Source organism: Narcine bancroftii, chromosome 7 (assembly GCF_036971445.1).
Source record: "Narcine bancroftii isolate sNarBan1 chromosome 7, sNarBan1.hap1, whole genome shotgun sequence".
Classification (NCBI taxonomy): domain Eukaryota; kingdom Metazoa; phylum Chordata; class Chondrichthyes; order Torpediniformes; family Narcinidae; genus Narcine; species Narcine bancroftii.
In genome coordinates this window covers 214,526,620-214,593,269 of record NC_091475.1, presented here as the reverse complement: position 1 = coordinate 214,593,269, position 66,650 = coordinate 214,526,620, and the positions used below count along the sequence as shown (strand labels likewise).

The 66,650-nt window shown below is 44.9% G+C and overlaps 1 protein-coding gene across 1 annotated transcript; it reads left to right on the top strand.

Moving 5' to 3' along the window:
- The first annotated feature begins 7,817 nt into the window (after positions 1–7,817).
- Positions 7,818–42,102, top strand: LOC138739704 (FH2 domain-containing protein 1-like). Its single transcript, XM_069892292.1, has 11 exons — positions 7,818–8,063; positions 21,885–21,946; positions 26,830–26,932; positions 27,262–27,347; positions 27,647–27,747; positions 34,282–34,352; positions 34,636–34,743; positions 35,117–35,187; positions 35,753–35,870; positions 39,224–39,388; positions 40,318–42,102. The coding sequence occupies exons 1-11, from the start codon at positions 7,908–7,910 to the stop codon at positions 41,881–41,883; spliced, it is 2,607 nt and encodes an 868-aa protein (XP_069748393.1). The 5' UTR covers positions 7,818–7,907; the 3' UTR covers positions 41,884–42,102.
- The last annotated feature ends 24,548 nt before the right edge of the window (positions 42,103–66,650 follow it).

Below are 66,650 nucleotides of genomic sequence, written 5' to 3'. Positions count from 1 at the left end.
CTATTAAAAGGAATTTTAAATAATTACTAATAAACCTCAAGAAATAAATGATTCCTTTAAAAATTTTAATTTATATACATCTCAGTCCAATGATAAAGTTAAGATTCATAACTTTTTTTGACTACTTTATTTAAAAAATTTAAACCATGAAACATTGAAATACATTGAATATAATGATTCATATAGGAGTACATGTGGAATATATAATAACCTCCATCCCCCCCTCCCACCCTACTACCCCTCCCTCCAACCCTTATCTTCCCTGTAAACCCAAACCACAAAGATAGAAAAAAAGAAAAGAAGGAGATCCAACTGATCAATCACAGAACTAAATGCCCCGGACTAGAGTAACACCTCCACAACGCGCCACAGAAAGTTCCAAATTTTACACCCAGATAATCCAAATAAGGGCTTCAAACTTTCTGACAGAAAAAGTAATTATCATGGAAATCATACAATATCTTTTCCAATGGAATATACGATCTCAACTCCATCTGCCATCGATGGAAACTTAAATCAATCTCATTTTTCCAAACATTGCTGTTCATTTTCTCACTATAGCTAAAACATTTCAAAAACGCAATTTGATACTGAGTTAATCTCAATTTCAAACTCAACATTTTAGCATTACTTAATAAAAATAATATTGGTTCCATTGCAATTTATTCTTAAGAACTTTCTCTAAAAATTCTTTTAAGTCATGTCCAAAAAAGTTTAACTGTATCACAAAATCAAGTAGAATGTTGGAAAGAACCATCTGACACTTGAAACATAAATCTGAAGAAATTAAATTATATCTCTTTAATTTTTCAGGGGTTAAATATAACGGATGCATGAAGTTATAATGAATTAATCTATATCTCACGTTAACAAACTTAGTCATACAATCTTTACATAAATTTCTCCAATCTTCTCTTTACATAAATTTCTCCAATCTTCCTGATCAATTATTATCCCTAAATATTTTTCCCACGTTAATCTAGACATGTAAATTTCAAATACAAATTTTTTTCTTCCTGCCTTCCATAAGCAAAATTTCAAGGCAGTCAAAATTTAATTTAAAAAAATATTCATAACTTTTTATCTGAAATTAATCTTTCTTCTTTAATTGCTAAAATTTTCAAATACAAATTTTTTCTTCCCACCTTCCATAAGCCAAATTTCAAGGCAGTCAAATATTCATAACTTTTTATCTGAAATTAATCTTTCTTCTTTAATTGCCAAAATGAGAAAGACATAAATACCCTATTTACAGTTAAATCAATTATTAGTGCCCTTAATTCCTTACAAAGTGATAAGTCCCCAGCTAAGGATGGTTTTCCACCAGAGTTTTACAAGAAATTTAAAGATTTGATAAGAACTCCATTTATGAAGGTGTTAAAACAGGCAATGGAAACCTATCCTATACCAGAATCTTTTTCAAATGCAATTCTAACTGTTATACCTAAGAAAGATAGAGACTATTAAAAATGGAATCTTATAAACCAATATTTGTTATTAAATGTTGATTATAAAATTATAGATAAAGTTTTAGCAAACAGATTGGCTAAATACTTACTGGATTTAATTCATATGGATCAATCTGGTTTTGTCAAAAAGTGACATTCTGCAGATAATATTTCTAAATTAATTAGTTTAATACATGCATCTCAAAAGAAGTTGGAAATAGTGTTGGTGTTAGCTTTAAATGCCGAGAAGTCTTTTGATAGATTAGAATGGAATAATTTATTTAAGGTGTTAGAAAAATTTGGGTTTGGATCAACATTTGTCAATTGGGTCAAAATTTTATCTAAAACACCTTCTGCTAAGCTTGTAACTAATGGATAAATTTCTTCAGCTTTTCAGTAACTAGATGGACTAGATAAGGATGTCCTTAGTCCCCAGCTTTATTTGTTTTAGCAATCAAAGCTTTAGCACAATTAATAAGGCAAGATATTAATATTAAGGGAACAAAAGTTAGTAGTGAAGAATATAAGATTAATTTATTTGGTGCTGATGCTCTGGTTTGTATAGCAGATCCTATAAATTCATTGCATTTTTTTATGTATGAAATTGAGAGAATATGGTGAAATATCAGGTTATAAAATTAATTGGGACAAAAGTGAAATTATGGCCTTGGTTAATGGGGATTATACTCTCTAGGCACTTTCAGGTGGCCAATTGCCCCGCTTGTAAAGCCGCATATTTTGGCAATATGCGGCTGTTGAGAGGCCACATGAATGTGCAGGAGGCGCCTGCAAGGCGAACTTTGTAACCCTCCTCCAAGAGGAATAATCGCCGCAGCACAGTGGGCTCCCCAGCCATCAGAATGCAGCCGCCTAAAACCGCCTAAAGCTGGCTGAAACAATGCCGGTACCCAACTTGAGCACTGTACTCACTCGCCGGCCGCCCCAGCCCCCATTCTCCCCCGCCGGCTGCCCCAGCCCCCATTCTCCCCCACTGGCCGCTCCAGCTCCCATTCTCCCCCACTGGCCGCTTCAGCCGCCCTTCTCTCCTGCCGGAGGGCAGAGTGATCAGTGTGGGAACCTTCCACGAGGATGTCCCAGCTGGCTGACCCAGCTGACAGCCAGCCATCCTAACTTGACAACCCAAGGGACAGGAGCCGTAGTGCGCTCAGATGCGCATCCCGGTGCAGCTGTCCCTTCAGGTGGCCAGCGCTGTCCCTTCAGGTGGCCAGCACTGCGCTTTTAGTGCTGCCACCTGAACGGCAAATCAAAGGGCTGCTTTCTCTTCTTCAGGTGCATTCTTAGCGGAGAATACACCTGAAGAAACCTAAAGTAAACAATTTGCTCAATTTAGATGGTCACATAATGGAATTAAATATTTAGAGATCAGAATTGATAAAGATTTGAATAATTTATATTAATTGAATTAAGGATGATTTAAATAGATGGAATAACTTACCTATAAACTTAACGGGTAAAGTAAATTGAATTAAAAGGAACATCTTTCCAAGGATTCAATACCTTTTTCAGTCAATTCCTTGTGATATACCTCAAAAATTCTTTAAGGATTTGAATTCTATTATTAGGAAGATTCTATGGAAAGGAAAGATGGCTGGGGTTTGTTTATAATATTTAACCTGGAAGTTTGAATTAGGAGGTTTACAACTTCTACATTTCAAGAATTTTTATAAAGCAGCCAACTCGAAGTTTATTAATGGAATGTTTGATTTAGAGAAAACTTTAACACATTAAAAGAGAATTAAGTAAAATAGATGAAAATTATATGAAGGATTTTATTTATAAATGGAATTCAAAACAATTAATAGGAACTAAAGATACACCTAATGAGAAACATTTAATTGAATTATGGAATAAAATGGACTGAGATAGGTGGAGAAGGTTTAATTTCTCAGAAAATGCCTTTATTTCATAATAGATTTCTTCCTTTTAGTATGAATAATCCATTTTTGAAGATTTGGAGTCAAATAGGGATCAAAAGAATAGAAGACTGTTTTGAAGCTGGTAGATTTATTACTTTTCAAAGAATGAAGGAAAAATGTAATGTTCCAAATGACGCTTTTATTTTGTTGTTATCAGGTTAAAGCCTTCTTGACTGATAAATTAGATCAAAATTTGAGATGACCTAGACAGAATGAATTAGAATTAATAATTATTAAGGATGATATGAATAAATTTATTTCAGAAATGTTTAAATTACTTTAAAGAAAAGCTCCTAAGTTCGGAATTCATAAATCAAGGTTGATTTAGAGAGAGAAATAGATGAGAATGATTGGATGCAGTTACATAAAGATAATATGTCAAAACATTATTAATGTAAGATATAGATTGGTTCAATATAATTTTTACATCATCTATATTTAACTCCCCAAAAGTTTTTTAAAAGTTTAATCCAACATTATCAGATAAATCCTCAGGCCTGACATGATATTCCCTTGAACCTCAAGGGACGCTAGTGTAGAAATTGCAGGGGCTCTGTCAGAAATATTTTAGCCACGGGTAAGACACCGAAGGATTGGAGAATAACTCATGTTCTGTTGTTTAAAAAAGACTCCAGATGTAACCCTGAAAATTATAGGCTGGTGAGCCTGACATCAGTAGTAGGTAATTTATTGGAAGGTGTTCTAAGAGATGAGATGTACAATTATTTGGATAGTCAGGAACTGATTAGGGATGGTCAGCATGGCTTTGTGCATGGTAGATCGCCTTTAACCAATCTTACAGAGTTTTTTCGAGGAAGTTACCAGGAAAGTTAATGAAGGAAAGGCTGTGGGTGCTTTCTACATGGACTTTGGTAAGGCCTTTGGTATGGTCCCACATGGGAGGTTAGTCAGGAAGGTTCTGATACTGAGTATTCATTGTGAAGTAGTGAAATGGATTTGACAATGGCTGGATGGGACAAACCAGACAGTAGTGGTGGATGATTGCTTCTTAGACTGGAGGCCTGTGATTAGTGATGTGCCTCAGGAAGTGGTGCTGGGACCATTGTCGTTTGTTGTCTATATCAATGATCTGGATGATAATGTGGTAACTTGGATCAGCAAGTTTGCAAATGATACAAAGATTGCAAGTGTTGTGAAAAGTGAAGGAGGTTTTCAAAGCTTGCAGAGGGATCTACTCCAGGTGGGAGAATGGGCCCTTCACATGGCCAGTGCTGTGTTTTTAGAGAATGGGAGATGGAATTTAATGTAGACAAGTGTGAGGTGATGCATTTTGGAAGGACAAACCAAGAAAAGACATACACAGTAAATGGTCGGGCACTGAGATGTGCGGTAGAACAGAGGGATCTGGGAATACAGATACATAATTCCTTGAAAGTGACATCACAGGTGGACAGGGTTATAAAGAAAGCTTTTGGCATATTGGCCTTCATAAATCAAAGTATTGAGTACAGGAGTTGGGATGTTATGGTAAAGTTGTATAAGACATTGGTGAGGTCAAATTTGGAGCATGGTGTGCAGTTTTGGTCATCTAACTACAGGAAAGATATCAATAAGATAGAAAGAGTACAGAGAAGATTTACTAGGATATTGCCCAGACTTCAGGAACTGAGTTACAGGGAAAGGTTAAACAGGTGAGGACTTTATTCCCTGGAGCGTAGAAGGATGAGGGGAGATTTGATAGAGGTATTTAAAATTATGGATCCTGTATGGAAGAATAATGAGATTGAAATGTAAAAATTTTTTGAATCCTCCTGATCAGTGAAGTTTTCCCTGAATGAATAATCATTTTTAGAATGATATTTTTGGGATCCTTGAGTGTAATCTGGTGTAATTCAAATTAATATGTAGTTATGTTATGTATTTTATAATAGATTTAGACTAGCTATGAGATTAGATTATGTTGGGGGATTGAAGGTTTTTTTAGTTATTTTTTCTTCCATCTTTTTATATATTTTCAACATATATTTGTTTACATTGTAATATTGTGATTTGTTATTGTTTGTTATTATTATTTTATATATGTTGATTTAAATAAAATATTTTTAAAAAGTATTTAAAATTATGAGGGGGGTAGACAGAGTAAATGTAGGTCGGCTTTTTCCACTGAGGGGAGGTGAGATACAAACCAGAGGACATGGGTTAAGGGTGAAAGGGGAAAAGTTTAGGGGGAACTTCTTCACACAGAGAGCGGTGGTTGGGGGTGTGGAACGAGGTTCCAGCTGAAGTGGTGAATGTGGGCTCAATGTTAACATTTAAGAAGAATTTGGACAGGTCCATGGATGGGATGGGTATGGAGGGATATCGACTGGGTGTAGGTCAGTGGGACTAGGTAAATAAAATGGTTTGGCACAAACTAGAAGGGCCTAAAGGGTCTTTTTGTGCCCTGTCATGTTCAATGGCTCTAATTAAACACTTTCCCATTTTGTCCTTAGCTATGCTAAAGCTCAGGGAGTTGTGGTCGCTCTGCCCCACCGAGAGGTCCACCCCTTGACCAGGTTCATTCCCCAAAACCAGATCCAGTGTGGCCTCTCCTCTCATCGGCCAGTCCACAGATTGTGTCAGGAATCCTTCTTGGACACACGTGACAAATTAAGCACCATCCATCCCTCTTGCAGTCAGGAGAGGCCCATGTCAATATTAGGGAAGTTGAAATCACCCATAACTACAACCCTGTATTTCCCACCATTCCAAAATCTGCCTGCTGATCTGCTCCTCGGAGTCCCGAGGGCTATTTGGGGGCCTATAAATGATTCCCAGCACAGTGAGAGCTCTCTTCCCGTTTCTGACTTCCACCCACACTGACTCAGTGGACCGTCCCTCTGCAGCCTCCTTCCTTTCTATAGCCAAGGTATTATCCATGACCAGTAATGCTTCACCCCCACCCCTCCCTTACCTCCCATCTTATTTCTTTTAAAACCCCTAAACCCTGGTACCTGCATCAGCCGATCCTGTCCTTCCTGCAGCCAAGTCTCTGTAACGGCCACAACATCATGGTTCCACGTACTGATCTATGTTTAGGTTGGGGTTTCATGGTGGTAGGTCGGGGCAGAGAGGTCGGGGGAGAGGTTGGGGTGGAGGGGTTGGTGGCATGGTCAAGGCGAGGGTGGAGAAGTTGGGGAGAGAGGTCAGAGGGGAGAGGTTGGGGTGGAGTTTGAAGAGATCAAGGCAAGGGGGAGAGGTGGGGGAAAGGTCAGGGAGAGAGGTAAGTAGGGAGTGGTTGGAGAGGAGAGATCAGAGGGGAGGGTCGGGGAGAGATTGGGTGGTGAGGAGGGGAGAGGTCAGGGCAAGGGCAGAGAGGTTAGAGGGGAGAAGTTGGGGCAGAGGATAAAGTGTTCAGAAGGGAGAGGTTGGGCTGGAGAGGTCAGAGGGGATAGGTCAGGGTTCTGCAGTGAGGGGAATATCTAGGAGATTCTATGGCCAGAGACAGGATGTTTCTGACAGTGGATGTGATCCTGTCCCCAGGTTTGATCCAGGCAGAGATACGGCTGACCCTGGCTCGGGATGAGGATCTCTTGGCCCATCAGTGGTTGGATTCTGACTAATTACGGCATAGCAGTTGATGGAACCGAACGGTGTAACCACAATGGAGCCAAATGGTGTAACCGTGGTGGAGCCAAACCCTGTAACCGCAGCGATGGATCCGGCCCCTGTAACCATGGCAATGGAATCGAACCCTGTAGCCGTGGCGATGGATCCGGCCCCTGTAATTGTGGTAACACCAGCTGATTTGGATCTCTCTCGTTCACTTGCACAAAATTCTCCTGGAAAATGTGGAAACAGTCCATTCATTGTTCCTGATCCTGATAACTATGGGCAACAGTCCTCTGACCCTGGTAACCATGGGCAACAGTCCTCTGACCCCAGTAATCATGGAGAACAGGACCCTAACTCCAGTAACCACGGGCAATGGGCTGTTGACACCAGTAACTATGGGCAACAGGCCCCTGGCTCCAGTAACCATAGGCAACAGATCACTGACCCCAGTAACCACAGGGAACCTGACCCTAGTAACCAAAGGGAACTAGCCCCTGACCCCAGTGACCATGGGCAACAATCCTCTGACTCCAGTAACCACAGGGAACCAGCCCCTGACCCCAGTAACCACGAGGAGCAGGCCTCTGATTCCTGTAACTGTGGGCAAGAGGTCACTGATTCAAATAACCATGGGCAACAGGACCCTTCATCAGGACCCAGTTGTCAGGAACATGCTGCTCCTCCCCCTCCCCCTCCCCCTCCCCCACCTCCCCCTCCCCCACCTCCCCCTCCCCCTCCTCCCCCTCCACCTCCTCCTCCCCCTCCCCCTCCCCCTCCCCCACCTCCCCCTCCCCCACCTCCCCCTCCCCCTCCTCCCCCTCCACCTCCTCCTCCCCCTCCACCTCCTCCTCCCCCTCCACCTCCCCCTCCCCCTCTTCTTTCCTCAGGAAACCTCCTGCGCTCTGCACCAGGCCGACGCTCCAGACTGCGGAACTTTAACTGGGATGCCCTGCCCCAGCACCGTGTGATGGGGACGCAGAACATCTGGACAGTGGAGAAAGATGCGGAGCAGATCACTATTGACACTCGGAGAATGGAAGAGCTGTTTGCGCGGAGTGAGACCCTCACAGTCTCTCGCATGAGCAGCCGAGCAACCTCTCCCCAGAGGGCCAGAGACACGGAGGTGAGAGGAGGAGGCCAAACTGGGGGGGTGGGGTGGTGGGAGGAGCGAGTGGATGGAGCAGGAATGTGGAGGTCCCGAATCTGTATGGCCATCCCTCATTCTGATCCATGAAGAATGGTGCTCACAAGGCCCTCATTGGGCATGACGGGGCAGATGTCCATATATGCCTGTGCTGGGGGAAATATCCAGATGTGTCTGTGCCATGGAAATATCCAGATGAGTCCATGCCAGGAGAGATGTCCAGATGTGTTTATGCTTGGTAGATGACCAGATTTGTTCATGCCTTGAAGATACCCAGATGTGTCAGTGCCGGAGAAACGTCCAGATGTGTACCTGCCATGGAAACATCCAGGTGTGTCTGTGCTAGGGGTGATGTCCAGATGTGTACATGTCAGAGGAGATACAGGTAACAGGACAAGCTCAGGGTGAGACCAGAATAAGCATGGGCAGCATGTAATACAATGTCGGCAAGTGGACAGTCACGGCTTTCTTCGGCTTTTTCATTGTCTAGGTCAAGTAGGCAATGATCTCCATTTTCTCCATTTTTTGTAGAAAAAATAAATGGAAAGACTATTTGAAAATGGTGCGAAAATTGAAAATCCCCAGTTGCAAAGGGCTCAGGAGCTTGAAGGGAAACTGGCAGGTTGAGCCGGTGGTGAAGAAGGCGAATGCGATGCTGGCGTTCATTTCAAGAGGAATAGAATATAAGAGCAGGGATGTGATGTTGAGGCTTTATAAAACACTGGTGAGACCTCGCGTGGAGGATGTTGAGCAGTTTTGGGCTCCTCATTCAAGATAGGATTGCTGATATTGGAGAGGGTTCAGAGGAGGTTCACAGGGATAATTCCGGGAATGAAAGGGTTATCATATGAGGAGTGTTTGACAGCTCTTGGCCACTACTGGTTGGAATTTGAATATTGAAAGGTGTGCAGAGTAGATGTAGAAAGGGTGTTTCCCATGGTGGGAGAGTCTAGGACAAGAGAGCATTATTTCAGGATTGAAGGGTGCGATTATATTAAGGATTTAGATAAATTGGAAAATATAGAGGATTTGGAAAAAGATTTACAGAAAAATACATCTGAAGTGGAAAAAAATGAATTAATAAAGAAGAAATTATATTATAATTCAATGCAGAGTTGAAAAATTAATTGAAAGAAATAAGCAAAAAATTATGAATTGGGAGAAAGGACATGTAAAGTTTTAGCTTGGCAATTAAAAGCCAAACAAATTTCAAAAGCTAGTAATGCTATTAAAAAAATTTTTTAAAGTTAGTTATAAACCTCAAGAAATAAATGATTCTTTTAAAGATTTTTATTTTAAGTTGTATACATCTCAGTCTGATAATGATGAAAGTAAGATTCAGAAATTCAGAAAGATTAATTTACCTAGTTTAAATTGCCAAGATCAAAAAGATTTAGATGCACCATTCATAGTGAAGGAAATCATTAATGCTCTTAATTCTTTACAAACTGGTAAATCTCCCAGAGAGGATGGTTTTCTGCCAGAATTCTATATAAAAAAATTAAAGACTTATTAATACTTCCCTTTAGGGGATCCATTAAAACCAGAATCTGATAGAACAATATCATTATTAAATGTTGTTTATAAGGTCACAGCCAAAGTCTTAGCAAATGGATTGGCTAATTATTTATCTGGTTTAATTCCTATAGATTATTCGGGGTTTGTTAAAGGAAGACATTTTGCAGATAATATTGTTAGATTGATCCATTTAATACATTAATCTCAAAAGAAAGGGGACTTGGCAGTGGTGTTAGCTTTTGATGCTGAGAAGGCTTTTGAAAGGTTAGAATGGAATTTTTTATTTAAGGTTTGGTTTTAGATCCTTATTTATTAATTGGATTAAAACATTATGTAAAAATCCTTCTGCCAAGGTTGTAATGAATGGACAAATTTCTTCAGCTTTTTCATTGTCTAGGTCAAGTAGGCAATGATCTCCATTTTTTCTGGCTTTATTTTTTTAACAATTGAACCATTAGCAGAATTAAAAGACAGGATATTGGTATTAAAGGCATTAAAGTTAGTGCAGTGGAAGAAATATTAATTTATTTGCTGATAATGTTTTGATTTCTATGACAGATCCAATAAACTCGTTGTGTTCTTTGTATGCAAGATTGAGAGAATATGGTGAAATATCAGGCTTTAAAATTAATTGAGATAAAAGTAAAATTATGCCCTTGGTTAATGGAGATTATACTCAGTGTAAACAATTTGCTCAATTTAGATGGTCAGATAAGGGAATTAAATATTTAGGGATAAGAATTGATAGTGATTTAAATAATTTATATAAATTAAATTATTTACCTTTATTTAGTAAAATTAAGGATAATTTAAATAAATTGAATGATTTGCCTATAACTTTTATGGGTAGAGTAAACAGTATTAAAATGAATATTTTTTCCAAGGGTTCAACATATTATTTTCAATGCTTTACCTCAAAAATGTTTTAAAATTTTATATTCAATATAAGCACATATCATTGGAAAGGAAGGATGCCTAGAGTTTGTTTAGAGAAATTAACTTGGAAGTTTCAATTAGGAGGTTTACAACTTCCTCACTTTAAGAATGATCATAAAACAGCCCAATTGAAATGTATTAATGGAATGTTTGATTTTGAGAAATCTTTAACTTGAGCTAAAATAGAATTGAGTAAAATAAGTGAAGATCATATGCAGGAATTTATTTATAAATGGAATTCTAATTACGAGGAATGAGAGAAACACCTTTAAAAGAACTATTGTTTGTAGTGTCACTATAGTGATTATGATGTCATATGTCCCAATATCCACCCAGATTAATGACTTGCTCATTATTCGACAAGATGTGAAAGAAATGTGAGCATAGACATTTTTCTTTGAATTTTTCTGTGCATCTCTTTAAAGTTTGTGTATTTCTTTAAGCAGGTATCTCTAAGCTTTTGTATAATTATGCAGTAATGGCTTTGTTATTTGTTGTTATGAAAGTCCTAACGTTAAGTTATGCAAAATGTTCATCTGTTTTATCAATGAATTAATGCTACATAAAGTAACAGCCACAGAGTTTGTTTTTTTGGATTAAAGAGATCGAAATTCAGAATATCGCAGCTCACGTTTTTGGAAGATGATTAGAATAAGGAAAATGTCATCTATATTTTGATTCAAAGAAAATTTTAATTGTGAACTTCGTTTGGAAGAAAGGGTCAAAAAAATTTGTCTAATAGAGTATCCCAGAAACCATGAGAACCTTTTTGAATTGTGCAGTTTAAAATTGAGCTAAGGTCTGGCCATACACCTGTGACCTTGTAAAAAAATAAGCCACTGCTATCACCCAGAATTGGCAGGAAGCCCAATAAATTTTATTGTAAACATAAGATAAGAAAGCTTGTGTGCATAAACCACACAGAGACAATTTCAGCCAAACAGCAATTCTCTTAAAGGGACCACATAAGATACAAATTTGTTTACAGTTCCCAGGAACCAGGAGAACCAGGTTGAAGTGTGGAAAAACCCAAGATGGATAAGAAGAAATCTCATTGGGCTAAAGACCTTGAGCAAACAGCTCCTCTCAAAGAACTCTTTGGTTGTGAGTTGAGGCAACAAAGTGGACCGACAATTGCAGGAGGTTGGAGCAAGCCACCATGAAAGAAACGGCTTCAACTACCAAGCAAGAAAAGGACACGATAAGGCACTGCAGGCCTCATTCGCTGGCTTAAAGGTTAGTGGAACTGGAACAGATGAATGTACATTCCAAAGTCCCACTGGTGCTGAACCGAGCGAAATGCAGAAGGTAGAGACTCAATCAGTGGTATCTGAAATTTCAGATGTGAATCCGACTGATAGTATTTCCAAGGTTATATGCACAGGAAGATCTTCAAAGTCTTCAAAGGTTTCTAGAGCAAGTACAGCTTTGCTTACTTCAAGCATATCAGCTAAGCCTGCAGACTTGGCTACTGTCTGTGCACAATGTAAGCAGTTGGAGAATCAACAACTGAAGTTACAAATGGTGAGTGGAGAACAAAATAGATTATTGAATAGAGAAAAGAAAAGACAAGAGCTTGAGGAACAATGTGCTATGAATATGGACAAAGTCAGAGCATTAGCTCAGGCTGCTGCCAGATTTATCTCTCAAAGTGACAAACCCAAAGGGCCAGCACCGAACCTTCCAGCAGAGCCATGGATATCGCAGCAACACAAAATGAATATACCCGAGCAAGGAGCCACAGGTGTCGCTGCTAGTATTCAAATGTCAATGACCCACCCTGTGGAAAGGGCTGGCAACGTTCAATCTCTTCAGAGCACACAATATATGGATCTTCCTGAAAGGAGAGTATTTCAAAAGGTTCAACCATGCGAGTTGATCATTCTCAACCATTGATGTCTCTTCATGTTGCCGAAGAACCAGCGACAAGTCAAGGAATCTCCACCAATACCATTACTTACACACCAAGGATCCCCACCAATAGCATCACTTACAATCAAGATCCTACACCTCAGGCACCACTTCAAGATCCATTTGCTCCATTATATAATATAATATAATATTATATTTATATTGATATTATATTGTCTTGTCCACCAGTCGCAAGCCATGGTGGACAAGACAATATAATATCACTCATAGTGAAACAAAATGAAATCTCTGCCATGTTAGCGCAGCAACAAGGTTCATATGGTTTACCCAAGAAGGAAATTCCAGTTTTTAATGCAGATCCATTGCAAACAATATCTGATGTTCATGAAATCCTTTGAACATCACATTGAAAGTAATACTAAAAATGCTAAAGATCATCTGTATTACCTAGAACAGTAAACTGGAGGACAGGCAAAGGGGTTAGTCAAAGTTTGTCAATATATGAATCCAGAACAAGGTTTTAAAAGGGCAAATGAATGATTGCGTCATCTTTATGGCAATGAACATAAAATCGCAAGGGCCCACGTAGACAAGATTCTTTCTTGGTCAGCAATAAGACCAGAGGATACACAGGCTTTACAAGCATATGCTCTCTTTCTGAGAGGATATAGTAACACAAAGCAAAGTAGAGTACATTTGTAAGAGTTAAATTTGCTTTCTAATTTGTTGATTATTGTAAATAAATTACTTTATAAGCTGAGTGAATTATGGAGAACCAAAGTTGCAAAGATTAAAATGATTCCCAGAAGGGACGTCACTTTTGAGGATGTTGTACAATTTTTGGAATGACGTGCATGTTTACGCTGTACCAGCATTTGGAAATATTAAGGATATTTCAATAGTTCCTAAATATATAAAAGGGACTGAATCATCCTCTCAACAGAAACCAAAACAGTAACCTTTGTTACTGTTGGGTCAGATACAAGCAGAAGAAAGAACAAGGAAACAAAGGAGAAGGAAGATCAGACTGTTCAGGAAAGCTGTTTGTATTACAAAGATAAGCACGTTTTAGAAAAATGTTCACAATTGGAGAAGAAGTCGTATGACGAGAAATTAACCCATATAAAGAAGAATGGAATATGTTTCGGCTGCTTGTGTAAAGGACACATCAGCAAAACTTGTAATAAACAACTCAGTTGTGATGTATGCAGTTTAAAACATCCCAAGTTACTGCTCACTCAATGATGTTAAGTTAAGAAGGAAGTCAAACAATCTGAATCCAAGACTAAAGGCACAGCCAGAGAGGATGATTCAGCTTCGGTTCAGACAAACAGTCTTACTGGGGCCGGTGACAAAGCCCCCTCAATAGTTCCTGTACAGGTTAAAGCTACAAAAGGAAGTTTCATACTGAAGACCTACATATTTCTTGATCCAGGAAGTACCACCTCATTTTGTACTGTTGAATTAATGAATAAACTTAACCTTCATGGCAAAAGATCACAGATCTTGTTGAAGACAGTGAACAATGAAAGGAACATTGAACCTAATATAGTTTCAGATTTACAGATTGCTGGATTGAATAGCAATGAATTTTGCCATCTTCCAAGTGTATATACTCAGAAGACTATGCCTGTGAATAAGGAGAATATTCCCTATCAGGAAGATATCAGCCAGTGGGATCATCTAAAAGATGTTTGTTTACCAAAGGTTGATGTCAAGATTGAGATGTTAATTGGATTAGATGCACCAAAAGCTCTCGAACCTCCAGAAGTAATAAGGAGTCAAAATGACGGACCTTATTCTGTGAGAATGTTGCTCAGATGGACAATTAATGGACCATTAGGAGGAAAAATGGATAATGATCAGGAATCATCGAACATAAATATCAACAGGATTTCAGTTGTGAAACTTAATGAGCTTAACTTAATGAGTTAAAAATTGATTTTCCTGAATGTTTCACAGATATTCAAGAACTTTCAAATGAGAACAAGCAGTTTCTGGATTTAGTTTCAAGTTCTGTTCAACATGTTGATAGTCATCACTGTATATCATTACCTTTGAAAAAAAGAGAAATTTGTAGGCCAGACAATAAAATAATTGCAGAACATTTACACTGATGTCTTGGAGGAGGGGACAAAATGTGGTGTCGCCAAGTTTGCGGATGACACCAAATTGAGTGGAAGAGCAAATTGTAATGAGGATGTGGAGAGTCTGCAGAGGGATAGAGTTAAGCTGGATGAGTGGGCAAAGGTCTGGCAGATGGAGTACAATGTTAGTAAGTGTGAGGTGATCCACTTTGGCAAGAAAAATAAAAGAGCTGAATATTATTTAAAGGGTGAAAAACTACAGCATGCTGTTGTGCAGAGGGACTTGGGAGGGCTTGTGCATGAATCGCAAAACGTTAGGTTGCAGGTGCAGCAGGTTATTAAGAAGGCAAAGGGAATGTTGGCCTTCATCGCTAGAGGAATTGAATTCAGGAGTAGGGAGGTCATGTTGCAACTGTATAAGGTACTGGTGAGACCGCACCTGGAGTACTGTGTCCAGTTCTGGTCTCCATATTTGAGGAAGGATATACTGGGTTTGGAGACGGTCCAGAGGAGGTTTACTAGGTTGATCCCTGGGATGAAGGGGTTGACTTATGATGAAAGATTAAATCGTCTAGGATTGTATTCGCTCGAGTTCAGAAGAATGAGAGGAGATCTTATAGAAACATATAGGATTATGAAGGATATAGATAGGATAGATGTAGGAATGTTTTTTGAGCTGGCTGGGGAAACTAAAATGAGAGGACTACACAAGGAGAAACTACACATAGTATTTGATTGTGAAGCATCATTTCAAGAAGTTTCCTTGAATCCTCAACTTCTATAAAGTCCAGACTTAACCAGTAGTTTAACAGGTGTTCTGATAAGATTTTGTAATGACCCTATTGTAATTACTGCATATATTGAAGCGATGTTTCATCAAGTGAAAGTACCATCAGAAGATCGTGATTTTCTACGATTATTATAGTGGCCTCATGGTGATTGAACATAGAACGACAGTTCATTTATTTGGAGCCCCTTTGACACCGATTTGTGCAAATTTTGTTCTCAGGAAATATGCTGAAGATAATGAAGAGCAGTTTCGTTCTCAAGCTATTAGTATAATTAGAAATCATTTCAATGTTGATGATTGTCAAACTTCAGTAGTTTCAGAAAAAGAAGCAATAAATCTTTATCAGAGTTAAAAGAGATCTGTAATAAAGGAGATTTCTTCCCTACGAAATGGATGATCCACAGTCAAGATGTGTCGGCTGTTATTCCTGAGGCAGAAAGAGCAAAGGAGGTAAAACATCCTGACTTGGATTGTGACCTTCTACCTGTTTAGACAATTCTGGGAGTGCAATGGCGTGTTCAATCTGATGTTTTGAAAGAATGGCCTTTAACAAGAAGAGGTATTCTTTTGATCGTAAGCTCAATATACGATCCTTTGGAAATATTGGCACCAGCATCAATAGCCAAGAATATTCTGCAAGAATTGTGCAGAAGAACATTTGGATTGGATGAAACTGTACCAGATTCCATCGCTCAAGATTGGAGCAATTGGATTGAGAGTCTTAAAATGTTAGAAAATTTTGAAGTCCACAGATGTTTTAAACCAACAGACTTTGGAATGGCCACATTTGCCCAGTTACACCACTTTCCTGATGCAAGCAAAGGTGGTTTTGGTCCCGTCAGTTATTTACTACTGCAAAATAACCAAGATTGAGTACATTGTGGATTTGTAATGGGAAAAGCCAGAGTTGCTCCATTAAAACCAGTCACCGTACCTTGAATGGAATTGACTGCTGCTACTATAGAGAACAAAATGGACACTGTTAAGAAGAGAATTACAGACAGAGTTACCAGACTCTATGTTTTGGATTGATAGGACATCCATGCTTAAATACATTAAGAACAAAACCACAAGGTTTTGACTAACAGAGTTAATGAGATCAAGAAGGTTTTGCATGTTAATGGAGATATGTTAAAACAGTGGCTAACCCAGCTGATATGGCTTCGTGAAGATCAAATGTTCTGAAAAGAACCAACACTTGGGTGTCTGATCCTCAGTTTCTTTCGTGATCTCAAGAAGATTGGCCTCAAAATCCAGAGGATTGAAAGAAATTTCAATGGAGGATCTAAATCCAAAACATTTATGTAAATACTATTCAAATGTCTAATGAAAAGGATCCGATCACTCAATTTGCAATCACTCTTCGTGGTTTCATTTGAAAAAGGCAGTAGCATGGATTCTTACACTAAAAAATATTTTTTTATATCATATTAAGAAAGAGAATCTGAAAATCATATTAAGAAAGAGAATCTGAAGTCTCAAAAGAGCTTTTGCCTAACAGTTGATGAGTTGGCGAATAATGAATTGGAGATCATTTGTTTTTGTTAGAAAAAGGTGTTTGGTTATGAGATATCAAAATTGAAGAAGAATCTGAATGTTACAAAAACAAGTTGTGTTTACAGGCTGAATCCTATTCTGGTAAATGATGTATTGAGAGTAGGAGGAAGATTGGAAAAAGCAATAATGCCAGAAGAAGTGAAACATCCAATGACATTAGCGAAGGAATTTCCTGTTTCTGATTTGATGGTTTGACATGGACATGAGAAAACAGGTCATGGTGGCTGTAATAACGTGTTATCAGAATTACACCAGAAATATTGGATACTTGGTGCTTCAACACTGATTGAAAGAATTATATTAAAATGTGTTCATTGTCAACGTGCAAATGCTAAACCTGGACAACAACAAATGGCTGATTTGTCACAAAACAGAGTTTCACCGGATGAACCTCCATTTGCAGCTTTATTTTGGAAAAGGTGGATTAAAAAATACCTTTCGTATTACAAGAAAGACAAAAATGGTCTAAAGGTAAACGTAATTTTATATGTGGAGACATTGCGATTATCATGGACGATTCTGCACCAAGAAATTCTTGGTTTTTGGGGAACATTGGGGATACATTTCTGGACAAGAAAGGTTTTGTTCAGCAAGTGTGGGTTAAAACCAAGACTGGTTACTTAAATCGACCTGTTGCTAAAATCTGTCTTTTACAGGAAGCTGAAAGTTTTGATTTCTAATCTTAGACTTACCATATTTACATGTGTATCTGTTATAATAATCATTATATATTAGTCATTAATATCTATTATAATAATTAAGGCTGGAATGTAAAGGTTAAAACCTCGTGCCTTTGATTCTTAGTTAGTTTTGTGCCTGTCTCTTTAAGAGAACTATTGTTTGTAGTGTTTCCATAGTGAATATGATGTAATACGTTGTAATATCCATCCAGACTAACGACCTGCTCATTATTTGTTGAGGATGTGTGACCACGAGACATTTTTCTTTGAAATTCCTTTGCACCTCTTTAAAGTTTGTGTATTTCTTTAAGCAGGTATCTCTCAGTGTTTGTATCGTTATACATTAAATCCTCGTTATGAAAGTCTTAATGCGAAGTTGTGCAAAATGTTCATCAGTTTTATCAATGAATTAAAACTACATAAAGCAGCAGCCACAGAGTTGGATTTATTGGATTAAAGAGATTGAAATTCAGAATATCGCAGCTCATGCCTTTGGAAGATGATACTTTGAAATGAGGATATATTAGAATAAGGAAGGTGTCGTCTATTGGTAGTGTCAGATTTATGTTTTAGATGTGATCAAGAAATTGGTTCATTTTTTTCATTCTACTTGGGAGTGATCTAGAGTAAAACCTTTTTGGTTAGAGGAAAAGCCATTTTTGGAGAAAATGTGAAAGGTAAAACTCTCACTAGATCCGATGTTATTTTTGTTGGGTGGTGTTAAAATGACTCATCTTAGATTAAAATTAACTATGTATCCAATTGAATTTTTACAATGAGCTTCAGCAGTTTCTAGAAGGTGCATTCACCATGACTTGGAAATCAGATCCAGATTTAGGGATGGAGAGAGATGGCCTGCTGAATTACATTCTTGTATCTCAGTGTAGGTTTACTACAATCACAGCGTCTGCAGGCTTCTGTGTTTCATTCACACGTTTCTGCTCCTTACCTGCCTTCGTAAAGGGAACAGAATGTAAAATTTGGGACAGAACCAAACCCCTGGAGGAGCCCAGTGCATGGACCGCAATTGTGGATGGGAGGGGGATGATCGGTGTCCAGTTGCCTTCTCTCCCCCACGGATGTGGCCTGACCCCCAGTTTGATTTTTCAACTGCAGCCTCCTGTGTCTCCCCAGGGGTCGGGATGATATTTTGCAACTTTACAAAAGGCTGCAATGGATGGGGGAGGGGTGCATGGGGAGGGGTGTGCAGTTCTGGTCACCCTGCCGTTGTTAGGATATGGTTGTGCTGGGGTGGGTGCAGGGCAAATTCCCCAGGATGTCCCCTGGAATGGGGCATTCCAGTCCCAGGGAGGCCATATACTATAAGATATATGATCTGTAAATGATTCGGCAGTAGTCATGGGGGACTTTAACTTCCACATAGATTGGGAAAATCAAGTTGCTCGTGGGAGTCTGGAAGAGGACTTCATAGAATGCATCCGCGATAGCTTTCTTGAGCAGCATGTTAAGGAACCCACAAGAGAAAATGCTCTCCTGGATCTCGTGTTGTGCAATGAGATAGGTAGAGTAAATGATGTAATAGAGACCATCTAGGAAATAGCGTTTCTCATTCAGATGGAAGGGGAAATAGTTCGATCTAAAACTAATATATTATGCTTAAACAGGGTGACTACCATAGGATGAGGGAGGAATTGGGCAGAGTGGACTGGGAGCACAGGCTCATTGAGGAAACAGTTGAGGAACAGTGGAAGATTTTCAAAGAAATATTTTGTAATGCTCAACAAAAATATATTCCGGTCAGGAAAAAGGGCAGCAAGGGAGGGAAAAATCAACCGTGGTTAACAAAGGAAATAAAGGAGAGTATAAAACTGAAGGCGCAGGTGTACAAAGCTGCAAAGAGCAGTGGGAAACTGGAAGATTGGGAAAACTTTAAGAGACAACAAGGGGTTACAAAGCGGGTAATAAGAAATGGGAAAAAGGATTATGAAAGTAAATTGGCACAAAATATAAAAACAGAAAGCAAAAAATTTAATAAATATATAAAATGGAAGAGGATGGCCAGAGTTAACATAGGACCCTTGCAGGATGAGAAAGGAAAACTGGTAGCAAAACATGAGGAAATGGCCGAGGGATTAAACAAATATTTTGTGTCAGTCTTCACGGTGGAAGACACGTCCAGCGTGCCCAAGTGCGGAGTTAAGGATGCGAATGTTGGGGAGGGCCTTGATAAAATAGTTGTTACAAAGGAAGTAGTGATGGAGAAACTAATGGGACTAAAGCCAGACAAATCACCTGGTCCTGATGATATGCATCCAAGGGTTCTGAAGGAAATGGCAGAAGTTAGAGTTGATGCATTGGTGGTCATAGACCAAAATTCCTTGGATCCTGGGCAGGTCCCGGCAGACTGGAAGACAGCAAATGTCACGCCACTTTTTAAGAAGGGATGTAGGCAAAAGACTGGAAATTATCGGCCAATTAGCTTGACGTCTGTAGTTGGAAAAATGCTTGAAGCCGTCATTAAAGATGAAATAGTGAAACTTTTGGAATGTAAGGGTTCAATCAGGCAGACACAGCATGGTTTTAGAAAGGGAAGATCTTGTTTGACAAACTTGTTAGGATTCTTTGAGGATATAATGGGTGCAGTGGATAGAGGGGAACAGGTTGATGTAGTATATTTGGATTTCCAGAAAGCGTTTGATAAGGTGCCGCACAAGAGACTTCTCAGTAAGTTACAGGAAAGTGGAGTCCGGGGAAGTCTATTGGCCTGGATTGAAAATTGGTTGTCTGACAGGAGGCAGAGAGTTGGGAGAAGTGGGAGTTTTTCAGGTTGGCAGAGAGTGGTAAGTGGGGTGCCGCAGGGGTCAGTGTTAGGCCCACAACTGTTCATCATTTACATTGATGACTTGGAGGAGGGGACAAAATGTGGTGGAGCCAAGTTTGCGGATGAGACCAAATTGAGTGGAAGAGCAAATTGTAATGAGGATGTGGAGAGTCTGCAGAGGGATAGAGTTAAGCTGGATGAGTGAGCAAAGGTCTGGCAGATGGAGTACAATGTTAGTAAGTGTGAGGTTATCCACTTTGGCAAGAAAAATAAGAGCTGAATATTATTTATAGGGTGAAAAACTGTTGTGCAGAGGGACTTGGGAGGGCTTGTGCATGAATCGCAAAATGTTAGGTTGCAGGTACAGCAGGTTATTAAGAAGGCAAATGGAATGTGGGCCTTCATCGCTAGAGGAATTGAATTCAGGAGTAGGGAGGTAATGTTGCAGCTGTATAAGGTACTGGTGAGACCGCACCTGGAGTACTGTGTCCAGTTCTGGTCTCCATATTTGAGGAAGAATATACTGGCTTTGGAGACGGTCCAGAGGAGGTTTACTAGGTTGATCCCTGGGATGAAGGGGTTGACTTAGGATGAAAGATTAAATCGTCTAGGATTGTAGTCGCTCGAGTTCAGAAGAATGAGAGGAGATCTTATAGAAACATATAGAATTATGAAGGGTATGGATAGGATAGATGTAGGAAGGTTTTTTGAGCTGGCCGGGGAAACTAAAATGAGAGGACACAGTCTCAAGATTCGGGGGAGTAGATTTAGGACAGAGATGAGGAAAAATAGTTTTTCCCAGAGAGTAGTGAATGTTTGGAATTCTCTAACCAGGGAAGTGGTTGAGGCTGCCTCATTAAACATATTTAAAATTCAGTTCGATAAATTTTTACATGATAGAGGAATTAGGGGATATGGGGAGAAGGCAGGTAGGTGGAGTTAGGTCCTAAATTAGATCAGCCATGATCATATTGAATGGCGGAGCAGGTTCGATGGGCCTTTTTGCCCTACTCCTGTTCCTACTTCCTATGTCCCTGTGTTCCTATATAGGAACAGAAATAGGCCATTTGGCCCATTGAGTCCACCCCACCATTCCATCATGAGCTGATCCATTCACCCACTCATCTCCACTCCCCTGCCTTCTCCCCATAATCTTTGATACCCTGACTATTCAGATACCTATCAATCTTTGCCTTAAATACACCCAATGACCTGGCCTCCACAGCCACACATGGCACCAAATTCCAGAGGTTCACCACTCTCTGGCTAAAGAAATTCCTCCCCATCTCAGTTTTAAATGGGTGCCCTTCAATCCTGAAGTTGTGCCCTCTTGTCCTTGACTCCTCCCAAAATGGGAAACAGCTTTGCCTCATCTACTCTGTCCAGGCCTTTCAACATTCAAAATACTTCCATGAGGTCCCGTCTCATTCTTCTGAACTCCAAGGAGTCCAGTTCAAGAGCCGTCAAATGTTCCTCATGTGCTAATCTTTTCATTTTATCTGGATAATCTGGGTTTCGATGGGTGTCCAAAGTGTTTCTAAACAGTGATTAAAGTCTGACCATCCAATTCCATTCCAGGTTTCAATTTTGGATGCCAAGAAGAGTATAAACATTGGGATCTTCCTCAAACAGTTCAAAAGGTGATGTGGCTGTTCTGCCAGATATTGCCAATGTTGTTCTGCCAGATATTGCGGCTGTTGTCCAGCCAGATGTGGCCGATGTTGTTCTGCCAGATATTGCCGATGTTATCTGGCCAGATGTTGCCAATACTGTTGTTCATCTGCTCGTCCACTGTTTCTTCGCAAGTTTAGAATCCACAGTCTGTTTCAGGGAAAACTGTAAACCAGCCAAGGATTTGGATCATTCTGTCTACCAATAGATGTCTGAGGTTTCCAGGGGAGGGGTCTCTGCCTGAGAGCTCTGACTTCAAGGGGCTTCTGTCTGAGGGCTCTTACCTCAAAGGGCCTCTTGTCAAAGGCTGAGGATCTCCTCTCATCCTTCTATGCTCCAAAGAGAAAAGTGGCAGGTCTTCTAATCTTGCCTCGTAAGACTTGTTTCCCATTCCAGGCAACATCCTGGTAAATCTCTTCTGCCCCCCTCTCCACAGCTTCCACATCCTTCCCATAATGAGACGACCAGAACTGAACACAATACACTAAGTGGGGTCTCACCACAGATTTGTAGAGTTGCAACATGTCCTCTCTACTCCCGAACTCAATCCCCCTGTTAATGAAGCCCAGCATCCCATAGTCCTTCTTAACCATCCTATCAACTTGTGCAGCGACCTTGAAGGATGTATAGATTTGGACCCCAAGGTCCCTCTGCTCCTCTAACACAGTGGTGCTCAACCTTTTTCTTTCCACTCACACTCTACTTTAAGTATTCCCTCTGCCATCGGTGCTCTGATTAGTAAGGGATTGCTTAAGGTGGGATGTGGGTGGGAAGTAAAAGTTTGAAAACCCCTGTTTTAATCGTCCCTAATTGACTCGTTATGTGAACGGTTTCAGAACTCCAAAGGAAATGGGCCAATGACAAATTTTCTCAAGCAAAATATTTCAGTAACAATTGGGTCAAGAGCAGTGATTCTCAACCTTCTCTTCCCACTCACATCCCACCATAAGCAATCCCTTACTAATCACAGAGCACGGATGGCAGAGAGATTACTTACAGTGGGATGTGAGTGGAATGGGATGGTTGAGAACCACTGGCCCTACCTGTTAGCAGTCCGATCATTAACCACATCAAATTCGACCTTCCAAGGTGCATCACTTCACACTGACCCAGGTTGAACGCCATCTGCCACTGACTACCCAAAATGGAGGTTGATTCAGTTCCTACACAATTAGAAAGAGATTTAAAATTGGAGTTTTCAAGGCAATAAGATCTAGGAACAGGAAGAGACCATTCAGCCTTTCGAGACTGCACTGCATTCAACAGGATGGTGGCTTATCTGATCTTCCTGAGCCCCGCCCCATTAGCCACCATTCCCTGACTATCCCATTGTGTAGACAAATACCCAGACAATCTGCTAAACCCCCCTTCAATATTTACCCCCATACCCAGACAGTCTGTCAAACCCCCCTTCAATATTTACCCCCATACCCAGACAGTCTGTCAAACCCCTTTTCCTTCAATATTTACCCCCCCCACCCCCACAGAGGATATCCCACCTCAGCCTTAAATGGCCTTCTCAGACCCTGTCCCCTGGTTCTCAGCTCTCCTCCGAGAGGACACATCCTCACAGCAGTGTAAAAATGCCTTGCCTTCTAAATCTCGTGTTTCAGTAAGATTATTCTATTATTATTGCACGGAGTAGAGCCCTGACCTTTCCCTGTTGGACAATCCCTCTGTCACTGAACTCTGCTGTCTCTGAGTCAGTAGGGACGTCTGTTCGCTGCTGACTGTAGAGGAGGTAATTGTGCTGAACCCTGCTGTGTCTCTACCTCAGTATAGACGCCTCTTCACTGCCGACTGTAGTGGGGGTCATCATGCTGAACCTGCTGTGTCTCTACATCAGCAGGGACGCATGTTCAATGCCGACTGTAGTGGGGGGTCATTGTGCTGAACCCTGCTGTGTCGCTACATCAGTAGGGATGCCTGTTCACTGCCAACTGTAGTGGGGGTCATCGTGCTGAACGTCCTGTGTCTCTACATCAGCAGGGACGCCTGTTCAATGCCGACTGTAGTGGGGGTCATCATGCTGAACCCTGCTGTGTCTCTACATCAGTAGGGATGCCTGTTCACTGCTGACTGTAGTGGGGGTCATCGTGCTGAACCCTGCTGTGTCGCTACATCAGTAGGGATGCCTGTTCACTGCCGACTGTAGTGGGGGTCATCGTGCTGAACCTCCTGTGTCTCTACATCAGCAGGGATGCCTGTTCACTGCCAACTGTAGTGGGGGTCATCATGCTGAACCCTGCTGTGTCTCTACATCAGCAGGGACGCCTGTTCACTGCCGACTGTAGTGGGGGTCATCGTGCTGAACCCTGCTGTGTCGCTACATCAGCAGGGACGCCTGTTCAATGCCGACTGTAGTGGGGGGTTATCATGCTGAACCCTGCTGTGTCTCTACATCAGTAGGGATGCCTGTTCACTGCCGACTGTAGTGGGGGTCATCGTGCTGAACCCTGCTGTGTCGCTACATCAGTAGGGACGCCTGTTCAATGCCGACTGTAGTGGGGGGTCATCGTGCTGAACCCTGCTGTGTCGCTACATCAGTAGGGACGCCTGTTCACTGCTGACTGTAGTGGGGGTCATCGTGCTAAACCCTGCTGTGTAGCTACATCAGTAGGGATGCCAATTCACTGCCGACTGTAGTGGGGGTCATCGTGCTGAACCTCCTGTGTCTCTACATCAGCAGGGATGCCTGTTCACTGCCAACTGTAGTGGGGGTCATCATGCTGAACCCTGCTGTGTCTCTACATCAGTAGGGACGCCTGTTCACTGCCGACTGTAGTGGGGGTCATCGTGCTGAACCTCCTGTGTCTCTACATCAGCAGGGATGCCTGTTCACTGCCAACTGTAGTGGGGGCCATCATGCTGAACCCTGCTGTGTCTCTACATCAGCAGGGACGCCTGTTCACTGCTGACTGTAGTGGGGGTCATCGTGCTGAACCCTGCTGTGTCGCTACATCAGCAGGGACGCCTGTTCAATGCCGACTGTAGTGGGGGGTCATCATGCTGAACCCTGCTGTGTCTCTACATCAGTAGGGATGCCTGTTCACTGCCGACTGTAGTGGGGGTCATCGTGCTGAACCCTGCTGTGTTGCTACATCAGTAGGGACGCCTGTTCAATGCCGACTGTAGTGGGGGGTCATCGTGCTGAACCCTGCTGTGTCGCTACATCAGTAGGGATGCCTGTTCACTGCCAACTGTAGTGGGGGTCATCGTGCTGAACCCTGCTGTGTAGCTACATCAATAGGGACGCCTGTTCAATGCCGACTGTAGTGGGGGTCATCGTGCTGAACCCTGCTGTGTCGCTACATCAGTAGAGACGCCTGTTCACTGCCGACTGTAGTGGGGGTCATCGTGCTGAACCCTGCTGTGTCGCTACATCAGTAGGGACGCCTGTTCACTGCCGACTGTAGTGGGGGTCATCGTGCTGAACCTGCTGTGTCTCTACATCAGTAGGGATGCCTGTTCACTGCCGACTGTAGTGGGGGTCATCGTGCTGAACCTCCTGTGTCTCTACATCAGCAGGGATGCCTGTTCACTGCCAACTGTAGTGGGGGTCATCATGCTGAACCCTGCTGTGTCTCTACATCAGCAGGGACGCCTGTTCAATGCCGACTGTAGTGGGGGGTCATCGTGCTGAACCCTGTTGTGTCGCTACATCAGTAGGGATGCCTGTTCACTGCCGACTGTAGTGGTGGTCATCGTGCTGAACCCTGCTGTGTCGCTACATTAGTAGGGAAGCCTGTTCAATGCCGACTGTAGTGGGGGTCATCGTGCTGAACCCTGCTGTGTCGCTACATCAGTAGGGACGCCTGTTCACTGCCGACTGTAGTGGGGGTCATCGTGCTGAACCCTGCTGTGTCGCTACATCAGTAGGGATGCCTGTTCAATGCCGACTGTAGTGGGAGGTCATCGTGCTGAACCCTGCTGTGTCTCTACATCAGTAGGGACGCCTGTTCACTGCCGACTGTAGTGGGGGTCATTGTGCTGAACCCTGCTGTGTCGCTACATCAATAGGGACGCCTGTTCAATGCCGACTGTAGTGGGGGTCATCGTGCTGAACCCTGCTGTGTCGCTACATCAGTAGAGACGCCTGTTCACTGTCGACTGTAGTGGGGGTCATCGTGCTGAACCCTGCTGTGTCGCTACATCAGTAGGGACGCCTGTTCACTGCCGACTGTAGTGGGGGTCATCGTGCTGAACCCTGCTGTGTCGCTACATCAGTAGGGACGCCTGTTCAATGCCGACTGTAGTGGGAGGTCATCGTGCTGAACCCTGCTGTGTCTCTACATCAGTAGGGACGCCTGTTCACTGCCGACTGTAGTGGGGGTCATCGTGCTGAACCCTGCTGTGTCTCTACATCAGTAGGGATGCCTGTTCACTGCCGACTGTAGTGGGAGGTCATCGTGCTGAACCCTGCTGTGTCTCTACATCAGTAGGGATGCCTGTTCATTGCTGACTGTAGTGGGGTGACCATGCTGAACCCTGCTGTAGTGACAGAGAGGGTTCATGACCTGTGCAGTGTGAGGTGAGGGGTTCATGGTGTTGGGGGGTTGAGGGAGGTTTTTGTGTGGGTGGTTGGGTGAGGGGTTCATGAGGTGCAGGTGAAGGAGAAGGTTTGACGGTGTGGGTGTGTCGGGTGGGTTGTGCAGGACAGTGGTTCACAGGGCAGGGGATGGGATAGAGTGGTGAGGGAGAGGGGTTCACGTGGGTTCAGGTGGGGTTGGTGAGAAGGAGAGGTTCACTGGGTGGGGGTGAGCAATACACGGGATAGTGAGGGACATAGGCTCTAAGGATGGGTGTGTGTGGGACAGGGGTATGGGGGTTCATGGTCTGCCAACTCCTACAGGCCTGTCCACAGCATTGTTGCGGATATTGAACATGGAGATGGAGCATCGTACGGAGCAGAGAAGCTGGTGGCTCTCCGCACACTGCTACCAGGGAAGGAAGAGGTGGGTGAGGTGGATGGGGTAGGGGCTGGTGGTTGGGGGTAGAATTGGGTGGGTGGGGGTGGGAGTGGGAAGTGTGCGGGTTTGTGTGTGGTAGCTGAATGGTAGACCAGGGCAGGGTGGTAGATGTCATCTACCAGGATGTAGGGGGCCCTGCCAGGGTCCTACAGGGTCCAGGAGGGCCAGGCACAAGGGAACCTCTGGGTGGGGGCAGATAGAGGGGGTGGAGCAGTCAGGGGGGGTGTGGGTGGGTGGTGAGAGGACAGGGTGGGGGGTTTGTGGGATTGGCCAACGTGTGAGGTAGTTGATCATCCCATCCGTCCTGTCCCCAGGTGAAGATGCTGCGGGAGTTCAAGGGCGACCGGGGTCGAGTGGGTGAGGCCGAACTCTTCCTGCTGCTACTAGTCCAGCTGCCCAGGTGAGAGGGTTCAGGGTGGTGATTCTGTGCATAAGGGTTGTCATTGTAGGGGGGGGTCACACCCTTCCCTACCTTCTCTCCCTCTGCAATCTCCCCCATTCCCTCCCCTCCTCCTCCCCTCTACCCTCTCCCTTACCCCTTTCCTCCACCCTCTCCCTTACCCCTTCCCTCCATTTTCCCTCACCCCTCCCAGTTGACCTCTCTCTGTGATCCCTCACTGAGACCCCTCGCTGGGACCTCCAACTCTTTGGTGACCTTCGGCACTTTGCTGTGACCTTTCTCCTTTGATCTGCCGGTAGTTACGAGGAACGGCTGGAGAGTCTCATTCTGAAGGAGGAGTTTGCTCCGTTGTTGAAGGCTGTCAGTGTTTCCACCCAGACAATGATCCTGGCTGCTCGAGGTACGTCCCCCTCCGTCTGTCCCCACCTCCCACTCCATCTGTCCCCATCCCCTCCGTCTGTCCCCACCTCCCCCTCCATCTGTCCCTACCACTCCACCTCCATCTATCCCCACCCCCCTCCATCTGTCCCCACCCCCCTCCATCTGTCCCCATCTCCCCCTCTGTCTGTCCTCACCTCCCCTCCGTCTGTCCCCATCTCCCCCTCTGTCTGTCTTCACCTCCCCTCCGTCTGTCCCCATCTCCCCCTCTGTCTGTCTCTACTTCCCCTCCGTCTGTCCTCACCTCCCCTCCGTCTGTCCCCATCTCCCCCTCTGTCTGTCTCTACCTCCCCTCCGTCTGTCCTCACCTCCCCTCCGGCTGTCCCCATCTCCCCCTCTGTCTGTCCCCACCCCCCTCCGTCTGTCCTCACCTCCCCTCCGTCTGTCCCCACCCCCCTCTGTCTGTCCCCACCCCCCTCCGTCTGTCCCCACCCCCTCTGTCTGTCCCCACCCCCCTCCGTCTGTCTCAACCCCCCTCCGTCTGTCCCCACCCCCCTCCGTCTGTCCTCACTTCCCCTCCGTCTGTCCTCACCTCCCCTCCATCTGTCCTCACCTCCCCTCCGTCTGTCCCCACCCCCCTCCGTCTGTCCCCATCCCCCTCCGTCTGTCCTCACCTCCCCTCCGTCTGTCCCCACCCCCCTCCGTCTGTCCCCACCCCCCTCCGTCTGTCCTCACCTCCCCTCCGTCTGTCCCCACCCCCCTCCGTCTATCCCCACCCCCCTCCGTCTGTCCCCATCTCCCCCTCCGTCTGTTCCCACCCCCCTCCGTCTGTCCCCACCCCCATACACCCACTCCTTGTCTGCTTATCCAACTTTTCCTTCAACTCTCTGCAAGTGAGGCAGGTGAAGAGATCACTGGGGTCTGCTTATAGATCCTTCCATCCTCATGATGAGTGATCCCAGGCAAAGGCAGGCAGGTGAATGTTGATCAAGGTGGGAAATGGGATAATGCAGGAAATTACTGGGCAGCGAGGGTCACTCTCGGAGGGGAACTTGTGGAGGGGAGAGTGAGGAAGTTCACAGTCTGTGTGCCAGGTTGCAGGCTGCCCAGGGGGACTGCAATGTGTCGAGAAGAATCGTTGATTGTTGTTGATCTAGGAGAGGATGAAGAGAATCCTGGACAAACCTAATCCTGATGGCCCAGACAATGAGGGACTCACTCCCACTCCCGCACTCACATGTCTGTCCACAGTCTTGTCACTGTCCCACCCTGACCTCCCGCAGATTGGAGCAACATCTGAGTTCTGTCTGGGCACCTCCAGCCAGTTGATATTTGATGTGCTATCAGTAACTGGAAACACTAGAAGTTCCCTGATGGAGAGGCTTTTATGAACATAAACAGATGTCATGTCTCATGTTGCTGACCCAAGCCCCGAGCCCCGAGCTTGTTCTGGTGGAGGGGTTATGGCGTTGCCACAGGTAAAATCTGCCGACCGTACATGTACAGACAGTAATACAGTGGTTCCACCATGTTCATCCCCTCGTTTAAAAGGAGTCCGGCTTGGTGACCGTCGTAGCTGAGGCTGTGGCTCAGTTGTTGACTCCTGGACGATCTGGTTGTTGTCGATGGGTGGGGTGTCTGGTGACTGAACTGAGATAGTTGGGGCGGGGGTTGGGGTACGGTGACATGGTATGTGTTGGGTTATCGGTGGGGGGGGTGCAGATGTACTGGTCGGTCGGCCGGAGTCCCGGGGTCTCCCATGAGTGCCAGGACCCAGACGGACACAGTGTCCTCGTGCCCATCTGGGTATGCCACATAAGCGTATTGGGAGTTGGCGTGGAGGAGTGGACCCTCTTGACCAATGGGTCGGACTTGTGGCTTCCCACATGCTTCCAGAACAGACTGGCCCTGGGGACATCAACCAGGATGGCAGTATGGTCCCTGACATAGATTTCCTGGGGAAGGGAAACTACCTTTTGTGTGGGGTGGCATCGGTGGAGTTACACAGGAGGGATCTGATCTCATCGAGCCCTTCGAGGAGGACCTCGGCAGTGGGAGACAGGCAGGCCTTTTGACCTCAGGGTGAGGAGAATGACCTTCCAGACGGTGGCCTTCTCCCTTTCCACCTGTCCATTCCCTCAGAGGGTGTAGCTGGTGGTCCTGTTCATGGCGATACCTCTGGCCAGTCGATATTGGCGCAGCTCATCACTCAAGAAGGAGGACCCCGGTCGCTATGGATATAGCGAGGTTATCCAAACAGGGTGAAGAGGTTGTGTAAGGCTTTAATTAGTGTAGCAGTGGTCATGTCCGGGCAGGAACTGGCAAACGGGAACCATGATGTTGAGGAAGTTTGAAGAGGTCAGGGGTCTCTTGAAATCCACACTCAGACACTCAAAGGGGCCAGTATTAATCCGGCTGGCTGACGTGTGGTTTGGACTCTGCACAGACCTGGCAGTTCCTGGTCATCATCCTAATGTCCTCAGTGGAAGAGGGGAGGCTGTGGGCTTTGACAAAATGGAAGAACCTGCTGACCCCAGGGTGACACAGGTCATTGTGGAGGGCTTGTAAATAGTCTACGTGCGCGCTGACGCATCCCTCGGAACAGAGCATCCGAGGCTGGTACAAGATACCATAGTTGTAGGTGGAGAGTTCGATTCTCCACCTCAGAATCTCGTTCTTGATTTTACCCCACTGTTTGTTGTTGAACATGAAGACGACTGCACGTTGGTCAGTCAACAGGGTAAATAGTTGGCTGGCAAGATAAAGCCTCTGGTGCCGAACCTCCTCATTCTTGGCCTGGGCCCTCTTCTCGATGGAGGAGTCATGGATCTTGGGCCTCGGAAGGTGCACAGAAAAATGCTATGGGCCTGCCCGCCCAGTTAAGTGTGACAGCCAGGGCAAAGTCGGACGCATTGCTCTCCACCTGGAACGGGATGGATTCATCCACAGCGAGCATCGCGGCCTTGACAATATCGCTTTTGATGTGGTTGAAGACCTCCCGGCCCTCTACCGACAGGGGAAGGGAGGTGGCTTTTACGAGGGGGTGGGCCTTATCTGTATAGTTGGGGACCCATGTGGCATAATAGAAGAAAAGGCTCAGGCACCTGTTCAGGGCCTTGAGACTGTGAGGGACTGGGATCTCCCACAGGGGCCACATGCAGTCAGGATCAGGGCCAATGACTCCATTCTCCATGACGCAGCCGAATATATCCAGGTGTGAATTGTGGAATACACATTTATCTTTGTTGTAGGAGAGGTTAAGGGTTTTGGCTGCCTGGAGTAATTTCCGGAGGTTGGTGTCATGGTCCTGCAGATCTTGGCCACAGATAGTGACATTGTCGAGGTAGGGGAATGTGACCAGCAGCCCCTACTCATCCACTATTCGGTCCATCTCCACAGATTACTCCGTTGATGACCCTGAAGAGGACCCTCAAAAAGTGGTAGAGGTGGTCGCCTGTCTCGAGTGAGGTGTACTGGCGGCCCTCCGGGCAGATAGGGAGCCGGTGGTCTGCGGATTTCAATAGAGAAAAAGACCCGATATTGTGCGATTTTGTTCACCCTGTTGGCTGAGTGTGGGAGAGGGTACGCGTCCAGTTGTGTAAACTGTTAATGATCTGACTGCAGTTGATAACCATTCGGTGTTTATCCCCACCCTTAACCACCACTACCTGATCTCTCCAGGGGCTGGTACTGGGTTTGATGATCCCCTCGGTCTGGAGCCATGATTTGATAAAGGCCCTGTGTCCTGCGTTGTTCCGTCTGCTCTTGGTGGCAACAGGCTTACAGTCGGGGGTGAGGTTGGCGAACAGAGGTGGGTGGGGGGGGGAGTCTGGAGGGTGGAGAGCCCACAGGTCGTGTGCGGTGGGTGGATCTCAGTTGTTGGTTGGACGTGTTCGGAGGGGGAGGGTGGGCAGTTTACAAACTGTTGGTTGCAGACAGTGAGGGGGGGATGGGGCCCATCATATGCCATGGTGACAGTCTTAAGGTGACCCTAAAAGTCCAACCCCAGTGTTACGGGCGCAGAACTGTTTAAAATTCTTGTACTCTCTACCACGCACAGCCAACGTCACCACGCAGCTGCCGCGGATCTCTGCCAAGTGGGACTTAGAGGCCGTGGAGACTCGGTAACTCACTGGTCTCACCGTGAGGGTGTAATGCTGCTCTGTGTCAGGGTAGATGAAGCTCTCTGTGCTCCTGCCATCAAACAGGCAGCCTGTCTCGCACCCGTTTACCTCTATGTCCATCGTTGACCTGGTGAGCTGATGATGGCTGCTTTGCTCAAGTGTGATTGAAGCAAAAGTAGCATCGCTGTCCGATCCATGTACTGGCTTGTGGTCTGTTAAGATGATGGCATCCAAAATGGCAGCCCCCATGACACACACGGAGTATTGTTGTTCATCAGAAGTGATGTCATCCAAGATGGCAGTGGCCTCCACTGCCCGCATGCAGCGCTCCTTGGGTTAGAAGGTTGCGGCCGCATTATCAAATGAGAAAGAGTCCACATGGCAGCTGCATTATCGGACGAGAAAGAGTACACGTGGTGGCTGAATTATCGGACGAGAAGGACTCCATGTGGTGGCCGCATTATTGGACGAGAATGAGTCCACGTGGCGGCTGCATTATCGGATGAGAAGGAGTCCACGTGGCAGCCGTCACATCTGTGCACCACGATGAATTGATGATGACACAAACGCTGCCTCCCCTGCTTCTCCTAGATGCCGGCATTCAATCAGCGTGACGGAGGGTGTAGCCCTTGGGGCAGTAGTGCTGTGTCTGGAATGTCCGCGTCTAGCCACATTTCCATAAAGCACATCACACATCACTCCCTGATGTCTCTCTGATGTTGAAGTCTGGCTTGGAGTTCATTAAGTTTGTTCGCCAAGGATAGGAGAATGGAAGGGAGTGGAAGCCTTGGGGCCCCAGCACCTCAGCTTGTCCCGTAGTCCCACTCTGTGTCCACGTTGTCAAGTCTTCTTTAACTGGCCCGTGGGTCCGCTGCTGGAGTTGTTGTTGTACCTGCTGGAGTTGTTGTTGTACCTGCCTGAGCTGTTTTAAGGTCCCTCAGCCCAGCCGATTTTACACATTCTGCCAATTCCAAGCAATCTTAGTTCCTCCAAACTGTCGGGTAAGTTTGATTTCATGTTTCTCATTTCGTGTTTGATTTTTTTAGGAATTCTGAACAGGAATATTTGATTATTCCCTCTTCCCGTCAGAGCTGCTCGCAAAGAATTGCTGCTTTAAGGCACCATCCTGGAGTCCGGGCAACATCCTAGTAAATCTTCTCTGTACTCTTTCAATCTTATTAATATCCTTCCTGTAGTTCGGTGACCAAAACTGCACACAATCCTCCAAATTTGGCCTCACCAATATCTTATATAACTTTACCATAACATCCCAACTCCTGTACTCAATACTTTGATTTTTGAAGGCCAAGATGCCAAAAGCTCTCTTTACAACCCTGTCCACCTGTGATGACACTTTCAAGGAATTTTGTATTCCCAGGCCCCTCTGTTCTACCACACTCCTCAGTGCCCGACTATTTACCGTGTTCATCCTTTCTTGGTTTCTCCTTCCACAATGCAACACCTCACACTTGTCTACATTAAATTCCATGCGGAGAGTGTGGATCTGAGCAATTGGAAGGACCCCTTCCCACCTACTCTTTCTTTGGCTTGGCTTCGTGGACAAAGATTAATGGAGGGGTAAGGTCCACGTCAGCTGCAGGCTCGTTTGTGGCTGACAAGTCCGATGCGGGACAGGCAGACATGGTTGCAGCGGTTGCAGGGGAAAATTGGTGGGTTGGGGTTGGGTGTTGGGTTTTTCCTCCTTTGTCTTTTGTCAGTGAGGTGGGCTAGGCTATGGTTTTCTCAAACCACGGCCTTCTTGAATTTAGAGAAAATTAGAAGTGCTACATTTATTCCCTCTGTAAAATTTGAAGAGATGGCTCCCATTCATACAATATTTCCATATGATTTAATTTCAAACATTTTCTCTGATTTATTGTCCCTTCCTGATACCATTAAGTTTCTCTTTTGGGTGAGGACTGGACTTCTTCTGTTTGATGAACGCTGATGCAAGGCTTTACGGTTATTGTTTTTTCTCTTTGAGATTAGTACCGGGGTCTTTCTATAAAGTGAATTCTATTTTCCTTTGATTGAGTGCGGGGAGTTGAAGGCCATTATTATTTACTGCCTGTTGTATATTGTAATCCTTTCCACAATGTATCGTTCACTCCATGCATTGGGCGACCACATGAGAGGGGAAAGGAGGGCTGTGGTTTGGGTGTGTGGACGAGTTGGTCAGAAGGCCTATTTCTGCACGGCAGTGTTCTGTGGTTCCATCAGTGACTTAATGAACATAGGGTTCTGGGAGGTTCTCTGGAGCATGCATCCCAAACATCACAGACCTGAAAATAGGTGGTCAGGGTCCTGGCTTTTGGACGTGAGAGGCCAGGGGTTGGGCTTGGGCAGTGAAGGAGATGGTGGCCAGACAGCCAGACAGAGATGGAAAGCCTGGGTCCCTGATCCCCTCCTACACTGTTTGTTCTCTGTTGCAGAACTGCTGGACTGTGAGGAGCTTCACACAGTGATCCGCTTGGTCCTCAAGGCAGGAAACTACATGAATGCAGTAAGTCCTGGACCTCCACTCACATGGGGGGGTGGGTCACACACACGGGTCCCACATACTGACCCTCACTGGGGGACGGGTCCCATACACACTTACCCTCACTGGGGGATGGGCACCACACACACAGACCCTCACTGGGGGACGGGTCCCACACACACACTGACCTTCACTGGGGGACGGGTCCCACATACACTGAGTTCAGGGGTTGGGGGACTGAGTTCAGGCATGGGGGAAGGTAAGGTGTACCAGGAAGTGCTGCATTGATCACCTCTCCCCATGTCAGGGTGGATACGCGGGCAATGCGGTGGGATTCAGGATGGCGTCTCTGCTCAAACTGGCAGACACTCGCGCCAATAAACCTGGCATCAACCTGATGCACTTCGTCGCTATGGTGAGTAATTATTGCAAAACTTACCACGGAAACTCTGGGGGGAGTGTGTGACAGTGGTGGGCAGACATGGGGAGGGGTCCATGGGGGAGGAGAGTGTCCATGGGGGAGAGTGTACGTGTTGCGTTGGGTGACTTACGTGGGTGCCAGGTGCTTCTCCCGAGGGGCAATTTGATGGGTGTGCATCCCCTGTGCCCTGGTACTGGGCCAGGGGCTGTGGGGAGGTGATACCTACCCTGTGGGCTGTGACCTCCCCATCCAGTTCTGCCCTGGGACCCGTGCGTTCTGCCACAGACAGGTGGCTGTGTGGACTGTCCAAGGAGCAGCCGTTTCTGGTGCGTCTCAACAACCCAAACCTCCGTCTCCTACATTCCAGGAAGCTGAAAAGAACAACAAGAAACTGCTGGATTTCCCAAATAAACTGCAGAACATCGAGGCAGCCTCCAGGTAGAGTCTCTCCATCACGGGAATCTATATCATACCCTGGCTGCTGCCAAATCTTCGTCCTTCCACAGTCCCGGGGGAATTGGCAGAAACCTGGGGGTTAACCAGAGTCCCTCAGTCCCAGGGATCAACCCAGAGACCATTAGTCCTGGGATCAACTCAGAGACCCAGGGGTTAACCCAGAGTCCCTCAGTCCTGGGGATCAACCCCAAGACCCCGGGGGGAGGGGGGGGGTTAACCCAGTCTGGGGTTTTAACCTAGAATCCTGAGGGTTAACCCAGTGACCTGGTGGTTAATACAGAGCCCAGAGGGTTCACCCAGAGACCTCAAGATTCACCCAGAGTTCTGGGGGTTAACCCAATATTCCAGTTACCATTTCCCCGTTTTATGCTGCATGAAATAGTTCTGCTCATTGATTCCACTAATTGTGTTCTCCCCCCTATTTCCCTGGGACTGAAACCCCATTGCCATGTCCCCCAATCTTCCTGTGACTGTACCCGCTCTACCCCACGGTGCTTCTGCTGTGACCCTGTTCCTCGTGACTGTACCAGCTCTCTCCCTGCTGTAGGATTTACCAGCAGGACACAGTGAGTGACTTCCAGAAACTGAAGCACAAGCTGGGAATGGTGAAAGGGAACCTGGACAAACTGCCCGAGCTGCAGGAGCAGATGAAACTGTTTATTCAGGTTCGTGGCTGCTAGGTGCAGGCCTTCAGCTCCCTCCCACCTCCTCCTGCCCCAGCCTGGCATCAATACACTGCAAACTCATGGCCCAGGGAAAGGGCTTCAGACCAGAGAGTCCAGGGAGAAGGTGAGAGAGGTCTGGCTTTAAGGAGACCCGAGGGTCACCTTCTCCACTCACAGGGGGGTAGGCGTGTGGAATGAACTGCTGGGGGGGACATTGTATATCTGTATTCGCAGGCCCCTCTCTTCTACCGCACTCCTCCATGCCCAACCATTCACTGTGTAAGTACTTTCTCACTTCGCCCTTCCAAACTGCAACACCTCACACTGTCTGCATTAAACTCCATTGCCATTTTCCCAGCTGGTCACCCTGGAGATACCCTAACCCTAACGTGGATGATACGGATTTTGGGGGAGTTGTGGATCGAGCTGAGGGTTGTTGGAGCTTGAGGGGAGCATTTGGCCCCCATTGAGAATGGGTGATCTAGATCATCCTGCAGCCGACAACTCTTCTCCTCACTGTCCTCAAAACAGTCCCAGAATCCCTCAGAGTTATTTAAATGCAAGTGATTGCAGGGCAGGTGGACTTGGGAGGGCTCGTGCATGAATCGCTGGTTTGCAGGTGCAGCAGGTTATAACATAACAATTACAGCACGGAAACAGGCCATTAGGCCCTTCTAGTCCGCACCGAACCAAACACCCCTTTCTAGTCCAGAAGGCAGATGGAACGTTGGCCTTCATTGCGAGAGGGATCGAATTCAGGAGTAGGGAGATTCTGCTGCAACTGTACAGGGAACTGGTGAGGCCACATCTGGAGAATTGTGGGCAGTTCTGGTCTCCTTGAGGAAGGATGGACTGGATTTGGAGGCGGTTCAGAGGAGGTTCACCAGATTGATTCCAGGCATGAGGGGGTTGACCTATGAGGAGAGATTGAGTCATCTGGGACTGTACATGCTGGAATTTAGAAGAATGAGAGGCGATCTGGTTGAAACGTATAAAATTATGAAAGACGTAGATAAGATAGAGGGAGGTAAGTTGTTTCTACTGGTAGAAACAGCCTCAACATTCAGGAAGTAGATTCAGGACATTCCATCGTGGCTGACTTACTCTGCTTTATAACCCCATGTTCCTGCCTTCTCCCCAATTCCCTTCCTGATCAAGAAACTATCCTACCTCTGTTTTAAATATCCCCAATGACAACCTGCACAGCCGTCCACAGTGAGGAATTTCACAGATTCAACCGTCCACAGTGAGGAATTTCACAGATTCAACCGTCCACAGTGAGGAATTTCACAGATTCAACCGTCCACAGTGAGGAATTTCACAGATTCAACCGTCCACAGTGAGGAATTTCACAGATTCAACCGTCCACAGTGAGGAATTTCACAGATTCACCCCCCTCCCAAATAAAGGAATCCCTCCTCGATTCTGTTCTAAAGGGATGTGTGAATATTCTGGTGTCAGACTCCCCCACGACAGGGCACATCCTCTCCACATCCACTCCCTCCCAGGTCCATAGATTTCCATGAGATTTTCCCTCATTCTTCTAAATTCCAGTGAGTCCAGTCCCAGAGGCTTCAAACGCTCCTCCTATGAAAACCCTTTCACACGGGGATCATCCTTGTGAATCTCCTCTGGATGCTCTCCAATGCCAACTCTTCCTAGTCATGGAGCCCAACACTGCTCACAATATCCCATGTGTGGTCTGACCAAGTCTCACTCCTGCTCTCCATTGCTCCCTCCTTCCCATCTGAGCCCGGGGCCAGGCTCTGTGTCAGAGACCTGATCACTGAGTATTGCTCCTGCTAGATTCCCCCCTACACAGCACCTCCATTACCCACACCCTGCCTTCCATCAGCCCAATTCTCCCTCTGGCCTCGAACCTGTTGCAAACTCAGGTAAACCTCACTGCCTTGTACTTGGTGCCTTCAGCTTGGCACAAACATCCTTGTCCAAATCATTTCTGTTCATCTCCAAAAGCCATGGAGCCAGTATCGAGGAGTGGCCACCAATCTCTACACCCACCCGTTGACTCCTATCGCCTAGCCCATGTTGACCTCCTGCGCCACAGTGACCCAGCATGAGGGGCCGTAACAAAGGCTTTGCCAATATCCATCCATGCACCTCCCACTGCTTCTACCACTGCTTGTCCAACCCATCCCACCCCATCCTCACTAAACCAGCTGTCTCCCCACTGGCCCAGTGTTGGCCATTCTTCACGCCCCACTGAGTACCTCCAACACATTCTGTGTTGGTTCAGATACTAGCCTCTCCAGCCCTGTGCCCCTTGGTGGCTGAAACCCAATGGAGAGGCTAGATGGACTGTTATCCTGCTGTATAACAGCAGGAGGTGGGGTGGTACCCTTGTGGCGGGATGATGATGGCTGGGGCAGGGATGGGTACAGGGAGGGGTGAGGAAGGATGGGTGGGGGCAGGGAAGGTGGGTGAAGAGGGAGGGAGGGTGGGGGTGAGTGGGGTCAAGGGGAGGGAGAAGTGGGGGAGGAGGGAGGGAGAGGTGGGGTTGGTATTAATGGGGGTGACAGGGAGGGTGGGGAGAGGTGTGGCTGACTGGGAGGAGAGGGGTGTAGCTGAGGGTGGGGAGGGGTGTGGGTGACAGGGTGGGGTGTGGTGAGGGAGGGGTGGTGGGGTGGGAGTGGGTGACAAGGTGGGGTGGGTGAGAAGGTGGGGTGGGTGAGGGTGTGGGTGACGTGGAGGGGTGTGGGTGACAGGGTGGGGTGGATGACAGTGTGGGTGGCAGGGTGGGGTGGGTGTGGATGACAGGGTGAGGTGGGAATGTGTAACAGGGTTGGTGTGGGTGATTGTGGGGTCGGTGACAGTGTGGGTGACAGGGTAGGGTGGAAGCGGATGATAGGGTGATGTGGGAGTGGGTGACAGGGTGGGGTGGGAGTGGGTGACAGGGTGAGGTGGGAGTGGGTGACAGGGTGGGGTGGGTGTGGGTGACAGGATGAAGTGGGAATGTGTGACAGGGTTGGTGTGGGTGATGGTGGGGTCGGTGACAGTGTGGGTGACAGGGTAGGGTGGAAGCGGGTGATAGGGTGATGTGGGAGCAGGTGACAGGGTGGGGTGGGAGTGGGTGACAGGGTGGGGTGAGTGTGGGTGACAGGATAGGGTGGGTATGGGTGACAAGGTGGGGTGCGAGTGGTTGATGGTAGGTGGGTGTGGGTAACAGGATGAGGTGGGAGTGGGTGATGGTAGGTTGGGTGTGGGTGAAAATAGGGTGGGTGTGGGTGACAGGGTAGGGTGGGAGTGGGTGTCAGGGTGGGGTGGGAATGGGTGACAGTATTGGAATAGGTGACAGGGGACGGGCAGGGCTGACCTTGACTTGCTCTATGCAGGGGGCGGAGAGGCAGCTGCAGGAGGTCCAGGGCGCCATGGATGAGCTGCAGACGGTCACCAGGCAGCTGTGCGACTACCTGTGCGAGGACAGCGATGGGTTCCAGCTGCAGAAATGTTGCAGCATCTTCCGCAGCTTCAGCCAGAGGTTTCTCACGGCACGGGAGGTGAGTGATTGGGAGGGGAGTGACAGGGAGGGGAGTGACGGGGGAGGGGAGTGACGGGGAGGGGAGTGACGGGGAGGGGAGTGACAGAGAGGGGAGTGACGGGGAGGGGAGTGACGGGGAGGGGAGTGACGGGGAGGGGAGTGACGGGGAGGGGAGTGACGGGGAGGGGAGTAACCGGGGAGGAGAGTGACGGGGAGGGGAATGATGGGGGAGGGGACTGATAAGGAGGGTAGTGACAGAGAGGGGAGTGACGGGGAGGGGAGTGACGGGGTGGGCAGTGACGGGGTGGGCAGTGAAGGGAGGGGAGTGACGGGGAGGGGAGTGACGGGGAGGGGAGTGACGGGGAGGGGAGTGACGGGGAGGGGAGTGACGGGGAGGGGAGTGACGGGGAGGGGTTGCCGTGCCGGGGAAATAAGGGCTCCATGATGTCAGGTAAAGACTGGAAATCGGATGGGACCCAATGACACTCATGGCTGTTTTCTCCCCCCACTCCCCTTCTCCCATTTCCCTCACCCCTCCCCGTCTTTCCCTCACCCCTCCCCGTCTTTCCCTCACCCCTCCCCGTCTTTCCCTCCCCCCTCCCCGTCTTTCCCTCACCCCTCCCCCCTCCCCGTCTTTCCCTCACCCCTCCCCCCTCCCCGTCTTTCCCTCACCCCTCCCCGTCTTTCCCTCACCCCTCCCCGTCTTTCCCTCACCCCTCCCCGTCTTTCCCTCACCCCTCCCCCCATCCTTCCCTCTTCTCCCCTCTCCTGCACACACCATCTCCCCCTCATACCTCCTCCACCCTCTCCCCCCCACACCATCTCCCCCTCATACCTCCTCCACCCTCTCCCCCCCACACCATCTCCCCCTCATACCTCCTCCACCCTCTCCCCCCACACCTGCTCCCCACCCCACCGCACCCCACTCCACCCATACCCCACTTCCAGGAGAACCAGCAGCGCCGGGAACAAGAGGAGCGTCGCCGTCTCCGGGAGTCATCATTGAAGCGCCTGTCCATCGCCAGCTGCTCCCACCGGGAACGGGAGCCGTTTCCTGGGCATGAGCTTGAGACGCTGCTGCTCGGGGACCGCCGTCTTTCCCGCCAGCGCCCCGCATCTGAGCGGCTTGTGTCCGACCGCATCCCCAGAAGCCAGTCACTGCAGCAGCTGGGGATCCGGGGTCCAGCCCTCTCGCCCCCAGACCCTCACCTCCTGGGCTCCTCACCACAAGACCTTTCATCCCGTCATTGGGTCCCCTCCCCCCAAGGCCCCTCGTCCCTGTCCCCCTTGGCAGCAACACCGCCATCCCCTGGTCAAGTCCCCTTTCCACAAGGCCCATCATCTCTGGACACCTCGGGAACAGTGCCCCCAGGCCCTTCCCCTATCTCCTCACCTCCTGGTCCACCACCCCCAGGCCCCTCATGTCGAGATCCTTCATCCCATCATCTGGCCCCCTCGTACACTGACAGAGTCCCCTCCCCTGATGAGGTGCGCCGGCTGCGGGAGGCCTCCCAGAGGCTCCTGGGCCCACAGGCCGAGAGAGCGTCAGGCCCTGCATACAGGCCCTCTCGGCCTAGCAGTGGCCCCTTCCCTCCCGCTACAGAGTCCAGGCCTCCCGGACCCTCAATCCCAGGCCTCTCACCCCCAAGACCCTCACCCTCAGGCTTCTCACCCCCCAGACCCTCACTCCTAGGCCCCTCACCCCCCAGACCCTCACCCCCCAGACCCTCACCCCCCAGACCCTCACCCCCAGACCCCTCAACCCCCAGACCCTTACCCCCAGGCCCCTCACCCCCCAGACCCTCACCCCAGGGCCCCTCATCCCCCGGACCCTCATTCCTGGGACACAGACAGTGCCAATCTCGGCCGGACAGCAGCCCTTTTCCCCTGGCCCAGGCCGGTGCACACCAAGCCTCTATACTGGGGCCTTCTCCTCCACCTTGGCTACAGAGCCTGACCACTGTAGGCTCCCAGCCCAAGCTCTCTGAAGCAGGCCGCAGCCTGTCTGCTGACACCCCCGAGCTCTCCCGAGGCAGGCCACGACTCCGCCGGGGCCTCTCCGTGGACAGGCCCAAGCTTCCCGCTGCCCTCAGGAGACGCTCCTCTTCCTCCTCTTCCTCCACCATCCCCTCCTCCTCCTCCACGAGACCCTTCAGGCCCTTCGCCTCCACCCAGAGATCCTCATCTGTTTCCCGCAGAGCCGAGAAGGCAGTTGAGGTGGAGGGGCCAAAGGCCTCTGGGCCCAGCTCATGGACCATCTCCAGCCTGTTTGGCAAGAAGCCAGTGAGAGCAGCAGCTGGGGCGGGCGCGGTGGTGGAGGAGGAGATGAAGGAAGAGCCTGTACCCCCAAGCGGGGGTATGAAGGAAGAGCCCGTACCCCCAAGCGGGGGTATGGGATTTATTAGCAGTCTGCTTAAGCGTTTCAGTGATCACAGAGCAACCAAGCACCGGCCTTCCCCTCCACTCGACCCTTCCGATCCCTCAGGGGCTGGCGATGGCAGCGCAGCCTCCTGATTGGCTGCTAGGTGCAGGACATTTGGCCCATCCTGGTCTGGCCCCAGGTACCCTCCTCCAAGTCAAGTTTATTGTCATCTGATTGTACAAGTGTTTTCTGGTCCTCATTGTAAAACACACAGACACACAACCAGACGGAACACGTGCACTCAAACAATACACATACAGGACAATAATTTCATCTATACAGATAAATAAATAAATATTGTTTTGTACATATGAGAGTCTCGGATGGAAGAAAACTGTCCTTGAACCTAGTCTTCAGGCTCCTGCCCGAGGGCAGCAGTCAGAAGAAGTTGTGACCAGGGTGGTGGGGGTCCTTTCTAAGGTTGGCTGTCTTTTTGAGACAGCGTCTCGCGTAGATGTCTGCAATGGACGGGAGCTTGTGCCTGTGATGGACCTGGCTATGTTCTCCACTCTTGCAGCCTTGTGTGTTCCTGGGCACTGGAGTTTCCAAACCAGGGACAATGTGACCAGTCAATGTAGTTCCCACAGTATATCTATTACCTGCAGAAGTTTGACGACATGCCAAATCTCAGGCATATTAGGAAGTAGAGGTGAGCCTCAACACACTGGCTCCAAGGGAGGTCCAGCGATATGTGGTCTCATGGAAATGTGAAGCTACTGACCTTCTCCACCTCTTGGTGTGGACTAGAAGGGCCGAGATGGCCTGTTTCTGTGCTGTAATTATATGGTTCTTTAGGAGAGAATGGATGAATTAATTCTAAATGCCTTCTTCCCCCCCCCCCCACCCTCTCATTGTTCTCCATGGCTGTAGCCCGAGCCACGAGGCTCCTCCAGCTGTTCCCAGGCTGCTGGTTTGTCCGTTTTCCTTCTCCCTGCCCATCAGTCACTCACCTTGATCAACAGCCCATCGGCTGCTCTGCTCAGATTCACCATGATGAGCTGAGAACCTCTGACCCCCCCCGCTGATAGTGGAAGCGCAGAGGATTCTCAGTGCAAACCACGGTGTGGGGAAGACTGTTCGGCTCATTGTATTCATGCTGTTTGAAGACCACATTCTTCCATCTCTTTTCAAGAGTTTATCTCTCTCAGTGGTTCTCAAAGTTTTTCCACTCACGGACCCACTTGAATAATCCCCAGCTAACCATAGGGCTGTTGGGTACAAGACATATTGGATGGGATGCTAATAAAGTCAAACAGTGTGGTACAGGCCCTTCAGCCCAACTAATCAATGCAATGTGGGCCTGCCGCATTACATCCACATCGCACCAAGTCCCAACTGAATGAGAAATGAATACTTGTGTTTGTGTGTATCACCTCTTGGTCAGGCAGTGTTTCTGAATATAATGTCACTGAGTATTGTTAGAGCATTTACACTTTAACTTTGGCCATTTTGAAAGCGTGATTTATTTTTTTTAATGCAAGCCATATAAATTTTAATGGGGTTGGGTGTTTGGAAAGGATTGAATTCTGAAAAGCTTTATTTGGGGAGGGGTGGTTCAAATGTTGTTCTCTCTTTTTTTGAAAAAACTTTATTTAATATTTTCAAAACAAAAACTTTTACAAAATCCATATTATAAAAATGAGAACTAGAACTATTCCACCCTCTCCCCCCACCCTCAATAAACCCCACAAGAGAAGCATTGAAATTTTTTTAAAAATGCATACCGCAGTTTAAGATATTACTAAATTCATACATTTCAAACAAGGCGACCACATCTTAACAAAAAGAAAATCATAATTATCATGCAAATTATATGTTATTCTTTCCATATAAATACAGGACCTCAACTCATTATGCCAACAATTTACATTTATCTCAACTTCGTCTTTCCAGGAAGTCGCAACAAATTTACGCACTACAGCCAATGCAAAACGCAAAAATGCTGTCTGAAACTTATCTAACCCCAAGTCCATAAATGGAACAATATAACCCAACAAAATTTTTTTTGGATCTGATAAGAATTGAATTTTAAACAAATTTTGAAGAAATTCCCTCATTCCCCAAAATGATTGAACTTTATCAGAAAGCCAAACAGAATATAAAAATGTTCCAACACATGATCCACATCTAAAACACGACTCTGAATTACTAAATCCATATTTTCTCAATTTCTCAGGGGTTAAATATAACTGATGCAAAAATTTATAATTAATCATACTATATCTTCCATTAAACAATTTATTCACACCCTCAAAACACATCATCTCCCAGTCGGCCTGATCGATATCACAAGTTAGATCATTTTTCCATTTAATCCTGGATTTATCTAAATTTATTTTATCCATAGTATCCTGTAACAACGCATACATCTCACAAATAAAACCCTTATCTGAAAAATTGGAAAACATAAACTCAAATTTCATTAATTTGGGAATTTTCATTTCTCTTCCAAAATTATCTTTCACTAATGCTCTAATTTGATAATAAACAAACAAAGAATTCCCTGAAATCCCAAATTTCTCTCTAAGTTGATTAAATGATAAAAATTGACCCTCTTCAAAACAATCCTGCAATAACTTTATTCCTTTAATCTGCCATTTTCCTAAAAATTTATTATTCAATGAAAAAGGAATCAATTTATTTTGATATATTGGAGCTTGAACCGATATTTTACCTTTTGAGCCTATTAATAAATTCCTTTTGGTCCAAATCTCTAACAAATATTTCAAAATCAGTATATTATATCTCTGTAATAAAACATAATTCCATTTAAATACAAATTGATGTGGACAAGGTTACAGCCGATTCTACCCTGACCCAACTAGAGGGACACGAAACATCCAACAAACGATTAATAAATCTTAATTAAGCTGCCTCATAATAATTTTGAAAATGGGGTAATTGCAAACCTCTCAAAGCATATTTCGTCAATTTATGTATCGCTACTCTAGCTAATTTTCCCTTCCATAAAAATTCTCAAACTACTTTATTTAAATCTTGAAAAAAGGATTTTGAAAGAGAACAAGATTGAAAAAGATACTGAATTCGTGGAATTTACTTGACCTATTAATGACAGAGCTAAATCCTTCCATTTAATCAAATCAGCTTTAATCTTTTTTATTAGTGGTACATAATTTAAATTATACAATAATTGAATATTTACATCAATCATTATCCCTAAATGCTTAATTTAATCAGTCCAACGGAGTTTAGTAATTTGTCTGCACTGGTCGTAATTTCCTTCAGAAATTGGTAATATTTCACATTTGTCCCAGTTCACTTTATATCCTGATAATTTACCATATTTTTCTAAACATTCTTGCAAGTAAATTAAAGATCGTTCTGGATTAGTTAAATATATCAAAACATCATCCACAAATAGATTAATCTAAAATTCATCATTTGCTATCCTTATATCTCTAATATTCTCATTCTACCTAATAGCCTGAGCTAACATTCAATGACCAATGCAAATAGAGCTGGCGACAGAGGACAACCTAGACGAGTTGAACATGATAATTTAAAGAAAGAAGAGGTTTGACTATTTGTCGTCACCCTTGCAACAGGATTATTATATAATGCCTTCACCCAACCAATAAAAAAGGGTCCAAACTTATATTTTTCCAAAACTTTAAATAAAAAAATTCCATTCAACCCTATCAAAAGCTTTTTCAGCATCTAAAGCAACTACCATTGGTAAATTAGATTGCTGATGTGAAGCGTTGATCAGTGAAATCACTCTAAGAATGTTATCAGAAGCATACCTATTTTTAATAAAACCAGCCTGGTCAGCATGTACCAATTGTGATAAATACCTAGCAAGTCTATTCACCAATAATTTCACTATTATTTTATTATCCACATTTAATAAAGAAATTGGCCGATATAAAGCTACTTTCAAAGGACCTCTATCTTTTTTTGGTATAACTTAATATTGCACTTAAACACGAATCTGGTAAGGCTTGTTCCTGTGTTACCTGATGAAGAATGTCCATAAATAAAGAGGACAGATCATCAAAAAAACTTTATAAAATTCAACAGTAAACCCATCATCTCCTGGAGACTTCTCATTGGGCATTTGTTGAATAACATCCATTACTTCTAAATCTGTAAAAGGAGAATCCAGTTTCCTCACATCATCTTCCCCTAATATTGGCAAATTTAATTCTGACAAAAAAGATTCAATGGAACCATCTTCTCGAACTCCCTCAGAAGCATATAATTTCTGATAAAATGATAACAATTGGTCATTGATTTCCTGAGGTTTAAAAGTAACTGAATTATCCTTCCTCACAGCATTAATAGTTGTTGATGCTTGTTCTGTTTTCATTTGCCACGCCAAAACTTTATGGGCTCTGTCCCTTAACTCATAATAACGTTGTTTAGATCTTTGAATCTAACGTTCAAATTGGTATGTTTGTAATGTATTATATTGTAACTTCAATTTTCTCAAAACTGCCTTATTATCTGAAATTCTTTTTCCAAATCAGCGATCTGCTTTTCCAATGACCTAGTCTTTGCCAAAAAAAATCTTTTCCTTTGATGCATAGCTAATAATTTAACCATGAAATAACGCCTTCAAAGCATCCCATACAGTAAAATGACTCTGAACTGTATTCCTATTCAAATCTAAGAAAGAAACAATTTGATCCTTAATGAATTTTACAAATTCTGGTTTTTTCAATAACATTACGTTAAACCTCCACCGAAAGGTTGATTGAATAACTTCCGGTCCAACACAAGAAATGAATTGCAATGAATGATCAGAAATTATTCTACTCTTATATTCAGCTTGAAAAAAACACATTTTCGTTTAATCGGGTTATTTCAACCCTGCACATTAAATGTTGCAAAGTTCAAATTAGACATTGTTATCAGAATTTAAAAAACAAAATAAATACCCCCTCTTTCTATTCTATCCACAAAAAACCCTTCTCCAATAAAAAATTTGAAGCTCCCCTTGCTAAGTAATCTAAATTAAACAAACACTAAACCCCTCTCTAAACAAAGTAAAACTTGCACAAATAAAAAGGTATTTTTTTTAGAAAAGGAAACAACAAAGGTCGTAACTCCCCACTTAACAAATCCCTCCCACAGGTGGTGGATGACTTCCGAAAGCTTCAGCGACCTCCATCCCCCCAACTGGACTTATAAAATTATAAGTCTAAATCAGCTCACAACCCCAATGAATTCAATCCCAAAACTTGTTCCAGATCATCAATATCAATCAAGCTCTTTGACTTATTTGTCTTCCCATTCCCATTTCCATTCTTCTTATCAGGTGTCTTCCTCTTAGGTGAAGAATGCCTTTCGGTAGCCCTGTCTGGCAAAGAATTGGCAAAAATTAAAGCATGACCCCTCTCAAAAAACTGTGATTGGAAATGACCATAAAAGATCTTCAAAACAGCAGGGTATCTAAAAGAATTTATAACCCTTCCTCCAAAGCACCTCTTTAGCAGAATTAAATTCTTTACACCTTTTAATAATTTCTTGACTCAAATCCGGATAGAAAAAAACCTTATGTCCTTGTCCCCTCACGGGGATTGATATCTGCGTGCATTTTGGACTGTTACTCTCAAAATAGTTTCCCGATCTTGGTACCATAAACAAAAGACCCTTGTGCTCTATCTAATTCTAAACTTTCTGGAAAAAATTCCAATCCCAGTGCTTCAGGGATCCACTTTTTAAAATTTTTGTATTGGATCCAAACACTCAATTCCTTCAGGAATTCCCACTATTTTAACATTATTCGGGCGGCTTTGATTTCCAACGAATCTATCTTCTTCGATAAGTCCTTCTTCTGAATTTCCCATCCAACAAAAGAATCTTCCACTTTTCTATTTTTTCTTTATTACGTTTCCACTTGTTCTTTACAAACTTGAAAGGCACCTTCCATCTTCTTAAAATTGTCTTGAACTGTATCCACCATATTCAAGCATCTATTAACATCAGCTTTAACATCAGAAATATCTTTATTAACAGAAGAAACTTCTTCACAAATATTATTCATTTTTTCAGTCATATTCATAAATCCATGGTCAATCTGAATAGACATTTGGGCTGACATATTACCCATTTGATGAGCTAAAGATTCCAAAATTGTAAAAACATCATCAAAAGTAGTATCGCAGGTCTCTCCATGAGGCCTACCTTCTTTCCCTTCAGTAACAGTCAGTGACTCTTCTTCCATTTCTTAAGTTTGGCCAAAAGCTTTTCCTTGTGGTTCCTTTAATTCTTCCATTTTCATTACCTTACTTCTGGTCTGCACACCTGCAGACGCAGACCCGACATGTTCAGATTGTTGCCGGCCAATTTTGCTGACAGCCCAGACCCTGTCCAAAAGATTGCAGGCTCGGGATGCACTGCGTATGCCCGGCAGCGCCGGGGCCTGCAGTGGTGTTGCGCACCGGGCCTGACACTGTAGACTCTGGCAACTCGACAGCATGCCCAACGTTGCGGACGTGCTGATCAAGGTAAGGGGAATAAATTGGAAGCCCGGCACCTTCTTGCGAGTAATACTTAAGCGAACTGGAGTGCGTTGCTGCTTAGGTGGCTGTCCAATCAATTCCGTGGATTCCACTTGGTAAGTAGGCCTCATTTCTTCTGTACTTTTAAAAGGAAGTTTCTTCTGAATCTGTGCTTTCGACTTCTTTGTATGAGCAGCCATTGTAATCTTTTAACATTCAGACAACTTCAGAGTAAACTTTCAAAACTTTTTAAAGTATTTTAATTCGGCTATTTATTAGTCCAACTGGGGGAAGATGGAATTACACTGCTTCCTTTGCCATTAGGCCACGCCCCCCCGTGTTGTTCTCTCTTTCTGGGAGGTGATAGGTCATCCCACACGGGCCATTTTATTGCAAGTGGGCCAATGCACAGAAATGATACAACTTGGCAAAATAAGAATGTTTTTAAAGTTTGGATGGTCGATAATGCACCTTGTTTACACAGAACTCTTCCCCTCTCGTACAGAAATGAATGGGAGGGTTTTACCAATCTAATTATCATGGGCGTTGGATTTCACTGTTGGTTCCTGACTGAGTCAAAACTAGCCGAATGGGCCAGGCGTCTCCAGCAGGCAGGGCCAGACCGATGACCTTGTATTCCAAGTTTATGCTGTTGATTTGTTGGACCAGCCACGTGTGGTTTATATTGATTGGCGATGCATTGCCCAAATGTGGTTTTATTTGTGTGTGACAGTGTGCGCTTTAACTGCATCACTCTTCAGGTATGCACGTTTCCCTGGCGCTGACACAGGCAGAGCAGGTCCAGTTGCATGGGGGATTATGGGTAAGGAAGACAGCCATGGATTCTGCATTGAGCTGCTGTCGCTGCTCGTTTTTTGATTTCATTGAATAGGTGAAAGCCAATCGACGGGAGCGCTGAAAGCTACAAGTTACTGCAATTTTAAAATACTTTTAATATTGTGGCCCTGTGGTGCGCTGTTAGACAGAATCAGACACACACAAGGTAAAGACTGCACAACAGGCTTTCATCCACCAAGACTTCCACAGAGCCAGGCTGGCTGTGGCTGCAGCAACTCTGAGTAAGGCTCAGGCTTATATCCCGGAAGGTGATTGACACCCGACCGGATGGGGCTTGATCCATTCAGGCCAATTGATTGACAGCCGGCCAGGTGTTGTTCTGTCCCCTTACACTCCTGCGGGTACAGAGGTTGCCCCCTGCAGTAGGCCGGTGGTGGACCACCACATTCACCCCCTCTTTAAAATTGTCCCAGAGTGGGGGGGGGGGCAGTAACAAGGAATCGTACCTCCTATGTACATACAATATTTACAGGTAGAGACGATTTGGTGGCCACTGGGGTCTCTGTGACCGTCGTAGGACCGGCTCCTGGTTACTCGTCAGAGGAGAAGTTGGGGGGCTGGCGGCAGGGGTGTGTGTGTGTGGGGCTGGTGTGGTGCCACGCAGAGGGGTGGCCAGGGGGGAGTCAGGGTTCACATATGCGGGTTGTATTGGATGGGTGGGGGGGGGTGCGGCTTCGTTTCCTAAGGCTGAAGCGGGCCCCTGGTGGTCAAGGAGGCCCTGCATGCCCCATAGCTGCATGAGGACAGGGATGTATGCCCGATCAGCGTCATCCTGGGTTGGAGGGTGGCATGGTGTGGTGGATGCTCCTGCTGGTGCCAGGTCCCTGGTTGAGAAGGTGTCCTCCCTGCCACTCCTGAAGCTGACGTAAACGCAGTTATGGTTTGCATGAAGGAGGAAGTCCCGCTCTATCAGGGCTTCGGTCTTGTGTGTCCGTACATGCTTATGCAGAAGCACTGGTCCCGTGGATGTGAGCCATGCTGGGAGTGACATTCCAGTCGTCGACCTCCTGGGGAATGAGAATAGGCGTTTGTGAGGGGTCTCGTAAGTAGCCGTGCACAGCAGTGACCGAATGGCATGGAGCACCTCAGGCAGGGCATCCTGCCAGTACTCAATAGCCCACCCTTTTAACCTGAGAGCCAGGAGGACTGCCTTCCAGACCACCCCATTCTCGCATTCCACTTGCCCATTGCCTCTCGGGTTATAGCTTGTCGTGCAACTGGTAGCGATGACCCTCGCTGTCAGGTACTGGCACAGCTCTTCGCTCATGAAACTAGATCCCCGGTCGCTGTGGATGAAGGCAGGGCAGCCAAACATGTTTTTTTTAAATTTTATTTAAAGGTTTTATCACAGGAATAAAAAGAAAAATGACATTTAAAGAAAAGATATAAAATAAAATAATATAATTACAATACAACATTAATAACCTAACTTAATTCAACCTAACCCCCCCCCACATATACAAGAACTAAAAATCTATATATATAAAAAAACCCCACCCTTCCCCTCCCCAAAATAAAGAGTGAAGAATTAGTAAAATTAATAATATTATGTCTTTAAAAAAAACACACACAAAGAAAAAGAAAAATATGACAAATAAAAATAATTTTAAAAAGATTTATCAGATCTAAAATATCACATCTAAGAACATACTTAAATCAAACTTAATTGCATATACTTAACAAATGGAGTCCACTTCAACTTATAAAAAGACATCTTATCTTGAATTGAAAAAGATATCCTTTCCATAATTAAACAAGACTTCATCTCTAAATACCACCTGTCCAAAGTTAGTATATTTCTATCTTTTCAAGTAGATGCTATACATTTCTTGGCCACTGCTAAAGCTAAATAGATAAAAGAAATCTGATAATTATTTAATCCTGAATCAATTAATGATTGCATATTCCCTAATAAAAATATATCAGGATCTAATACAACACAAATATATAATTTATTAAATATAGATTGAATACCTTTCCAAAACTGTTGCAATCAGTCACAGGACCAGACAGTATGTAAAAAAGTACTAGCTGTCTGGTCACAACGAAAACAACAATCTGACTTACTAAGACCAAATTTTTTAAATTTTTCTGGTGTTAAATATAATTGATGTATAAAATTATAATTAATCATCGCTAATCTAGCATTAATCAATTTCCGAATACTGTTTTGACAAATTTCCATCCAAACTTCTTCAGCTATTGTAGAACCTAAATCTTTTTCCCATTTCAACTTATCTTTATCCCAATCTTTCTTACTTTCATTTTCTTGTAAAATACAATACAAATCAGATATATACCCCTTTTCTGGTATTGAAAGTACATATTTCTCAAAGCTAGTTTCGGGCAATAAAGTCATTTGCTGACCACATATCAGTTTTACAAATGATCTTAACTGATAGTATACAAATACAGAATTTCCACTAATACCAAATTTCTTTTGTAATTCCTCAAAAGAACAAAAATGTCCTTCAAAAAAACAATCAAATAAGTTTTTTATTCCTTTCCTTTCCCATTGTTTCAAAGTGATATTGGAGACCGTAAAAGGAACAAGTTGATTATTATATAATGGCAATCGCCTAGACCACACATGTCAAACTCTGGCCCGCAGGCCAAATTTGGCCCGCGATATAATTATATTTGGCCCACAAGATCATATCAAAAATGTATTAGAGGTGGCCCGCTGGCCACCGCGCTAGTATAGCGCATGCACAGTAACCACTGTGTCCCAGGGTGAGAGAGAGAGAGAAAAATCCTGGTCCTTGAAAAGTAGTGGTGGGTGGTTTTATAAACACGCTGTCGTGTCCCCCCGCCCAACCCCCCACCGCAGCGCGGCCTGGCCGGTGTCAGGGGAAGCCAAGGCCGCTTCCCAGCGCCCGGAACCCCAGTGGCACAGCGTTTCTTGGAGCTGCAGATGGAGTCGGGATGCAAGAGGGAAGATTGGGGCTCCCCGACGGGCAATAGGGGCGCCGGCCGCCGGCCACCCTGCGCCTTCCCACCGGACCAGCGGCGGGTGCCCGGAGTACACGTGGAGAGTGAGGCTGGTCGGGCAGGTAGGGTGGAATCCCCCGTCAATCTTGGGAGTGGCGTGGGCTGGATCGGGATTAGCCGTGCTCACCTGCTCCTCCACCGCTGACCAGGATCCCAGCGCGGTCTTGAGCGCGGAGACTGCCCTGGAAAGGTCCTGGGACACCGGCACGGAAAGAAAAGGGGGTCCGGGAGAAACTCAGCAGGTCAAGGGGGGGGTCCGAGAGAAACTCAGCAGGTCAAGGGGGGTCCGGGAGAAACTCAGCAGGTCAAGGGGGATCCGGCAGAAACTCAGCAGGTCAAGGGGGGTCTGGGAGAAACTCAGCAGGTCAAGGGGCGTCTGGCAGAAACTCAGGGGGGGCCTGACCTCGCCAGGACCGTTGCCCACTCCCCCTCCTGATCTCGCCAGGACCGTTGCCCACTCCCCCTCCCTGCCGCAGGCTGACCCGCGACTCACGGTGACGGGGCCGCTGATCCGCCGAGATGCCGCCCTGCAGCGAGAGCCGATGCCCCCGCACTGTTGTTGTCCAACCCGATCGCCCACAAACCCCGCCCTCCCGCACACAGGCCTGAGTAAGGATTATGAATTTTAATCTCAGGATAAAACGATCTTCCAATAGTTTCATGTCACAGTGATAAATATATTCCTGGTTAAAAATGGTCCTGCACCTGGATACAAGCTCATTAGGCATAAAACTTGAAAAGTGTGTAAATCAAAGGATATCTGTACCAATGGAAAAAGGGCATGGCAAATAACCCTGCTAGAGTTCATGCCCACAATCAGTCACCCATTTGATTTTGTTTCAGGAATCATGTTATTCTCCCACATTCTCAATAGCCCTCAGATTTTACTATATGACAGCACACTAGCAACATTTGACATATCCTCTATAGAAAAATATTATTTATTGAATATTTTATTTCTCATTTGTTAATACTTCTGGAAAGAATTTATCCAAAACTATTATTAAACATTTATTTTAATAAGAAAAAGTTTAACATTACATATGTTGAAAGAAGAGAAAACATGCAGATGTTGTTGAAAATTTTCAATAAATATTGACTTAGTCCAAGTTTTTAATTTTGGCCCTCCGTGAATTTGAGTTTGACACCCCTGGCCTAGACTATTTATTTTTAAGTCCCATTTTATCAAGTTTACTCGTCCATAGATTCAATAAATGTTTCAATATTGGTACATCATAAGTTCGTAACAAATTTTTATTCCATCGAAACAAAAATTCATGTGGAGATTTTTCTAAAATAACTGCCAGTTCTATCTTTGCCCAACTGGGCGGATCCTCCATATTCATTAATGCACTAAGAATTTTAAATTGAGCTGCCTCATAATAATATTTAAAATTGGGTAATCTCAAACCTCCAAATTGAAAGTCCCACATCAATTTTTTCATTGCTACCCTTGGAAATTTTCCCTTCCATAAAAAATTCTCTAACTGCTTTGTATAAATCTTTAAAAAAACTTTTTTTTAAAATAAAGAATTGATTGAAATAAATATTGCATCCGAGGAAAAATATTCATTTTTATAGTATTAATCCTCCCCAATAAACCTAAAGGTAAGTCCTTCCACCTAATCAAGTCTAGTTTAATCTTTTTTATTAAGGGAAGGTAATTAATTGAATATAAATCTTGATATTCTGTATTGACATTAATTCCCAAATATTTAATTTGTTTTGTCCACTTCAATTTTGTAATATTTTTATAAATCGAATAATCATCTTTACAAATTGACAAAATTTAAATTTTAGCCCAATTTACCTTATAGCCAGATAATTGACCATAATTTTCTAAAGATTCTTGAATTGCTGGTAAAGAAATATCAGGATCCACCAGGTATAATAAAACATCATCTGCAAATAAATTAATCTTATATTCCTCATTCAAAACTCTCATACCCTTAACATTTTCATTTTGACGTATTAACTGTACCAAAGGTTCATTAACTATAGCAAATAAAGCAGGTGACAATGGACATCCTTGTCTAGTAGACCTTGTTAAATCAAAAGATTCTGAGATCTGTCCATTAGTAGCAACTCTAGCCTTCAGACTATTATATAAAGCCTTTATCAATCCAATAAACGAAGAACCAAAACAAAATTTCTCAAGTACTTTAAATAAAAACTTCCATTCCACTCTATCAAAAGCCTTTTCTGCATCTAATGAAACCACTATTGGGTAATTCATTTGAGATTTAAATTTATTTATCAAAGTAATTAGTCGCAAAATATTATCAGACCGCATATCTGTTTTTTATAAATCCTGTTTGGTCTTTATGTATTATTTTAGGTAAATGTTGAGCCAATCTATTAGCCATAACTTTAGCTACAATTTTATAATCTACATTTAACAACGATATTGGTCGATAAGAAGAAACCTGTAAAGGATCTTTATTTTTTTTTATATAACCGTAATTATTGCATTAGAACAAGATTCAGGTAATTGAAAAGTTTTATAAATTTGCTGTATTACATTCTTATAAATAGAAGATATATCAACATAAAAAGTTTTATAAAATTCTATAGAGAACCCATCTTCACCGGGTGCCTTTCCATTTGGCATATCTCTTATAGCCATTTCAATTTCATTCTCTGTAAAAGATTTATCCAACTCTTGTCTATCTCCTTGATTCAGCTGCAGCAAATTAATATTTTTCAAAAAAGAATCTATTGCATCTTCACTTACATCTTTACACTCAGATGTATATAATTTTTTATAAAAATTGCAAAATTCCTCATTAATTTCTTTTTTATAATTACTGGTATAATCCTAGATAATTGTTCTTTTTTTAACTGCCATGATAAAACTTTATGAGCTTTCTCGCCCCATTCTTAAAACTTATGTTTAGTTTGATTCATTAAACACTCAAATCGATATGTTTGTAATTCATTATACTTTAATTTTAAATTAGTTAACTGGTTCTTTTGCATTTCAGTAGCATTTTTTTTGAAATTCTTTTTCACTAACAGTTATCTTTTTCTCTAAATCTTCAATCTCTCTAATTCTCTCTTTCTTTACTTTAGATGCATAGCTAATAATTTGACCTCGTAAAAAAGCTTTCATTGCGTGCCATAAAACAAAATGACTAGAAACAGAGTTAACACTATTACTAATAAAATCCTCAATTTGTTTTTTTAAATAACTAATAAATTCTGTTTTTTGTAATAACATAGTGTTAAATCTCCATCTTGGGGTTCTCTGAACATCTTGTGAACTCTGATATTCTAATAATAATAATGAATGGTCTGAGACCAACCTTGCCTTATAATCCACAAATATAACCTTATCCAGCAAATGTGTTGAAATTAAAAAATAATCAATTCTTGGAAAGGAATTATGACGTGAAGAATAAAAAGAAAAATCTTTCTCTGTAGGATTAAGTCTTCGCCAGATATCAACTAAATTCAAATCTTTCATCATATTAGTCACTTGTACTGCCATCTTAGATTTCTTAATTACTCTTGGATACTTGTCCAATAAAGGCTCCAATACCATATTTAAATCTCCCCCAATCATCACATTGGAATTTGTTTGTCCAAGTAATAAAGACACATCTACAATAAAAGCTGTATCTTCAACATTTGGAGCATAAACACCAAGCAGAGTCCAAGCCTCATTAAGAATTGTACAATTCAGTTTTAATAATCTTCCCATCTTGCGTCTCCACTCTCCTTGGAGACCGTGGTGGACTACGTCTTTCCTGAAATTGCGTAATTGGCAATAATTGAGCAAAGTCCTTAGCTTCCTTAGGATTATCAAAAAATTTTGGTTGATAGCCATCTTTAAAAATCTTCAATACCGCAGGATATCTAAATGTTGCTTTATATCTTTTTTTCCACAACACTTCTTTCACAGGATTAAATTCACGTCGTTGAGACATAACTTCTTGACTCAAATCCGGATTTAAAAAAAACACGATTGTTCTGAACCATCAAGGGAGATCTTCTTTGTTGTGCGTTTCTTATAGCCAAACGCAAAATTGTCTCTCTATCATAATAATTTAAACAACGAACCAAAACAGGTCTTGGATTTTGTCCTGGAAAAGGCTTTCTTCTCAAAGCTCAATGGGCACGTTCCAATATTAAGCCTTCCGGAAACTTATCTTGTCCTAACACTTGTGGAATCCATTCAGTGAAGAATTTTCTTGGATCTGATCCTTCCATATCTTCTGGCAAACCAACAATTTTTATATTATTCCGTCTAGATTGATTCTCCAAATAATCAACCTTTTTCGCTAAATTTTTATTCTGAATTTGTAAAATTTCAATTGTTTTATTTACATCTTGTATTTGATCTCGTACCTCAACTATGCCTTAGTCACAAACATCTTTTGCTTGTTTCAAGCTTAAAAGCTCCATAATCAACCATCTGTTGAGTATTAATGTCCACCAAAGTATTAAGCTTTGTATTAACCTGAACTAAAGCCTTACCTATTTCTTTTATTGTAGAGGATAACAGATTCAAGATTCTTAATAAGTATATCTACTGGAATAGATTCAGGTACAGTAGGATCCTGCTGTTTCTGTATAGCCAAAGGGTCTTCTATTTCCTTTGGTTTAACTGCTTTTCTTACAGTATGACTGCGTGTGGAAACCCCTGCCACAACCTCCTCAGCAGTATCTGGAGGCTGCTGGCCAGGGTTATCCTTAACCCATATTATGTCAAATGCCTTCATTACATCGATGTCTGTTGAAGTCTTCATTACTGGTGGTGCATTTCGCAGCGCCACTGCTAACATCAATCGGTGAACGTCTTTTCAGAGTTGGGTCTTCAGCTGGCAGAGTCCCAGCTGTTCTAGCTGTTAAAGATTCACTGACAGCGCTCACAGGGGGCGTTGATTCACGCGCACGCGCCTGGCTAGCCCTTTGTTCCAAGGGCTGCCGGGCGCCATCTTTAAAGAGCTTGTTCCTCTCTTCCTGGATCCATTCCACGCTGAGTCCTGGCTTCTTGTAAATAGGTAGGCTCAGATAACCTCGGGAAATGCAGTTTCTTAACGATCTGTTGCCTTTTTTTTTTGCTTCTTTTCAACAGTTGTACCATTAGAAACTGATTCAACACCTCTAACTATTTCTAGACTTTTAAAAAGTTTTAACAGGCACTTATAGACAAAACAATGACAAAGAGTCAGGAGAGGACTGAAAGGCACGTCTGTTCCTTACGCCATCTTGCCACGCGCCCCCCCAAACATGGTGAAAATCTGCCCCAGGACCCTGATGATGGTGGTCGTGGAGGTGTCCGGACAAGGGATGGCGAAAGGGAAGCGTGAGTACTCGTCCACTACCGTGAGGAAGTATATGTTTTGGTTCGTGGAAGGCAGGGGCCCTTTGAACTCCATGCTGAGATGCTTGAAAGGCCAAGTAGCCTTTACAACGTGGGCCTGGGGGAGGCGGAAGAAACGGGGTTTACACTCCGCACAGACCCGACAGGCCTCGGTCATGTCCCTGACGTCCCTGATGATGTTCGGCAGATTTCGGGACTTAACAAAATGGTACAACTGGGTGACGCCTGGATGGCAGAGGGACTCATGCAATGCCTGCAGCCTGTCATTGTGCATAGACGCACAGGTGCGAGAGAGGGCATCAGGGGAGTCGTTAAATTTCCAAGGGCGGTATTGGATGTCATAGCTGTAGGTTGCCAGCTCGACTCTCCAGTGCAGGATCTTGTCGTTCTTGATCTTACTCTTGTGGGTAGTGTTAAACATGAATGCCAAGGCCCGCTGGTCCGTGAGGAGCGTGAATCTCCTGCTGCCCAGGTAGTGGCACCGGTGGTGCACCGCTTCCACAATCGCCTGGGCCTCCTTTTCAATGGCGGAGTGCCCTAGCTCAGAGCCTTGGAGGGTCCTGGAAACGAAGGTGACAGAGCACCCCCCTCCCCCCACCTTGGTTGAGGGTAGCTGCGAGGGCCACCTTGGAGGCATCGCTTTCCACCTGGAAGGGGAAGTCCTCATCCATAGCCTGCATCGTGGCTTCCACGATGTCTTGCCTGATGAGGGTGAAGGTTGCCTGCGCCTCAGGTGGGAGGGGAAGCCACTGGCTTGGGCCAGTGGGCGGACCTTGTCCGAGAAACAAAGGACCCACGGCAAGTAATAAGAAAACTGGTCCAGGCACCTGCGGTGGGCCTTTAGCGTGGGTGGGGGGGGAGAGGTAACTCCATTAATGGGTGCATCCTTTCCGGATCTGGGCCGACGACTCCATGGGCCACGATGTACCTCAGGATGGTGATGTGGGTGGTGCTGAAAACACACTTCTTGTTGTAAGTGAGGTTCAGCTCCGCGGCCGTCTGGAGGAATTTTTCCAGGTTAGCTTCGTAATCCTGTTGGTCACGGCTGCAGATAGTGATGTTATCCAGATATGGGAATGTCACCTTCAGCTTGTGCTGGTCTACCATACGATACATCTCCTGCTGGAAGACAGAGACCCTGTTCGTGACCCCAAAAGGAACCCGGCGGAACTGGTACAGGCATCCGTCTGCCTCAAATGCAGTATAAGGCTTGTCCTTCAAGTGGATAGGGATTTGGTGATACGCCGACTTCAGGTCAATCGTGGAGAAAACCCGGTAGCGGGCAATCTCATTGACCATGTCGGCGATCCTCGGCAGGGGGTAGGCATCCAGCTGGGTGTACCGATTAATGATCTGGCTGTAATCCACGACCATCCTTGGCTTACTTCCCCCTTTGACCAACAGGACTTGGGCTCTCCAAGGGCTGTTACTGGGCTATATAACACCTCCTGCCAGGAGTCGCTGCACCTCTGCCTCGATGAAGTCCCTGTCTGTGGCGCAATAGCACCTACTTCTGGCGGCGATCAGCTTGCACCCTAGCGCAAGATATGGGAAGAGCGTCGGTGGGGTGTTGAGCAGTGTGGAGAGGCAGCAGGTTGGTCGGGGCTGGTAGGTTGGCGTGCTGTGCAATATGAGTGGAGTTTGGGGCATGACCAGGAGCCTGAATCCTGTGTAAGTCTCCCCTCCCACCGTTATATCAACCGAGCAGTGCCGAGGGTACCAACAGTCTTATCCTTGGCGGCGAGGGTGATCAAGCAGGTGGTGGGGTGGACCTTTAACCTTAGGGAGTGGGCCACGCTTGGGTGAATGAAGCTCTCAGTGCTGCCACTGGCGAACAGGCACTTTGTTACCTGCCCATTGACTCACACGTCCATCATCGAGCGCCCAAAATTATGGGGGATGTCCCTGGTCAGCATGGTGGTGGCCAGAACCGTCTCGGAGTTGTCGGTATCTGGAGGGATGGGGAGCGTCGGTAGGGCAGCCTGGTCAGCGCCCAAGTTGACCATGTTGGCTTTGGTCGCTGGGTGTGGCGTGCGGCAACTGATGGCATTTGGAGGCATGGGGAGTGTTGGTAGGGCAGCCTGGTCATTGCCCGTGTTGACCACGTCATTCTCAACATCATCGGGGGCCCTCCATGTCAGGCGCTGCCTGGCCCAAGATGGCAGAGGCACGTGGGGGACCGCTATGTGGCTGGCCTCCTTCCCCAGCCTTGTTCACTGCGCTGGGGGAGGTGACGCCATCACGGCTGGTGGCAGTGACATCGTTACATCAACCGGAAGTGACGACACTGTAGTTCTCAGTGAGGGTGGGGGCTGGTGAGGGTGGGGGCTGGTGAGGGTGGGGGCTGGTGAGGGTGGGGGCTGGTGAGGGTGGGGGCTGGTGAGGGTGGGGGCTGGTGAGGGTCGGGGGCTGGTGCAGATGCTCAGGACACACGCTGTGATGGTCGCTGACGGGGCCCAATGTTGCGCAGTCGAAGTCGGGGAAGGGGGAAGTTGTCACGGGGACAATGGCGCCTCCCGGCACGTGCACGTTGGGGGGAGGGTGTCAGCAGGGGAGGTGGGAGGTCATAAAGCAGGTTTAGAGCTGCCGGCAGGTTTAGAGAGGCATACTTTTGCAAAGTGGCCTTTCTTGCCGCACCGGGAACAATACTGGTTCCGAGCTGGGCAGTTTTGGCGCGATCGTCGATTTGACCCACACCAGGACCCACAGTACTTACTGGGGTGCCGGGCGCCTGCCGCAGTGACGTTCTCCTTCCCAGCTCAGCCTGGAGTTGCAGCTGCCCTATAAGAGGGCCATGAGGGAGCCTGGGGGAACCTGGAATCGAAGGCTTCGATGTGCAGGGCTGCTGCTTTCAGGGTGTGGACCACTTCCACAGTCCTTGTTAGGGCATAGATGTTGTCTTACAGCAGCTTCTGCTGGATGGCCCTTGACCATAGCCCTCAGATGAAGGCGTCCCAGATCAGCCTCTCGACCTCCTATACACCTACCCCGGGTTCAGCCAGACATAGTCGGGCCAACTCTCAGCCATCTCCCCGGGCTCGGGTGTTGAGGAGGTACCTTGCACAGACCACATTCTTGGGGAGCTTGTACAAGTTCTCGAGAGTGTCCATTGCGCTCTTGTTCGTTGAGAAGCCTTTGGTTACTTGGAAAGTGCGGGGACCCAGCTTTGACTGGAGTAGGACCAACCTCTCCCAATCGGAGTCCAGGATGTCACCCTCGTGTGCCTCGATGATTGCCTTGACCACGAGCTGCCAGATCTTGAAGCGTGTCTGGGCTTCCGGGTGGCGTGGATCAACCTCGAGGCTCCCTGCGCACAGGAGTTTTTCCATAGCCACCGTGGGAAAATTTGGTGAATTAAATTCTGGTGCACTGTTAGCCAGAATCAGACACACACAAAGATAAAGATTGAACAACAGGCTTTAATCCACAAAGACTTCCACAGAGCCAGGCTAGCTCTGGCAGCATCAACTCTGAGTGAGGCCTTGGGAGGCCGGCGCAGGCTTATATCCCGGAGGGTGATTGACACCCGACCGGGTGGGGCTTGATCCATTCAGGCCGATTGATTGACAGCCGGCCAGGAGTTGTCCTGTCCCCTTACACTCCTGCAGGTACAGAGGTTGCCCCCTGCAGTAGGCCGGTGGTGTACCTCCACAGGCTCAGTTCCATTTGGTATCATTAATGTAACATTTCTATTGTTGTTTGACAGGCTCTTGTCCTGAGGCTTCTACCTACTCAGCCTAATGGTTAATCCACCACTGGCAGGAGTGGGGCGAGACATGGAAATGGGTGGGCTCTGAGAGACCCCTGTCACTGTTACAGTTTGCGCCCAATCTCTCCGATCTAGAGGAAACCTCAGTGGGAGAACTGGATGCAGCAGATGATCCCCGCAGATTCCTGCGAAGTGTGGCTTCACTCAGAAGGACTGTTTGAGGCCCTGAGTGGTGAGGGCTCAAATGTGGCACTTTCTGTGGTCACAGGGGTAGGTGCCTTTCTGCAGTCAGGGGGCGATTAGTGGGTAAGGGAGTGGTCCCTACGGAGGGAGAAGAGGGGAGGAAAGAGGAAGATGGGTCTGGTGCTGGGATCATGTGGTGGGTGGTGGAAATTGCAGAGGCTGCTGGGGTGGTAGGTGAGGATAAGGGGAACCCTAATCTTGTTGCATCTGGGGGCAGAGAGGGCCAGGGAAGATGTGCGGTTAGTGGAGGAGATGCAGGTGAGGACTGAGTTGATGGTATAGAGGGGAAGCCAAATCTCCTGACTTCATTCTCACCATAAGGGGGTCTTCGCCACGACTGGAAATACTCAAAAAGGCAGCCCAACACCAGATAAGACTGTAGTGACCGCATTTAAATATAAATCCTTCCATGCTTCTGTTTGTCGGGGAATGGCCAAATAGAATCATGGAACATGGAAACAGGTCCTTCGTCCCAACTTGCATATACGAATCCAACACCCCATCAACACTAGTTGGCCTTTCTCCTTTTGCCCCATATCCCACGACCCATATAATTTTATCTTAAACATTGTAACAGTTCCTTCCTCCACCTCCTCCTCTGGTGCCTCTTCCACACACCCACCACCCTCTGTGTAACAACATTATCACTCAGGCTCCTGTTATATTCTTTCTCTCCCCCACTTTAAGCCCACGTTCTCTGGTTACTAATTCCCCTGCTCGGGGATAAGACTCTCTGCATTTACCTGATCTATTCCCCTCATGATTCTGTCCACCCCTCATCCTCCTGCCCTCCAGGAAATAAGGCCCCGGCCTGCTCCACCTCTTCCTGTAGCTCAGGCCCCCAAGTCCTGGCCACGTCCTCGTAAACCTTCTCTCCTCCCTCTTCAGCTCGACAACATATCTCCTGTAGCACAGTAAGCAAAACGGAACACAGTGCTCCAAATGGGGCTTCACCAATGTCAGGTCTAACTGCAATGTGATCCCCCCCCCAACATCTACACTCAGTACTCTGCCTGATGAAGGCCAATGTGCCGTAAGCCTTGGCCACTCTGTCTACCTGTAACACTACTCTCAAGGTACCATGTACCTGTACTCCAAGAACCCTCTGTGCTACATCACTTCCCTGATCCCGACCATTCACTGGGTAGGTCCTGCCTCATCAGACCTCCCAAAATCCAACACCTCTAATTTCTCCATATTAAATTCCATCAACCATTCCCCTGCCCAACTGATTAATATCCTGCCGTAACCTTTGACCACGGTCTTCACTATCTACAATCTGCCCACAAACGTACTTAATGACGTGGACATTTTCACCAAAATCATTGGTATCAATGACAAACAGCAATGGGCCCAGCTCCGACCCCTGTGACCCCACTAGTCACAGGCCTCCAGTCCAAGAAACATCCTTCCACCATCACCCTCTGCTTTCTCTCATGAAGTCAATTTTCCGTCCATTCTGCTGTCTCACCTTGGATCCCCTGCGATCTACCCTTCCAGAGCAGCCTATTGTGTGTGTGAGAGATGGGAAAACTGATCTAAAATTATGAACATGAAGGAAACTAAAATTCATACATCAGTTAATGGCTGTAACCAGTACAAACAGGATGAGCTTGGGGATTAGGATGCAGGAAAGCAGAGTCAGCACGATTAACATAAGAATCTTCTACTCTTTTTTTTTATAAATTTTTTTATTTTTCACACCATAAATCACAATAGCCATGATATACACTTTTTCTTTTTCACACATATACAGTGACTTTTTCTCCCCCCCCCCCTCCCTCCTCCCAAGCCAACCCCCCACCCCCCCCCCCCCCTCATCCATTTCAGGTATACAATCTAGGTTGCATTAATTCAGTCAGACAATGTTGTCATTCAACAAAAATACACCAGAAATTCTACAGAGTCCATTCTTTTCTTTCCTTCTCCTTCCATCAACTTAGGTAATGTTTGTCCCCGGTAGGTTTTTGCTATTGTATTTAATGTAAGGCTCCCATACTTGTTCGAATATTTCAATATTATTTCTTAAACTATATGTTATTTTTTCTAATGGAATACATTTATTCATTTCTATATACCATTGTTGTATTTTCAAATTATCTTCCAATTTCCAGGTTGACATAATACATTTTTTTGCTACGGCTAGGGCTATCTTAACAAATCTTTTTTGTGCATCTTCCAAGTCAATTCCAAATTCTTTATTTTTTATGTTACTTAGGAGAAAGATCTCTGGATTCTTTGGTATATTGTTTTCTGTTATTTTATTTAATATCTGATTGAGATCATCCCAAAATTTTTCTACTCTCTCACATGTCCAGATTGCATGAATTGTTGTTCCCCTTTCTTTTTTACATCGAAAACATCTATCAGATACTGTTGGGTCCCATTTATTTAACTTTTGCGGTGTAATGTATAGTCTGTGTAACCAATTATATTGTATCATACGCAGCCTCGTATTTATTGTATTTCTCATCGCTCCAGAACATAATTTCTCCCATGTTTCCTTTTTTATCTTTATATTTAAATCTTGTTCCCATTTTTGTTTAGTTTTACCATTTGTTTCCTCATTCTCCTTTTCTTGCAGTTTAATATACATATTTGTTATAAATCTTTTGATTAACATTGTATCTGTAATCACATATTCAAGGTTACTTCCCTCTGGTAAACTCAAATTGCTTCCTAGTTTATCTTTCAAGTAGGATCTCAGTTGGTAATATGCCAGCGCTGTATCTCCAGTTATATTGTACTTATCTCTCATTTGTTCAAAGGATAAGAATCTACTTCCTGAAAAACAATTTTCTATTCTTTTAATCCCTTTTTTTTCCCATTTTCTAAAGGAAAGGTTGTCTATTGTAAAAGGGAGTAGCTTATTTTGCGTCAATATTAGTTTTGGTATTTGATAATTTGTTTTATTTCTTTCTACATGAATCTTCTTCCATATATTGAGGAGATGGTGTAATACTGGAGAAGTTCTATGTTGTACCAATTTTTTGTCCCATTTATATAATATGTGTTCAGGTATCTTTTCCCCTATTTATCTAATTCTAGTCTCGTCCAGTCTGGTTTTTCCCTTGTTTGATAAAAATCTGATAGGTACCTTAATTGTGCGGCTCTATAATAATTTTTGAAGTTTGGCAATTGTAAGCCTCCTTGTTTATACCATTCTGTTAATTTATCTAGTGCTATCCTCGGTTTCCCCCCTCTCCATAAAAATCTCCTTATTATTTTCTTTAACTCTTTGAAGAATTTTTCTGTCAGTTGTATTGGCAATGCCTGAAATAAGTATAGTATCCTTGGAAAAATGTTCATTTTAATACAGTTTATCCTTCCTATCAGTGTTAGTGGTAGCTCTTTCCAATGCTCTAAATCGTCCTGTAATTTTTTCATTAGTGGATTGTAATTGAGTTTATATAATTGGCCTAGATTTTTGTTTATTTGCACACCTAGGTATCTTATTGCCTGCATTTGCCATCTGAATGGGGATTCCTCCTTAAATTTTGAGAAATCCGCGTTATTCATAGGCATTGCTTCACTTTTATTTACGTTTATCTTGTATCCCGACACTTCTCCATATTCCTTCAATTTCTTATATAGTTCTTTTATTGATAGTTCTGGTTCTGTTAAGTACACTATCACATCATCCGCAAATAGACTGATTTTATATTCCCTGTCTTTTATTTTTATTCCTTTTATATTATTATCTATTCTTATCGATTCTGCTAGTGGTTCTATAGCTAGCGCAAACAATAATGGTGATAGTGGGCATCCCTGCCGCGTTGACCTGCTTAAGTTAAATTGCTTTGATACATGTCCATTTACTGTCACTTTCGCTAACGGTCCCTTATATAATGCTTTAATCCAATTAATATACTTCTCCGGTAAACTGAATTTTTGCAATACTTTGAACAAGTAATTCCATTCTACTCTGTCGAAGGCCTTCTCTGCGTCTAAAGCAACTGCTACTGCCGGTGCTTTATTTCCTTCTACCGCATGAATTAAGTTAATAAATTTATAAATATTGTCTGTTGTGCGTCTTTTTTTGATAAATCCAGTTTGGTCTAAATTTACCATTTTCGGTACCTGTTCTGCTAATCTGTTTGCTAATAGTTTAGCTATTATCTTATAATCTGTGTTTATCAGAGATATTGGTCTATATGACGCTGGTGAGAGTGGATCGTTCCCTTGTTTTAGTATCACTGTAATTATTGCTGTTTTACATGAATCTGGTAAGTTTTGTGTCTCATCAATCTGGTTGATTACATCCAGGAGGGGCGGTATTATTAGATCTTTAAATGTTTTGTAGAATTCTATTGGGAGTCCATCCTCTCCTGGTGTCTTATTATTTGGTAATTTTTTTATTATCTCTTGTATTTCTACTGTTCCAAATGGTCCTGTTAATTTATTTTGTTCCTCTATTTGTAGTTTTGGTAGTTCAATTTTAGTCAAAAATTCATCTATTTTCCCTTCTTTCCCTTCATTTTCAGTTCGGTATAATTGTTCATAGAATTCTCTGAAGTTTTCCTTAATTTCTTTTGGATTATATGTAATTTGTTTGTCTTTTTTCCTTGTTGCCAATACCATTTTCTTAGTTTGCTCTGTCTTAAGCTGCCATGCTAAGATTTTGTGTGTTTTTTCACCTAGTTCATAATATTTCTGTTTTGTCTTCATTATATTCTTCTCCACCTTATATGTTTGTAATGTTTCATATTTTATTTTTTTATCCGCCAATTCTCTTCTTTTGGTTGTATCTTCCTTTATTGCTAATTTTTTTTCTATGTTTATTATTTCCCTTTCCAACTGCTCTGTTTCCTGATTATAGTCCTTCTTCATCTTGGTTGCATAACTTATTATTTGTCCTCTAATGAATGCTTTCATTGCGTCCCATAGTATAAACTTATCTTCCACTGATTCCGTATTTACTTCAAAGTACATTTTTAATTGTTTTTCAATAAATTCTCTAAAATCCTGTCTTTTAAGTAGCATGGGGTTTAATCTCCATCTATACATTCTTGGAGGGATGTCCTCTAGCTTTACTGTCAGTATTAAGGGTGAATGGTGCGATAGCATTCTCGCTTTATATTCTGTTTTTCTTACTCTATCCTGCATACTAGCTGATAACAAAAATAGGTCTATTCTTGAGTATGTTTTATGTCTAGTCGAGTAGTATGAGTATTCCTTTTCTTTTGGGTTTTGTTTCCTCCATATGTCCACAAGTTTCATTTCTTGCATTGATTTAATTATAAATTTGGTTACTTTGTTCTT

Coding starts and splice junctions, on each gene's coding strand:
- LOC138739704 (XM_069892292.1), top strand. CDS start 7,908: ATGGGGACGCAGAACATCTGGACAGTGGAGAAAGATGCGGAGCAGATC. Junction 21,947..26,829: donor TTCCTCAAACAGTTCAAAAG/GTGATGTGGCTG, acceptor CAACTCCTACAG/GCCTGTCCACAGCATTGTTG. Junction 34,744..35,116: donor TGATGCACTTCGTCGCTATG/GTGAGTAATTAT, acceptor CCTACATTCCAG/GAAGCTGAAAAGAACAACAA.